Source organism: Pristiophorus japonicus, chromosome 7 (genome assembly GCF_044704955.1).
Source record: "Pristiophorus japonicus isolate sPriJap1 chromosome 7, sPriJap1.hap1, whole genome shotgun sequence".
In the NCBI taxonomy this organism is placed as follows: domain Eukaryota; kingdom Metazoa; phylum Chordata; class Chondrichthyes; family Pristiophoridae; genus Pristiophorus; species Pristiophorus japonicus.
Window position 1 is genome coordinate 21,882,491 of NC_091983.1, and position 72,089 is coordinate 21,954,579.

Genomic DNA, 72,089 nt, shown 5'->3' on the forward strand with positions numbered 1-72,089 from the left:
ATGATTTAGACGAGGGTATTAAATGTAGTATCTCCAAATTTGCAGATGATACTAAGTTGGGTGGCAGTGTGAGCTGCGAGGAGGATGCTATGAGGCTGCAGAGCGACTTGGATAGGTTAGGTGAGTGGGCAAATGCATGGCAGATGAAATATAATGTGGATAAATGTGAGGTTATCCACTTTGGTGGTAAAAACAGAGAGACAGACTATTATCTGAATGGTGACAGATTAGGAAAAGGGCAGGTGCAACGAGACCTGGGTGTCATGGTACATCAGTCATTGAAGGTTGGCATGCAGGTACAGCAGGCGGTTAAGAAAGCAAATGGCATGTTGGCCTTCATAGCGAGGGGATTTGAGTACAGGGGCAGGGAGGTGTTGCTACAATTGTACAGGGTCTTGGTGAGGCCATACCTGGAGTATTGTGTACAGTTTTGGTCTCCTAACCTGAGGAAGGACATTCTTGCTATTGAGGGAGTGCAGCGAAGGTTCACCAGACAGATTCCCGGATGGCGGGACTGACCTATCAAGAAAGACTGGATCAACTGGGCTTGTATTCACTGGAGTTCAGAAGAATGAGAGGGGACCTCATAGAAACGTTTAAAATTCTGACGGGGTTAGACAGGTTAGATGCAGGAAGAATGTTCCCAATGTTGGGGAAGTCCAGAACCAGGGGACACAGTCTAAGGATAAGGGGGAAGCCATTTAGGACCGAGATAAGGAGGAATTTCTTCACTCAGAGAGTGGTGAACCTGTGGAATTCTCTACCACAGAAAGTTGTTGAGGCCAATTCACTAAATATATTCAAAAAGAAGTTAGATGAAGTCCTTACTACTAGGGGAATCAAGGGGTATGGTGAGAAAGCAGGAATGGGGTACTGAAGTTGCATGTTCAGCCATTAACTCATTGAATGGTGGTGCAGGCTAGAAGGGCCGAATGGCCTACTCCTGCACCCATTTTCTATGTTTCTATGTTTCTATGTTACGGGGTCTGGGTGCTCTCTGGATCGCTTCCGTTTTGGATGCAGTAGGTCTGATCCCATCTGCTACCCTCCTCCCAAGGAATTCTATCTCTGGAGCTAAGAAGACACACTTCGCCTTTTTCAGTCGCAGCCCTACCCGGTCCAGTCTACGTAGTACCTTCTCCAGATTGTGGAGGTGTTCTTCAGTATCGCAACCTGTGATGAGGATGTCGTATTGAAAAACCACTGTCCTTGGAATCGACTTGAGGCTTTCCATATTTCGCTGAAAGTTCGCGGCGGCTGAACGAACCCCGAACGGACATCTGTTGTACTCAAACAACCCCTTGTGTGTCATAATGGTGGTCAGCTTCTTCGACTCACTCGCCAGCTCCTGAGTCATGTAAGCTGAGGTCAGGTCCAATTTTGAAAAAATTTTGCCACCAGATAGCGTCGCAAAGAGGTCCTCTGCTCTCGGTAGCGGGTAGTCTTGGAGTGACACCCGATTGATGGTGGCCTTGTAATCGCCACATATTCTGACCGACCCATCCGCCTTGAGCACCGGCATGACCGGGCTCGCCCAGTCACTGAATTCGACTGGCGAGATGATGCCTTCCCTCAGCAGGCGGTCCAATTCTCATTCTATCTTTTCCCGCATCACGTACGGCACCGCTCTGGCTTTGTGGTATACTGGCCTGGCGTCCGGGTTTATGTGAATCACTACCTTGGCCCCCATGAAAGTGCCGATGCCGGGTTGAAATAACAAATCAAATTTGTCTAGGGCTTGTGAGCATGATACTCGCTCCACAGAAGAAATTGCATTGACATCGCCCCATTTCCAGTTCATGACAGCAAGCCAACTCCTCCCCAGTAGTGCGGGACCATCTCCCGGGACAATCCAGAGTGGCAAATTGTTCTCTGAATCTTTGTGGGTCACGACTACTGTGGCGCTGCCTAGTACCGGAATGATCTCCTTTGTGTATGTCCATAGCTGTGCGTCAATCAGCAATAATTTTTGTCTCCTGCCCTTGGACACCCCTAACCTTTCAAACTGTTTGATACTCATCAAGGACTGGCTGGCCCCTGTGTCTAGCTCTATTAATACTGGGATGCCATTGAGGAGCACTTTCATCATTATCGGTGGCGTCCTGGTATATGAACTGTATACGTGCTCCACATGAACTCGCTGAACTTCAGCTTCCAGCGATTTCCCCCAGTATTCATTTGGCCTCGTAGGGCTTACATCGGGCCCGTCCTCCTCGTACATCAATCTGGCTGCAGGCTTCCTGCACATACGCGCCAAGTGACCGCTGACGTTGCAGTTTCTGCAGGTATATTGCTGATACCTACAAACTCTGGCTGGGTGTTTGCCACCACACCTCCAGCATGAGCTGGAGGCCCCATTGTTGGAAACAAAAGGTCCATTACCAGTCGATCATCTCTGACTGTCGCTGTAACTGTCTTTAAGCGCACCAGTAACAGTTGTTGATGGCCCCATTACTGGCCGCATTGTCCCTTGCAATGGCATGAATCGCCGTTCAGCTAGCCATTGTCTCTGTTGAATTCCCCCTTTGGGTTTGACGACATGCTGGGGCATGTCCGATTGCCCTTATCTGCCGAGAAAACTGTGTACCGCGTTAACAATGTTGACTCCCTGGTCGTTTGCCGCATTTGAGCCAAGATTTTTGTCATACATCATTCTGGTCTCTTCCTCCCCTGAGATAAATGCCGAGGCTATCAGAGCCGTCGGTTCCAAGGTCAAGTCTTTGGACTCAATCAGTTTCCTGAAAACCCCAGCATGCCCGATGCCCTCAATAAAAAAGTCTCGCAGCATCTCCGCTCTGCATGCATCTGGGAACTTACATAGGCTCGCCAGTCGCCGGAGATCTGACATGAAGTCTGGAACGCTTTGCCCTTCTAGCCGTCGGTGCATGTAAAACCGGTGTCTCGCCATGTGCATGCTGCTCGCTGGTTTAAGGTGTTCCCCGATCAACTTACTGAGCTCTTCAAACGTCTTGCCCACCAGCTCCTCCGGCGCTAGAAGGTCCTTCATCAGGGAGTACATTCTGGATCCACAAACCGTCAGGAAATGAGCCCAGCGTTTGTTGGCCGAATCCTGTCCCAACCATTCCTTAGTGACAAAATTTTGCTGTCGTCTCTCAGTAAAGCCCTCCCAATCATCACCAACACAGTGCCTCTCTTCTGTGCTGCTGGTGGCCCTGCTCGCGTGGTTTAAATCCCAGTTTCTCGTCGCCAATGATATGTCTTTACTCTACAGTATAAATGCACACGAGGCCCATACTTGAGAGAAGGTCACTCTGTGACCAGTTACCTTTATTACCAAGACCTCAAGTGATGAAGGTAGGTGGAGCTTCCCCTTTTATACCTGAAAGTCCAGGTTAGGAGTGTCTCCCACAAGTTCACCTCCTTGTGGTCAATGTTCTCAAGGTGTGCAACTTAGGTCAGCTTATACATGGGTTACAATGATAGTTGAATACATGACACTGTCTCCTTCTGCGCTGTACTATTCTATGATTCAATGTCAGCAGTGCAGTTATGAGTAAGAAAGCAGCAGACGCAGGGAGATTATTCCTTCTCTGAACCAGTGAGAAATCTAAGGATTAAGGGTCAGCATTAAGTCAGTGTGATCGTTTTTGACATGGCCAAGTCTTCTACCAGATCATGACTACTGCTACATTAGCGTGCATGTAGACCACAATGTTCTCAGCTATGATACAAGAGCTGCTATTGCAACTACTCAATGTTTTCTATTGATTCGAAATAATTTGCAAGGGAATTCAATGGGAACCTCGATGGACTGCTTGTGCAGAGCTCGATCGTACAGGACCATGGGCTAGAACCTTCACTTTTCTTGCATGCTTAATGCCCACTTAATGCACATTTTAACGCTGAAATGACGTAAAACGCCCATATATCGCCCATTCTGGCACAAAATGGAAACTGACGGGCATTTTTAGGAAACTTATCGCCGAGCCTTACTTTCCTAATGTCCTGAACACCGGGAAAAAAATATTACCGGCCGCCCACTTTTTTTGGGCGGAATCATCAGAATGTGCGAAAGCAACGCCCATAATATCGCTCAGCGTTACTTTCCGCACGGAATTAACGCTGAGATTCAAAAATACCGCCCGCCCACTTTTTTTTGTCGTAAAGAGCAAATTTGGCGAAACTCACGCCCAGGAGATCGCCCACCCTCACTTTCATCACCTCGCACACATATCGCCCACAATATCGCTCGCCCAAAAAAACACCCATAAAAAGTGGAATTGTTTTGAACTAACGCCAGCGGTGTGGCTGGCATTTGTTAAATCGCAGATCGCTTTCATGTGGCGCTCGTGGAACAGATCTGCTGCATCCACGAGGCCTCCGCAGGGTCGGCACCGTCCTGGGGACAAATGGAGTGCCCTGTGGTGAGGTGCTTGGGGACGGTACCTCCAGAGTGGAGGCAGGAATGACCAGAGGACCACTAGATGGCCTTGGGGTGGAATGGCTTCTGGAGCGTGGCGATGCAGATTCCTCGAAGTCCCGCCGTCATCCGTGGAGAAAAGACCCAGCGGATTGAGTGGTGAGAATCGGAGCTCCTCAGCAGACGTAGGATCGTCCGGAGAGTCGACCCCACCTTCTAGCCTCTGTGGTCTTGCCTTGGGACGCGCTGCTGGTGGAGCTGCAAGACACAAATGAGGTTATTAGAGGAGAAGGGGGTTTTAGGGTCGCAAGGTGAGTCCAGCGCTACAAACAGCATATGCACGACAAAAGCACCACCACTCTCAAAATCATCACATACATCACATTTCATGACCATCAATACATTTGTATTGCAATGATTTTCATTATGTCATCAGTAATTCTATGACAATTTTAGAAATCATCTATCATATATGATTGGTTGGATATGAATGAGTGTGGCATCTATTGAATTTACATTGCGCAATAGTGTAAGCTTTACTCACGTGGCATCACTTCAGGGTCTGCAGATGTGTCTGTGGCTGTCCGGGGGTGCTTTCTCATGAGTGCGAGCACCTGCTCCTCCATCTCAGTGATGACGCTGGGGACTGGTGGCCCCCCAACCCGTTCGCCTCTGCACGGACCTCATCGTTGATAGCTTCTTCTGTAAAAGGTGACAGGGCGACATGGCATGAGATCATTGCGTGATATCATTGCTAGGTACTGTCACAGACACTGATACAATACATAACCGACAGATGTAATCATGATTATTATGATAATTATCATTCTTGACCTAAAGACGTTCACCGTGACCGCAGGCTTTGAGTAAAACATTCCTGGTAAAAGTGAAAGACCTCACATCTGTTGTTAGTCACTCATGACTGTTACAAATCAAATTATATAATACATAAGTACATGTAAATAAATGTACTACTTACTCTTGCGGATCCCACAAGGTCATTCCATCGTTTGTGGCATTGGTTGCCCTCACTAACCTCGTTGGTCACCGATGAGACCACCTCTGCTATCTCGGCCCATATCTTCTGGTAGGCCTTTGGGGTGGGCTTCCCAAGCCCTCCCTGTGTCAAATCACCGGAGCGTGACTCGACCTCCTGCAGGAGGGAGGCATTTGCCTCGTCCGAGAACTTCCTCGCTCTTTTGCACCCTCCAATGTTCTCTTCGCCCAGCTCACTGCTCTCACCAGCATCAGTCTCCACAGCGTGCTGTGATGCCTGCTCGTCTCCCTCCATTATCGGCCAAATTCGGGCAAATATCTGGCTGGTAACAGCTACTTTTTGTTTCCCTATTTGCTCTAAAACTCTAAACTCTCCCTCCTTCCTCCCAAAGCAACCACACCATACCCACACACGCCTTCACTCCCTTTCAGCTCCCTCTCTATCTGTCTCCTCTTCTGCACATGTCATGATGAACCTTGACCTCCTGAATCACGGGAATCGAGCATTGCGATGCCGTTACCAAGGAAGGCGACACTTTACGGTAGAAGGTCAGAGAGATTTAACGCTACCGCCTGTTTCATATCTCTCGCCGTAATGTCCAATTTCAAAAATGGAGACAAGGGGCTTTGAGAATGGGCGAGAAGCCGGCAATCTGAAAACTCACTTTTACCGGCCATGCCAGAAATACCGCCCATTTTTGGGCGATCTGCACAAAAGTGTAAAATCATGCCCCATGACCTGCAACTCTGCCCCTTGTTTCCAGAAGTCCACATATGGCATCAACCAGCACCCATTTCCCTGAGCTTGTTCAATGGCACCACAATGACACCGACCACAGCAGCGCCAGCGATTCCTTTGACGTGTTCCTGTCAGTGTCGCTGCTTAATATTACCAATCTACTAAATTGACAGGACGGGAAAGACCAGCTGGTGAATCAAGCCTGGCCAACACCACGATGGCTGGGAGCATCATGACCAAGCACTTCCTCCGCTCCCCCGAACCTGTCGCCCTAACCCGCCCCATCTCACCACCCCCGCGGCCACGTCATCTCTGGAGAGGCAAGAAAACAGAGAGAAATCCCAAGGCCAGTAAGGGAAAAATACTCAGGAAAATTGCTCTCCGAATCCTTCAGGCGATCAAAACCAGCTCCAGGAGATCACACGGACCAAGTGTTATCTGTAAAGACACTTAACTTACGATGCGATCTCTGCTCCTGTCAGGAACCGGTCCAGCTCCCTCCTGGAGGCAGAGACTCAGCACCTACCACACCAATCGGCAACACATTCCCGAAACTCACTAGTCTCTGGGAACAGAAATAAAGCCCGACATCCAGTCTATTCCTACTCTTACAATTAATTTTGCCTTGACCACGTTCATATTTCCGGTTCAGTTTTTCAGGTGTTGCTCGATTTCAGCTTCCCTCTTAAGTTGACTTCAGCAACTCAGGATCCTTTACGTACACTTCAAAAATAAAATGTACATTGTTGCTCATTTCATTGCCACTGAATCCACTGCTGGATACGATTGGGTGAATATGTAGACCACTGACGTCAATGCTCCTGAGGAACTACCTGGCATAAGTGCGTTACTCTCACTCCCAGAAATACATGAGGATGGTGGCAGAAGCTCCAGAGTCTGATGGCACATTGTGCGAAATGTTGTCAGTTCTCAGCTGGGTTGGGTTTTACCCTATGGAATCAAAATATTTCACCGCCAGGAACAGGAGAATCTGAACTGACCTCTCTTCCCACTTGTCACAGCCTGTTGGCTGAAAAAACATTAGCAGAGGCAGAAAAATTAGCAATTCACGTGATCTATCTGCAGAATAATGGGTAAAATATCACTTAAGGTTAAAAAATAAAGTCTTAAAATGTATTATTCAAAGCAGGCCCATTCAGGTCTGTATCCTTTGGCAACTACTTCCTGAGGCAGAAGGGTCGGTAACCAGAGGACAGAGATTGAAAGTAATTGGCAAAAGAACCAGAGGTGAGAGAAGGAGACTTTTTCTTTACGCAGCGAGTTGTTGTGATAGAAACATAGAAACATAGAAACATAGAAAATAGGTGCAGGAGCAGGCCATTCGGCCCTTCGAGTCTGCTCCGCCACTCAATATGATCATGGCTGATCATGCAACTTCAGTACCCTACTCCCGCTTTCTCTCCATTACCCCCTGATCCCCTTAGCTGTAAGAGCCACATCTAACTCCCTCTTCAATATATCCAATGAACTGGACTCAACAACTTTCTGAGTTATAGAATTCCACAGGTTCACCACGCCCTGGGTGAAGAAGTTTCTCCTCATCTCGGTCCTGTGATCTGGAATGCACAGCCTGAAAGGGCGGTGGAAGCAGATTCAATCGTAACTTTCAAAAGGGAATTGAATAAGCGCTTTGAAGGGGAAAGGAATTGCGGGGCTATGGGCGAAAGGGGCAGAGGATCGGGAATAATTGAATAGCTCTTTCACAGAGCCGACACAGGCAGGATGGGCTAACTGGCCTCCTTCTGTGCTGCACGATTCTACGATTCCATGAACTCAGAAGGGGCATCAACTAGCCTTCCATCAGTCACTGCTACTCGCTCAGCAGAAACAATGCTTGATGTCTCACCCTCTGATTTTCCTTCTGCACCTCGTTCCAGTTCTCAGGAAGTGTCTGAAATTGTGTTGGCACTTCTTCTCAGTTTAGCTGCTGGCACTCTGCTACGTGTTGCTACTCAGGTCCTGGTGACTGAGTTCCTCTTGCTTGGTGTAAAGAGCAGATGGAACATTATGTGTAAGTAAGCAGTTAGCCATATGGAGGCTGTTTTGCCATTCCTGGCTCTTGCGCACTTGCAAACAATCATTGTTTGTGTGGCTGCGTTCACGGAGCACATATTGCAAATCATAGAATATTTAAATTGTCGGGCACATCCTGCTACTTCTGCACATTCCTCTAACCGTTAATCGCTCTACACGTTCCCAAGTCCTTACTCCCAGAAAGATCTATGCCTACCTCCTGTGTGAATCCAAAAACAATTCCACTTCGCACCCTCCAATTATATAAAAGAGCTTGGTCGTTTCCTGTTGAAAACATTCTTGAACATGTCATGTTCAAAAAAAGCAACTAGCAAACAAAATCATTTAACGTACAAAAGCAAAAGAGCATGGATGCTGGAATCTGAAATAAAAACAGGGAATGCTGGAAATACTCAGCAGGTCAGGCAGCATCTGTGGAGAGAGAAACAGAGTTAACGTTTCAGGTCAGTGACCCTTCGTCAGAACTCCTTCAACAAAATCATTTATTGACCTCAATTCTGAAACAATGCACAAAAGACCAAACAGCTGCTGCATGTATTTATTTTAAACATTTGCAGATAGCTATTTAAAAAAAAAAGAAGTATATGAAGGTTTATTGTTGCTAAAATCCAACTGTGCAAACATGTGCTGAACATTTAGCCAAAGAATGCAGCCTCGCTATGGATTAACATATAAGTATCCTTCTCCTGAAGTTCCATGTATTTACGATAAGCATATGGAATATATTGGGAGGAAAATTGCAGTCGGTGGCTTCCTTCGGACCAACGCCTCCGACCCGAAAATATTTTGCGAAAATACCTGGTGGTCACGGAGCCACCTTCAATTGCAGTCGGAGGCCTTCATTCGATGTGCAGCGCATGGGGAGATGATTTTCCCGAATGTACGGAAATGCTGGAGTCACGTGGGCCTGGACCACCAATCACTGGGTAGTATTCTCATTGATAAACATGGGAACGCTTTGCGAGATCCCATTACTATCAATGAGAAAACCCTCCTAAAACAAGAGACACAGCATAATAAATATTTAAAATTCATTGAAATTAAATGTAATTAAATGTTTTAAAAAATATATATATTTTGGGGAGTGTTTTTAAATGTGTTTTAATAGGGTTGGATATAAACTTACCTTAATGGACAAGGTTTTTAACATAAAAATGAATAATTAAATTTAATTATTATATGTTTTAAAACTCTTCCGCTGGCAAAAGTAAGCTAGACACCTGCTTTTACCAGGCATAAGAGTTTGAAGGACATTCACTGGGCAAATAGCGCAATCTCTCCTGCGCAGATGTCCTTCTCCCGGGAATGCGGAGGATCTGTACGGAGAAATCCTGAATCTTGACAGATCGGAAAAGCCGGTTCTCGGCAATCACGCATCACGCCCCAAAAACTGGCTTTTGCGAGGCCTCGCCGGGTCCATGCGCACTACGTACGCACCCAACGAGGCCGGAATTATCGGCACAATTAGTGCTGAGCGTAACTGACCAAGAGAGGAAAACATTTCTTTTCGCAGTGCTAAAATTAGCAACAGAGGAAGAATGCAACGATTTGCGGAAAGGAGATCAAGTTTATCTTTTGCTGAATAACTGTGAGGGAAGCCTGTTTTCAGATAAAGCCGACCCACAAATGAAGATGTGGCCATGGAGAAATTGGCAACACACAATCTCTGTCAAAAGAGAATTGCATCAGCTGCTCAGGTGTGCACCCGAGACTTTCGTTATACTCTCTTTAACAAAATATCGGCACGCACCTGAAGAGGCCTCGCAAGTGCCAGTTCTCGGTGCGCAATTCACATGCGACGAGAACCGGCATTTGCGATCTGCCAAAATGTCCTTTGACAGACCCTACGCATCCTCCACAGGAGTGACTTGCCCAGTGAATGTCCTTCACACTATAGCCTACTGTTGCCAGTGTAAGAATTTTAAAACATAGAAAAATGAAATATTATGACTTATTTTTATATTAAAACCCTGTCTATGAAGATGGGTTTATTTTTAACATTATTAAAACATTTTTTTTTTAAGTCTTTCTCTGAAACATTTAATTTAATGCAATTTCAATGAATTTTAAAAAAGTGAAGTGTTTTTTTAAATTTACGTTTGCGTTTTATTTTGGGGGTATTCTTGTTGATAGTAATGGGAGTTCAGAGATCGGAGCTCCCATTACTATGAATGAGAATACTACATTGTGATTGGAGGTCCAGGCCCACATGATTCCAGGATACGCATACGCTCCTGGAAGACATGTTCCCGTACGCTGGACTGCGAAACTATGCCTCCGAGCGCAATCCTACGTTCCTCCGGGACCACCAGGTATTTGCGTAAAAAGAATTTCGGTCGGAGGCGTTCGGCGGCAGGAAGCCTTCGACCGCTATTTTCCCCCCATCATTTTAGACCAGGAAATAAATATACATCTTTTCTATGTTGTGTATATCTGGTACATAAAATTCAGGCTTTTTTTATTTTTAATATAAATGCGGGTCAATAATTTGTTCACGAGACTGCCTTTTGTCAAGTTGTGGATTCTTCTGTGGGTTGCTCCGAGCGCAGGCTTTTCAACAGCCTGTGCATACAAACTATTTTGGTCAGGTACTTGTTGCAGTTGGCAAGGTTCCTGGAGAAATTGCTCTTCTTGCTGTCATAGTTGACAGCGCCATGGTTTGAAGCTGTCCACTCCATGCCAAGGTGTTGAATGTCCTAGATTCACAAATTCTATCCTGCACAGAATTACAGAGAATTTTACAGCACAGAAATTGGCCATTCAGCCCAACTGCTTCACACCAGCCTCCTCCCACCTGACTTTATCTAACCTTATCCTTCTATTCCTTTCTCCCTCATATGCTTATCTAGCTTCCCCTTAAAGGTATCTATGCTATTAACATCAACCACTCCATGTGGTAGCGAGTTCCACATTCCCACCACTCTCTGGGTAAAGAATTTCTCTCGAATTCTTTGTTGGATTTATTGGTGACTATCTTATATTTATGACTCCTAGTTTTGTTCTCCCCAAAGGTAGAAACATTGGGGGAATTTAACCCCATAAAACGGGTGGGTTGGGGTTACATGGGGAGGTTAAAGTGTTAGAAAACTGAATCCCGACCCCAGTTTTAACGGAGGCGGGATAGGGGCGGATGCTAACCCTCTTCCAGGAGGCTGGTAGTTCATTTAAATACAGTAATGAGGCCGGCGTGCCTCAGGTTTAACCTCCATTTCAAATTTAACTGGCTGGTCGGGCTTTGCAGGCCTCGGAGAGCCCACCCACAAAAGTAAGGCGAGGACTGCTGGATCGAGGAGGTATGTGCCTTTGCACTTCCCTTCTGGATCCAGCTTTCTGGCCTCAACACCCCACCCACCGCCCCCCCCCATGATTGGAGATCCTCCATGAGTCCTCCAATCCCCCCACCCTGAGGTCTCTGCACTCCGCCTCCCCCCCGCAAAAGCCTCTGATTACCCCCCACAAGACCTCATGCGCCCCTCCCCCATCCCCAACAAGACCTCCAATCGTCTTCCCAGACTCCCTCCTCCAGCCCCGATGATCTGCCGGCCCCAATGCTTCCCACCCCTACTGATCCTCCAGCTCCAATCATCTCTCTCTCCTACCAATGCTTCAGCCCCAATCATATCTCTCTCCCCCACCCACAATGCTCCGGTCCCCATCCTCTCTCCCATTCCCCAATCCTCCACCGACGTATGACCGACCCCGGTCTCCATCCGGCCCTCCCTCCCCTCAGCGGCCTAGTGCCGCAAGCCTACCTGCCCGCAGCCAGCCAGCCTCTCCTTCTGTTTGGCTGCGGGAGGGAAATGGAGGTTTGAAATGGAAATCAGGCCCTGTCGTTAAAGTCGGCAGGGCCTGCAGGAAATCCGTTCTCCCAGGTTTCCGGACCAAATCATAGCTGCCCCCACCCCCCCCCCCCCATCTACTCTACATCTACCCAATCAAACTCCTTCATAAGTTTAAAGACCTATATCAGGTCACCTCTCAGTCTTTTGTTTTCTAGAGAAAAGAGCCTCAGCCTGTTCAAATAAGTTCCATTCATTGTTTAGTTTCCCAAATTTGAAGCATTACACAGCATGGCTTTGAAATGTGGCTATTGCAGAGAATCTGCAGAGCAAATGGAATCGATAGAGTGAGTGATGCGGAATATACAGTTCAAGGGCGGGTGAATTGAATTGATGTGTCACCGAGCGACTACATTGTGTAGTCACCAGTAAAGCATGTCCAGAAACATTGTACAAAGTAACATCATTTAAATGGTGTGAGTTATTTCAGCACAACACTCATAGATCACCTGTGTCACTCGCTCACAGTTAGTCAGAAGATGCAGGGTTTTGTAATGAGTGTTCTACCGTGGAGCCTTACAGTAAACATCCGCAAGACAAAGTTTCTCGACAAACCTGCCCCCACCGAACAGAACTGCCCACCCATGATCCATGACGAGACCTTGGACAATGTGGACCACTTCCCCTACCTTGGGAGCCTTCTGTCAGCGAGGGCAGACATTGATGACGAAATCCAACACCGCCTTCAGTTTGCCTGAGGAAAAGAATGTTTGAAGAGCAAGATTTCAAACCCAGCACCAAGCTCATGATCTACAGAGCAGTAGTGACACCCGCTCTCCTATATGCTTCAGAGACATGGACAATGTACAATAGACACCTCAAAGCACTGGAGAAGTACCACCAACCCTGCCTCCGTAAAATCCTGCAAATCCATTGGCAGGATAGGCGTATGCAACGTCAGCAGGGGGGGCGCAGCTATGATGTGGTCAGGAAACCTGGGAGAACGGATTTCCTGCAGGCCTTTAACGACAGGGCCTGATTTCCATTTCAAACCTCCATTTCCCTCCCGCAGCCAAACAGAAGGAGAGGCTGGCTGGCTGCGGGCGGGTAGGCTTGCAGCACTAGGCCGCTGAGGGGAGGGAGGGCCAAATGGAGACCGGGGTTGGTCATACGTCGGTGGAGGATTAGGGAACGGGAGAGAGGATGGGGGCCGGAGCATTGGGGGTGGGGGAGAGAGATATGTTCTCAGTGTTCTCTCTCAGGCCAACATCCCCAGCATCGAGGCATTGACCACGCTCGATCAGTTTCAATAGACGGACCACATTGTCCGCATGCCTGATACAAGACTTCCCAAATACAAAGCTCCGTCACGCCAAGCGAGTCCCAGGAGGGTAGAGAAAATGCTTCAAGGATGCCCTCGAAACCTCCTTGAAAAAATGTACCATCCCCACCAACACCTGAGAATCCCTGGCCCAAGATCGCTCAAAGTGGAGGAGCAGCATTCGAGAAGGCGCCAAACAATTTAAGTTTCTTCGTCGGGAGCACGCGGAAGCCAAGTACAAAGAGCGGAAGGAGCGTATGGCAAACCAAGCACCCCACCCACCCATCCCTCCAACCACCGTCTGCCCCACCTGTGGCAGAGTCTGTAGCTCCAACATAGGATTCATTAGTCACCTGAGAACTTATATTAGTGTGGAAGCAAGTCATCCTTGATTTCGGAGGACTTCCTAAGAAGAGTAAGAGATAGAAGAAGAAGAGTGCACAATGTATTATAGAACATTTAACACCCAAGAGGGGGTGCCAGCTGAACCCGGCGGCATAATTCATTGTCGGGCCGAACTGGCAGTCGGCCGAAAAAAAAAAATGCCGGCCAGCGCAGCCAAACACAGTGCACTGACAGACAAAACTACCGGGGGCACCGCTTGGTGGTCCGAAGATTATTTTAGCTGAGTTTAGGTTGAAGTGCGGGTGATTGGCGGTGCCGCTTTGGTGAAGCACTTAGGAGGGGTTGGCAGCAGTGGGGCGGAAGTGGGGACCCCCGGAAAAAGCGCCTCGGAGAATTTTGCGAGCGGCAGCCCTTCGACTCCACCGCAAGGCCGCCGCTTCCCAATGGAAAGGGGCATTTTCGGGAGGCTGAATTTCGGCCCCCAAATCTTTTGCCTTCATCACTTCCATCTCTTTCAGAAAAGTCCACATCCTTCACTCCAATTTGTTGCTTTAAAACCTTAAATAGAAGAGCCATCAATTTGATAACTACCGTAAAAATATAAGGAGATAAGAGTTAGGAGCAGGAGTAGGCCATTGGGCCCCTCAAGGCTGCTTCACCATTTAATAAGATCTTCCTCAGCTCCACTTTCCTGCACTACCCTCATATCCCTTGATTCCCTTAATATCCAAAAATCTATCGATCTCTGTCTAGAATATACTCACAGACTGAGCTTCCAGAGCCCTATGGGGTAGAGACTGTGATGCCTGGTTCTAGACTCCCCAGCCAGATGAAACATCCTCCCTGCATTTACCCTGTCAAGCCCTGAAAGAATTTTGTATGTTTTAATGAGATCACCTCTGATTCGTCTAAATGATAGAGAATATAGGCCTAGTCTACTCAATTTCTCCTCATAGGACAATCCACCCATCCCAGGAATCAGTCTGGTGAACCTTCCATGGCAAGATTATCCTTCCTTAGGTAAGGAGACCAAAACTGTACACAGTACTCCAGGTATGGTCTCACCAGGGCCCTATATATTTGCAGTAAGACGTCTTTACTCTTACACTCAAATTCTCTTGCAATAAAGGTCAACATACCATTTACTTTCTTAATAGCTTGCTGTACGTGCAAGTTAACTTTCAGTGATTTGTGCTCAATGACACCTGTATCCCTCCGAACACTAACATTTCAAAAATTCTTTGCTTTTCTATTTTTCCTACCAACGTGAATAACTTCAAATGGCTCCACATTATATTCATTTGCCATGTTCTTGCCCACTCATTTAGCCTGCCTATATCCCTTGAAGTCTCTTTGCACTCTCCTCACAACTTACATTCCCAACTAATTTTGCATCATCAGCAAACTTGGATATATTACATTTGTTCCCCTCATCCAAATCATTGATATAGATTGTGAATACCTGGGGCCCAAGCACCGATTCTTGTGGAACCCCAATAGGGTTAACCAACAGACTTTTTTTATTTTAAAGCACGGAACCAAGCTATTTGACCCAGCTATTCTCCCCACGAGCCTCCTCCCACCCTACATCATCTCACCCGATCAACATATCCTTCGATTCCTTCTTTTCTCTTATTTGTTCAGAGCTCCGCTTTTTTGACTTGAAAGCAGTAGAGTGGAGATTAACCTGGTGCTGTTCACACTCACCGCTCGACAATCATCTGACATTGTAAAGCCGTTACCCTCAATTCAACTTCATTGTAGATCAGGTGCCCTTAGTCAAACTTTATTTTATTCATTCACATTTTGTGAGCATCATTGGCAAGGCCAGCATTTATTGCACATCCCTAATTGTCCTTGAAAGGGTAGTGATGAGCCACCTTCTTGAACCCTCGCAATCCATGTAGTCAAGGTGCTCACATAGGGCGGGAGTTCCAGGATTTTGACCCAGCAGCAATGAAGGAACAGACGACATATTTCCAGGTCAGGATGGTGTGTGACTTCGAGGGGAACTTCGAGGTGGTGTTGTTCTCAGGCACCTGCTGCCCTTGTCATTGTATGTGGTAGAGGTCGTGGGTTTGGGAGGTGCTGCCAAAGAAGCCTTGACAAGTTGCTGCAGTGCATCTTGTAGATGGTACACACTGTAGCCACGGTGTGCTGGTGGTGGAGGGAGTGAATGTTGAAGGTGGTGGACGGGATGCCAACCAAACGGGCTGCATTGTCCTGGATGGTGTCGAGCTTCTTTGAGTATTGTTGGAGCTGCACTCATCCAATAAAGTGGAGAGTATTCCATCACACACCTGATTTCTGCGTTGCAGATGGTGGAAAGGCTTTGGGGAATTCGGAGATGAGTCACTTGCCACAGAATATCCAGCCTCTGACCTGCTATTTAGCCACAGCATTTAGAAACATAGAAACATAGAAAATAGGTGCAGGAGTAGGCCCTTCGGCCCTTCTAGCCTGCACCACCATTCAGTAAGATCATGGCTGATCATGCAACTTCAGTACCCCATTCCTGCTTTCTCTCCATACCCCTTGATCCCTTTAGCCGTAAGGTCCACATCTAACTCCATTTTGAATATATCTAACGAACTGGCCTCAACAATTTTCTGTGGTAGAGAATTCCACAGGTTCACAATTCTCTGAGTGAAGAAGTTTCTCCTCATCTCGGTCCTAAATGGCTTACCCCTTATCCTTAGACTGTGACCCATGGTTCTGGACTTCCCCAACATCGGGAACATTCTTCCTGCATCTAACCTGTCTAATCCCGTCAGAATCTTATATGTTTTCTATGAAATCCCCTCTCATTCTTATAAATTCCATTGAATATAAGCCTAGTCGATCCAGTCTTTCTTCATATGTCAATCCTGCCATCCCGGGAATTAGTCTGGTGAACCTTCGCTGCACTCCCTCAATAGCAAGAATGTCCTTCCTCAGATTAGGAGATCAAAACTGTACATAATATTCACGATGTGGCCTCACCAAGGCTCTGTACAACTGCAGTAAGACCTCCCTGCTCCTATACTTAAATCCCCTCGCTATGAAGGCCAACATGCCATTTGCCTTCTTCACTGCCTGCTGTACCTGCATGCCAACTTTCAATGACTGATGTACCTTGACACCCAAGTCTCGTTGCACCTCCATTTTTCCTAATCTGTCACCATTCAGATAATATTCTGCCTTCCTGATTTTGCCACCAAAGTGGATAACCTCACATTTATCTACATTATACTGCATCTGCCATGTATTTGCCCACTCACCTAACCTGTTCAAGTCACCCTGCAGCCTCTTAGCTTCCTCCTCACAGCTCACACTGCCACCCAGTTTAGTGTCATCTGCAAACTTGGAGATATTACATTCAATTCCTTCGTCTAAATCATTAATGTATATTGTAAATAGCTGGGGTCCCAGCACTGAAACTTGTGATACCCCACTAGTCACTGACTGACATTCTGAAAAGGACCCATTTATTCCTACTCTTTGCTTCCTGTCTGCCAACCAGTTCTCTATCCACATCAATACATTACCCCAATACCATGTGCTTTATTTGGCTGGTCCAGTTAACTATCTGGTCAATGATGATTCCCAGGATGTTGATGGTGGGGGATTCAACGATGGTAATGTCTCAGCTGTGGCTCAGTGGGTAGCACTCTCATCTCTGAATCAGAAGGATTTGGGTTCAAGTCCCACTACATGAACTTGAGCACATAAATCTAGGCTGACATCCAGTGCAGTGATGAGGGAGTGTTGCATTGTCGGAGGTGCCATCTTTCAGATGAGACATTAAACCGAGTCTGCTCTCTCCGATGGACGTAAAAGATCCAATGGCACTATTTCAACGAAGAGCAGGGGAGTTATCCCCAGTGTTCTGGCCAATATTTATCCCTCAATCAACATAACAAAAACAGATTATCTGGTCATTATCACATTATCACATTGCGGTTTGTGGGAGCTTGCTTGTGCAGAAATTGGCTGCCGTGTTTCCCACCTTACAACAGTGACTACACTCCAAAAGTACTTAATTGGTTGTAAAGCATTTTGAGACATCCGGTATAAATGCAATCTTTGTTTTATTAATGGTCCAGCCAGTAGTGTGCCAGGGTTAAGCAACGGTAATGATGTGACTCTCATGGCACCTATTTTGCTGATGTCAAAGTTGTTTATCTCAGGGCACAGTCACTGCTTGTCAGTTGGGATGCCGTCTGTCTGTTTGTGTGACAGACTCGCTCAGGCCTAACTACTCAAGCTACAATATATGGAGCATAGGTGACATCCCCATTGAGAAGGTGAGTGCTAACTCTATCCCCTAGGAATGGATCTGAGCAACACACTGTGAAATCCATCTTCTGCTGGAGGTATAGCTTGAATGCAGCGACTTGTTTGCCATGGGTTATTTTTAAACTGAGATGGGGTGGAGCTGATGTTGCACAAGTTTACTGCATGTCCATCACCACCAGTTGCAATTGCACCATTTTATTTAGTTTTTGTACTTCATATAGACTGAACAGTTCAATCTGTGATATTATTCGAATACACAATTACATGGAATGCACAACACAGAAACAGATCATTCGGCCCAACAGGTCCGTGCCGATGTTTATGCCCCACTCCTCCCACCCCTCTTCATCTCACTCTATTAGCATATCCTTTTATTCCTTTCTCCCTCATGTACGTCTCTAGCTTCCCCTTAAATGCAACAATGCTATTCGCCTCAACCACTCCTTGTGGTAGCGAGTTCCATATTCTAGCCAGCGCCTGGGTAAAGATATTTCTCCTGAATTCCTTATTGGATTTATTTGTGACTATCTTATATTTATGACCGTTAGTTTTTGTCTCCCCCCACAAGTGGAAACATCTTCTCTACAACTACCCTATTGAGCCCCTTCATAATTGTAAAGACCTCTATCAGGCACATGGAATGTAATCACAGACGGCATTGTTCAATCTATCAGGCAAGAATCACGAGCAATGTCCCACTCCAAGGACTTGAGCACAAAAGTCTGGGCTGACACTCCAGTGCAGTGCTGAAGGAGTGCTGCATTGTTGGATGTGCCGCCTTTCAGATGAGACTTTAAGCCGCCTGCTCTCTCAAGTGGACGTAAAAGATCCCATGGCACTATTTGCAAGAAGGGCAGGGGACTTATCCCCAGTGTCCTGGCCAAGATTTACCCCTCAATCAACATAACAAAAACAGATTATCTGGTCATTATCACATTGCTGTTTGTGGGAGCTTACAGTGTGCAAATTGGCTGCGTTTCCCATATTACAACAGTGACTACACTCCAAAAGTACTTCCTTGGCTGTAAAACCATGAAAGGTGCTAAATAAATCCAAGTCTTTCTTTATTTAAACTAGAAAGAACTAGCATTTATACAAAAGAAAGACTTGCATTTATTGCCCCTTTCACAACCTCAGGACATCTATAAGCACTTTCCCACCAAGTAAGTACTTTTTGAAGTGTAGTCACTGTTGTAATGCAGATAAAAGTAGCAGCCAATTTGCACACAGCAAGCCCCCACAAAGAGCAATGTGATAATGACCGGATTATGGGCTGGATCTTTGGGTCTTCTGCGCTCCGATTTTTGCCCCTGAGTGGTGGTAATGGCGGCGGTGAGGTGTTGTGGCCGGGCGGTCAGCATCCAGTGCCCCGCAGCGATCCTCGGGTCCGGTTTTGCGGCGGCATGGAGCAGCACCGCCTGGAAGAACTACGTCCGGTGTGCGACGCCCCGGGTTGCGACACCAGCGCGAGTTTTGATGATTGCCCAACCTATATGCACTGCAACGCGCCCCCTGTAGTGAACGCCTGGGAAATCAGGGCGGTCCAACCCGTCGGCGAAGAGGGGAGTAATGGACCCCTAAGGTAAGTGTGATTGTTATTTCTTTTACATTTTTTTGCAATTTGTGTTGTGGTGGCATGGACAATGTTTTGGGAATGTTTTTGTGTTTTTTCGGTTTCTCCCCTGCACCGCCCCCCCCCCCCCGCCACCCCCACCCCCCTTCCCCCCCCCCCCCACCGCCCCACCCAGGCGTCTATCGGAGCGCTCCCAACCCGGTTCTTTAGCTCAGGAGTTTCCCACGCTAGTGCCCAAGAGTGGTCTCCCTTAGCGCTGTGCTCCCTGATGCAGGGCCCAGCTGCCCAAACTTAATTACTGAGGCGCAAGCTGTTCCCGGTCAATAAGTTCCCCACCCCGCCACCATTATCACCCCAAAAATATCAATGCCGAAAATTCAGCCCAATGTGTTTTTAGTGATGTTGGGAAAGGGATAATTATTGACCACGACACTGGGGATAGCTCCCCTGCTCGTTTTCCCCCCAAAAAAGTGCCATGGTATTTTTTACATCCATTGAAGAGGCAGACATGGTCCTCAGTTTAAGGTCTCACTCAACTTCTCACAATGTAGCTCTCTCAGTATTGCACTGAAACATCAATATAGAATATGTGATAAAGTACTGCAACGGGGCTGAAACCCGTCATCTTCTGACTCCAAAATACCAGTAACAATCTTGCATAATAAAAATGGAATTTGACATTTAGGGATGAATTTCTACACTTTTGCCCTGGGAGAATGCTCGATTCCCAGGTGTAAAGAAGAGGAGAAAGGGGTTAGATCCAAATCGCTGGGACTCCACCTCCTTTACCTTGCCCAGAATTTCATGTTAATTGCCCAAGGGATGTCCTGGAGGGGGAAGAGGCAAAAAGATGCCAGCGTGGATGAGATATGCTAATAAAAAAAGACAGGCCTACACAAGATCTACATTTGTTTCTGGACTTGTGTCTCAACCTTCCTTACTGTTCAATTGATTTGTTTGCCAGTTGCAGCACAAACTAAACTAGTTAAGTGCCACTAATTGATCCTCAAGGCTGGAGGCCTGCTGGCTGGTGTCCAAAAATAGCAGCCAGAAAGACCCATAACTGTGTTAAGGCCTCACAGGATTTCCAGCCTTGCACAGGAGAGGATAAGAGTGACTTCTAACTCGTGCTCAGGCAATGGGCGGAAGAAAATCAGTGACCATGAATCCATGGCCCTCAATCATAACTTGGAATTATCACAGATGATTTTTGCTCCAAACATATTATTAAAAAAAACTGCTCACTGTTTACGATCTAATAGCTGAACCCCTGGATTAAACAACAAACCCCTATCACATTGAAACGGAGGGAACAGGCAATCTAAAGCAAGGGTTGTACAACCTTTTTTCTTTGAGAACCACATAAGTGAACTCAGGGGTCCAATATAAAGTTTAAATCCGCGTTCCTCTCAATTTGACGAAATCTCCAGTGTCTTCTATTAACGAACCTTGGCGCTCCGATTTAGGATTAATGTACCAATGATTAAAAATGTCCTGTTCCAAACCTCCATGCCACACATTGCCAACAGGACAATAAGAAACAAATGATTGCGTTCTCCAGGCTTCAAGGACTAGAGTGTCAGGGCTTGGGTGGCCCATCGGACCATCGGACCATGTTTTGACACTACTGATCGAAAACAAACACGTTAAAATGGTTGTTGCAGTCTCAACCATGGGAACAACACATGGGCCCGGAATTTGCTGTCAAAATAATGGCATGTTTAGTGATGAGCGCCATTATTTAATGCCTAAATTGTCTGCCGATTTGTGGCGAGGAAAAAGATCCCTGAATTGTGAATCGCCACAGGTTGCTGGACGATTTGTGCTGTTCCACCATTAGCGCCGTGAAGTTGCTGCATTTGCACATTAATTGCAAAGTGACTCATCACAGAAAGTTAGGGCTGGTAATCAACAGCATAAGTACCTTCATAATGAGGAGATTTATGTTTTTGCAATGCCAATCAGCCTCGCCAGCCCAGAAATGGAACAATTTAAACTGTGGAGTCTCATTCCTACAGGTAGTAAATTGTTGTTCGAAAGAAATTTTTAACATTTAAATTGTAAAATTTTTGAAAAAGTACCTACTTTTTTGTAGTCTCTTTTCCTTTCTCTTAATCCAATCTTTCTTTCTCTTTATTTCTCATTCTAATTTGATTGTAATTCACCTATTCTCTGCTCCATCGTTCCTCTGTTACTTTCTCTATCCTCAAATCTGATTGTTGAGGAGATCGCTGGCCCCGTCATTCACCATGGTCCCAGATGTCTCATTGCCCTCGCCATAGCCCACGCTTACTTCCACCAAGTTACAGGTTTCAAAACATTTTTGAGCCGAATGGTGTGTGAAAATGTCTAACTAATGGGGCACGGTGCACACTGCAGCAAATTCAGGGCAAAGATGTCATTTTTTTTCCATGGCTTTAGAAAGATATCAAAACTCTTATTTCCACAGAGTTGTGGAAGTGTGAAATAGATGTCCGAGTAAAGCAGTTAATATGATTAAGACCTTCAAAAAGAGCTGGATGAATATCTGGTTCGGAAGAGGATTAAAGTTAGTAAGAATAATTGCAGAGAGCCATAATTGAAATACTAATTCAAGCCGTTGGTACCTGCGCCCATGTGAATGTGGAGATGTCATACACAAAGGAGATTACAGGACTAGCTTGTGTAATATAGCGTGTCACATTAGATGGGTATTGTAGAGTTTTGTTTGATTTATATTTGAGGACAGAGAGAAAGTTTACAGAACCCTTCCACAAGATATTAAATTGTTGGGATGGGGTCCCCTGATAGTACATCGTTTGTGGAAGAAATGGATTGGATAGGTCAATGACCTCTTAGTCTATGTTTTCTGAAACTGTTTTCACCTAGGCTGACACTCCAGTGCAGTACTGAGGGGGTGCTGCAGTGTCAGAGGTGCCGTCTTTCGGATGAAACGTTAAACACCGTCTAATCTCTTGGGTGGACATAAAAAATCCTATGGCACTATTTTGAAGAAGAACAGGGGTGTTATCCCTGGTCTCCTTGCCAAAATTTTTCCCTCAATCAACATCACTAAAAAACAGAATATCTGCTCATTATCACTTTGCTGTTTGTGCGAGCTTACTGTGCGCAAATTGGCTGCCGCATTTCCTACATTACAACAGTGACTACACTTCAAAAGTACGTCATTGACTGCAAAGTGCTTTGGAATGTCCAATGGTCATGAAAGGTGCTATATAAATGCAGGTCTTTCTTTATCGTGCAGCTGGTTTTAGGTTCAGAGTAAGGTTAGGCTCAGAGGATAATGTAGGGTAGGTGTAACATGATCATTATGTGTAGGGGGACAGTTTCCCCTTCAGCTGTACACTTCGATGAGCCACAAATAAATAGAATGATATGAAGAAAGTTTGAGTGCAATGGAATTCTCAATTCTCATCCACTGTTTGACTCAAACCGTTAACATAAGAACATAAGAAATAGGAGCAGGTTAAGGCCATTTGGCCCCGTGAGTCTATTCCGCCATGCAGTAAGTTCATGGCTCATCTGATCTTGGCCTCAACTCCACTTTCCTGCCCGCTCCCCATTACCCTTGACTCCTCTGAAGTTCGAAAATCTGTCTCTCTCCAACTTAAATATATTCAATGACCCAGCCTCCACAGCTCTCTGGGGTAGAGAATACCAAAGATTCACGACCCTCTGAGAGAAAAAATTCCTCCTCATTTCCGTTTTAAATGGGCGACCCCTTATTCTGAAACTATGCCCCTAGTTCTAGATTCCCCATGAGGGAAATCATCCTCTCTGCATCTAACCTGTCAAGACCTCTCAGATTCTTATATCTTTCAATAAGACTCATTCTTCTGAACTCCAATGAGTACAGGTCCAACCTACTCAACCTTTCTTCATAAGACAAACCCTTCATCTCAGGAATCAACCTAGTGAACCTTCTCTGAACTGCCTCCAATGCAAGTATATCCCTCCTTAAATAAGGAGACTAAAACTTTATGCAATACCCGAGGTGTGGTCTCTGTACAATGCCCTGTACATTTGTAGCAAGCCTTCCCTACTTTTATACTCCATCCCCCTTGCAATAAAGGCCAACATTCCATTTGCCTTCCTGATTACTTGTTGTACCTGCATCCTAACTTTTTGTGTTTCATGTACAAGGACCCCTAGATCCCTCTGTACTGCAGCATTTTATAATCTCACTTCATTTAAATAATAATTTACTTTTTTATTTTTCCTACCAAAGTGGATAACCTCACACTTTCCCACATTATACTCCAGCTGCCAAATTTTTGCACACTCACTTAGCCTATTTATATTCCTTTGCAGATTCTTTGTGTCCTCCTCACAACTTCTTTCCCACCTATCTTTGTATCATCAGTGAACTTGGCTACATTACACTCGATCCCTTCATCCAAATCATTAATATAGATTGAAAATAGTTGAGGACCCAGCACCAATCTCTGTTACTGTTTGCCAATGTGAAAATGACCCATTTATCCCGACTCTTTGTTTTCTGTCTGTTAGTCAATTCTCTATCCATGCTAATATATTACCCCCAACCCTGTGAGCACTTATCTTGGGCAGTAACCTTTTATGTGGCACCTTATTGAATGCCTTCTGGAAATCCAAATACACCACATCCACTGGTTCCCCTTATCCACCCTGCTCGTTCCATCCTCAAAGAACTGTAGTAAATTTGTCAAACACGATTTCTCTTTCAGAAAACCATGTTGATTCTGCTTGATTGTATTATGATTTTCTAAATGCCCTCCTCCTAGTTCCTTAATAATGGAATCCAGTATTTTCCCAATGACAGATTGTTGGCTAACTGGTCTATAGTTGCCTGCTTTCTGCCTCCCTCCTTTCTTGAATAGGAGTGTTACATTTGCAGTTTTCCAATCCGCTGGGACCTCTACAGAATCCAAGGAATTTTGGTGGATTACAACCAATGCACCCACTATCTCTGCAGCCACTTTTTTTTAAGACCCTAGAATGCAGTGCATCAGCTCCAGGGGACTTGTCCCCCTTTAGTCCCATTAGTTTGCTTAGTACTATTTCTCTAGTGACAGTGATTGTTTGAAGTTCCTCCCACCCTTTAGACCCTTGATTATCTATCATTATTGGGATATTTTTAGTGTCTTCTACTGTGAAATCCAATACAAAATATTTGTTCAACATTTCTGTCATTTCCCTGTTACCCATTATTAATTCCCCAGTCTCATCCTCCAAAGGGCCAACATTTACTTTAGCTACTTTTTTCCTTTTTATATACCTGTCGAAGCTCTTACTGTCTGTTTTCATTTTTCTTGCTGGTTTACGCTCATAATCTATCTTCTCCCTTGTCTATAACTTCTTTGAATACTCTCAACAAATTTTGTCAAAAGTCTTTTGATTTCAACTGGGGACAATTGTATGTTTCCCTTAACTTATTCACTGAAAAAAAACTGGTCAAATTTGTTCTTTGGGGATGGGGGCAGGGAAGAAGAACTATAATAGTTGTGCCATATTTTTGTCAGTATTACGTTATACTCGAGTAACACGTGATTTGCTGTCATTTCATCTCATTTGTAAACAAATGTAACAGGGTTTGCCAAAGAAACTTTCGATGACAACCACGCTCTCTTCAATCGCATAATTATCTCCCATCTTATCTCCATCGTGCTTTGAACTGATTATGGACTTCCAATGCATTTTTCAATCATGTGGCCTTTTTATCTCTAATTTCTGCTTTAGCTTGACAGAAATATTAGTCACATTTACTTAAGCTGAAAATATTTTGAGAGATAGTGAATGGGGAGACACAGTGGGGCAGCATTTCTTGTTTGTTTTTTTAATTATACATTGGATGTGGGCGTTGCTGGCAAGGTCAGCATTTGTTGGCCATTCCTAATTACCCTCGAGTAGGTGGTGGTGAGCTGCCTTCTTGAATACAATTGAATGGCTTGCTAGGCTATTTCAGAGGGCAGTTAAGAGTCAACCACATTGTGGTTCTGGAGTCACATCTAGGCCAGCTCTGGTAAGGGCAGCAGGTGTCCTGAAACAAGGATGTTACAACAATCTAGCAGTGTCATGGTCACCATCACTCAAGATTCATTTAATTAACTAATTAAATTTAAATGCCTCAGTTGCCATGGTGGAATTTGAATTCATCAGTTCAGGTCTCTGGATTACCAGTCCAGTAACATAACCGCTGTGCTACCATTCCTCTGTCTGATCAGGTTCACCTGGGCATAGCACATGGAGGAAATTTAGGGAGGGAGGGCGGGGGGAAGGATCACAAGCTTATAAAGGAGATTCAGGCAGATAGCCCTGTAGCTATACGAGCCTCCCTTGCCTCAATTTCTTCCCAGCTCTACTCCAAGCAATCCAACAGATCCAAACCCCAGGAACAGGAAACTCAGTCCAAATGGGTCCCCATAAAAAAACAGTGAGACATTTCAAAAAATGTTTCTAATTATATTGTTATCCCTCTATATATGCCACGGCATTGCATCTATGACAGTGAAACCAGTTTTGGAAGTGTAGGCATTGGAATTTTGTTTTGGTTCTTAAGAGGCAATAGATATTCTAGCCATTTTCTATCCAACAGACCACTGTGATTAACACATATCCTCACAATAAAAATAATCCCCCAAAGACTGGTGCATTGCAAGAGTAAAGAAAGAAGCTACCACCAAGTTTGAACATTTTCTTCATTCCCCTTGGTCAGGGTTCGGAGCAGGGAGCACTGATCAACCATTTTCCCATATATTTGCCATCATTGCACTCCAAGAGGACAATGGTAGCTTAAGCCAATTTTAATTTATTGCCTTACATAGAATATACCACACAGAATATACCACCATTCGGCCCAACTAGTCCATGCCGGTGTTTATGTCCACTCGAGCCTCCTCCTTTCTTTCCTCATCTAAATCTATCAGCATAACCCTCTATTTCTTTCTCCCTCATATGCCTGTCTATTCTCCCCTTAAATGCATCTATACTATTCGCTTCATGCACTCCCTGTGGTAACAAGTTCCACAATAACTTTCCTACTTATTAATTCTATACCTCTAGAAATAAACACTAGTGCTTGGTTTGCTTTTTATGGTCTTGCTAACCTGTGTCACAACTTTTAGTGATTTGTGTATTTGTACTCCAAGGTCCCTGCATTCCTCTACCCCACCTAGATTCGCACCCTCCAAGTAATAAATGACCTCCCTATTCTTCCTACCAAAATGTAACGCCTCACATTTATGTGTTGAACTTCATCTGCCAATTATATGCCCATTCTGTTAGTTTATTAATGTTCTCCTGTAATTTGTTGCATTTCTCCTCAGTATTGACTATCCCGCATATTTGTACCATCTGCAAATTTAGAAATTGTGTTTATGATTCCAAAGTCTAAATTGTTAATATAAATTGCGAACAGCAGTGGTCCCAGCACTGATCCTTGTGGAACACCACGGCCCACCTTCTGCCATTTTGAATAGTTACCTTTTACCCCTACTCTCTGCTTTCTGTCTTGAAGCCAGCTAACTCTCCATTCTACTACTTGTCCCCTGACTCCGCAATCTCTGACCTTGTTTATCAGTCTATTATGTGTTACCTTATTCAAAGGCCTTTTGAAAAGCTAGATAAATTACAGCTACTACATTACCATTGTCTACACTCTCTGTTATCTCTTCAAAACATTCAATGAGGTTGGTCAAGCAAGACTTTTCCTTTTGAAATCCATACTGACTATTTATTATATTTTTGCTTTCTAGATGTTCTTCTATTTCACTTATTTTTCCTACCACCGATGTTAAGCTGTCTGGTCTATCATTCCCTGAACGTTTTCTATCCTCCTTCTTAAATATAGGTATTATGTTAGCTATCTGCCAGTCCTCTGGCACTACACCTTTTTCTAATGAATGTTTAAATATTTGTAGTAATGCCTCTGGTATCTCCTCCATAGATTTTTTTAAAATGCGTGATGCATTCCACCTGGACCAGGGATTTTACCTCTTTGAGTTTGATTAGTTTATTTAATACATCAATCTATCCTCTCTTTTTATTTTAAATGCACTTCTCTCATTACTAATCTCATCATCCAATGTCTATCTGTTCTATCTCCCTGGTAAATACTGAAGCAAAATAATTATTTATTATTTATCTCTCTATCATTACCTGTGGTATTATCCTATCTATCCCTTAATGGCCCTATACCCATCACAACCTTCCTGTTTTTATTCATGTGTTGGAAAAATGTTTTACTATTTTGTTCTATGTTCCTTGATCATTTAATTTCATAGTTCCTCTTTGCCTTCCTAATTGTTTTTTTGCCTTCTCTCCGAATCCCTTCTTATTCTCCCTTATCATGCACTCCCCTGCTGTCTATGATTTTACTGTATGCCTCTTGCCTTACCCTCAATTGTTCCGCTGTTGCTTTATTCATCATTATGGAGTCTCAATAGTGTTTAGTTTGTTCTTTTTATTTGAATATATTGTCTGCTGTCTGAGAGAGTCATAAATCTGTGCAATTCTCTGCCCCAGAGACCTGTGGAGGAGTGGTCATTGAACATATTGAAGGTGGAAATAGACAGATTTTTGAGTGATGAGAGTGAAGGTTTATGGGGAGTGTGCAGAGAAGTGGAGCTGAGCTCAAGATCACATCAGCCATGATTTTATTAAATGGCGGAGCAGGCTCGAGGGACCAAATGGCCTACTCCTGCTCCAAATTCTTATGTTCTCATGTCCTTATATTCTTATGAACTCTGTTTTAAATGTTTCCCATTGCTGTTGTACATCGCTTTTTGCCAATATTGTTGCCCATTTTATTTTGCCATCTTCTATTCTCAGCCCCTCAAAATCAGCTTTTCTCCAATCTATTACCTTGGTTTTCATCATACTTATGTCATTTTTAATTTTTATCTTAAAGCATATAATATTATGGCCACTATTGCCCGGATGTTCCCCTACTTTTACTTCTCTTATCTGCTCTGGTTTATTCCCCATAACTAGATCCAATAGTGAATCCTCCATTGTTGGGCTTTTTACATATTAGTTTAAAAAGAAGTCCTATATATATTAAAGGAACTCCATTCTCTTATCCCATTTACCTACCTCTTCTGTCCAATTAATATCAGAGTAATTGAATTCCCCATGATTGTTATTCTATTCTTTTTACTAATTTCCCTAATTTATCTGCATATTTCTTCCTCCACCTCCCTTATACTATTAGGTGGTCTGTAGACTACACCTATTAATGTGATTGATCCTTTATTATCTTTTATCTCTATCCACATGGATGTTATTTTTGCTTTGTTGGTAGCTGCGTCACTTTTTTCTACTGCCATAATGTTATCCCTAATAAGTACAACTGCTCCACCTTCCCCTTTCCCCTTTACCCTCTCTGTCTTTTCTAAGTATGTTATAACCTACAATGTTTAATTCCCAGTCCTGATTTTTCTGTAGCCATGTCTCAGTAATCCCTACTATATCTGTTTCCTCACAATGCATGATTTCCACCAGCTCCCCTGTTCTATTACAGGCAGTGCTGTACATACAGTTTAACTCATTTTTAATTGGATTTTCTCTCAGTTTATGTTTAGCCATCTTTTTGGACACCGCCTCTATAACTCGATTTATTCCCTTGCCATCAATGTCCTTCCTTAATTTATTCTTTCCTAAGATCTCTTGTCCTGTTTTGTTTATATTTAGGCTGGTTACATTTCTTGTAAATCCCTCCCCCCATCTGACTCGTTTAAAGCCTTTGTCATCTCGCTATTTACCCTTTCTGCTGGGCCATGGGTCCCATCCCGGTTCAGCCCGTCTCATCGGTACAGCTCCTTCCTGTCCCAGAACTGGTGCCAGTGTCCCATGAAAAGGCACCCCTCTTTCCCAGACCAGCCCTTTAGTCATGCGTTAATTCTCCTGATCTGTCTGCTTCTGTGCCAATTTGAATGTGGCTTGGGCAATAATCCAAAGATTATTACCCTCGAGGTCCTGCTTTTTAATTTCGAGCCTAACTCCTGATATTCCTTCAGCAGGACCTCCCTGTTCCTACTGATGTCATTTGTTCCAACATGGACCACGACAACTGAACTTACCCCCTCCCTTTCTAAATTCCTCTCCAGCCACCATGAGATATTCCTTACCCTGGCACCGGGAAAGCAGTACATTCTTCGGGAATCTCATTCTTGGTTGCAGAGGATACTATCTATCCCCCTAATTATAGAATCTCCTATAAAAACGAAGTTTCTATTCTGCTCTTCCCCCCATTGTCAGCCTTCTGAGCAATGGTGCCTTGGTCCACAGTGTGGCTGTCCTCCCTGCAGTCTTTCTCCTTGTCCTAGCGAGTACATCATAGCTGTTGGACAGGACCAGTTTCTCCGACACCTCCTTCCTGCTAAATAATTTTGGTGGCTACTGTCAGCGGCTCGAAATCTAGTGTACGTAATGGTGATTGGTACCTCCCACTGTAGACTAGAAACTGCTCTTGGCTCCATTAGCAGACAAAAGATATGTATTCTTTATCATAGAATCATATAGCACAGAAGGAGGCCATTTTGCCCATCGTATCTATGCTGACTCTTTGAAAGAACTATCCAATTAGTCCCAATGCCCTGCACTTTCCCATTGCCCTGAAAATGTTTCCTTTTTAAGTATATATCTAATTCCCTTTTGAGAGATACTATTGAATCTGCTTCCACCGCCCTTTCAGGAAGTGCATTCCAGATCATAACATATGACGTTTGTCTGTCTGCTATTTAAATGGAAGTGTTAACCTGTTTCATTTAATTTATTTTAAATGTTTTAGTGCCTCTACTAATGTTTTTGGGTCCATTACTCTTTTTAATTTTTATAAACGACCTAGACTTGGGACTAGGGATCAGCATTATAGAATGTGCAGACGATACAATTCTTGGCAACGTAGTAGATCATTATGAGGAATGTTGTAGACATCAGGGTGACATAGACAGGATGATGAAATGGGCACACGCATGACAAATGGAGTTCAATGTAGAGAAGTATGAAGAAGCACTTTGGGAGGACTAATATGGAAAGCCAGCATATTATAAATGGCCCAATTTTGAAAAGTGTAGATGAGCAGAGAGACCTTGGTGTCCATATGCACACATCCTTCAAGGTAGCAGGACAAGTTGATAAGGTGGTTAAAAAAGCATATGGGTTACTTGGGTTTGTAAATAGAGGCATAGAATATAAAAGCAAAGAGATCATGCAAGAACTTTTTAAATCACTGGTTTGCCCTTAGTTATTAATGAATGTGAAATAAGAAATAACTTGCATTATTATAGCACCTTTCACAACCTCAAGTCGTCCCAAAGCTCTTTACAGCCAATGCAGAACTCTTTGAAATATAGTCACAGTTGTAATGCAGGAAACGTGGCAGCCAATTTGCACGCAGCAAGATCCCTTGAAGAGCAATGTGATAATGACCAGATAATCAGTTTCAGTGATGTTGGTTGATGTTATGTTCAGAATAACTCCACAAGACTGTAAGCTCAAACTGATGTAACCTTAGTCTCTTTAATCAAACTCCAGAGTGAAGAATCAGCATGGCAGACAACCTTTTATATTTTCTTACACGAGGTGTGCAGGTGACCCTTGGGTCTCCAACAGGTGCTCCCCCTGGTGGCAAGTCTTACACTATCATAAATTTTACATACATAACATCACTCCCCCGCCCCCCACCCAAAGTCTTAGATACAAGTTATTTACAAATTGAGGCGATCAGGGGCTCTTCGTTCCCAGGTTGATCGCCTGAGTTGAAGTCCTGCCATGGGTGAGTTGGTCGGATCATTGCTGCACTGCAGCGCGGCAGGTCTGATCGGACTGTCGGGCATGGTGGGTTCATCCCCGTGATTGACAGCGAGGTCCATTGCTAGTTGGGTGTGTGTTGGTGGATCAATGATGGTAATGTCCTCTTCAAACTATTCTTGGTTGTCAGTGAATCGCAGTTTGGTCTGATCCAAATGCTTTCTGCACATTTGTCCATTCAGAAGTTTGACAACAAACACTCTATTCCCCCTCCTTGGCTAAAACAGTGCCAGCAACCCATTTGAGACCATGAGCGTAATTAAGAACAAATACAGGTCATTAACCTCAATGTCACGCGATACAGCTGCGCGATCGTGGTACATGTTATGCCGGTGACGCCGGGTTTCTACATGATCATTGAGATCCGGGTGGACTAAGGAGAGCCTGGTTTTGAGTGCTCTCTTCACCGGGGGAACCCCGGTAAGCGAGTGGGGTCACGTCCGGTAGCTGAGCATAACCCGAGATAACCGGGGTTCATCACGCATTTCAAGCTCTGCTTGATAGTTTGGACTGCCTGTTCCACTTGACCCTTGGATGCGGGCTGAAATGGGGTAGACCTGATATGTTTGATGCCATTGCGGGTCATGAACTCATTGAATTCCGAGCTGGTGAAATATGGTCCATTGTCACTAACAAGGATGTCGGGCAATCCATGGGTGGCGAACATGGCCCGGAGGCTTTCAATGGTGGCAGTGGACGTACATGATGACATTATTACACATTCAATCCATTTAGAGTAAGCGTTCACTGCTACTAGGAACATCTTTCCTGGAAAGGGGCCAACAAAATCTACGTGGACCCCGGACCAAGGTTTGGAGGGCCATGACCACAGACTCAGTGGGGCCTCCCTTGGTGCGTTGTTCAACTGTGAGCAAGTGTTACGTTGGTGCACGCATGATTCCAATTCTGAGTCAATGCCAGGCCACCAAACGTGCAACCTGGCGATAGCCTTCATCATGACTATGCCTGGGTGGGTACTGTGTAGGTTGCGTATAAACATTTCCCTGCCTTTTTTTGGCAAAACCACATGATTCCCCCATAGGAGACAATCTGATTGGATGGACATTTCACCCTTGCGTCGGTAAAAGGGCTTAATTTCGTCTTGCATTTCCCCGGGAACAGTTGACCAGCTCCCATTAAGGACGCAGTTTTTTACTTGTGATAGCACAGGGTCCTGGCTAGTCCAGGTCCTGATCTGGCGAGCCGTGACGGGTGACCCCTCGCTCTAAAAGCATCCGTTACAAAAGCAAGTCTGTGGGTTGCGCCATTTCCACCCCGGTGATGGTCAGTGGAGGCCGACTGAGGGCATCAGCACAGTTCTCAGTGCCTGGTCTGTGACGGATTACATAGATTATGTAGATAACGTTAGTGCCCATTTTTGGATGCGGGATGAAGCATTGGTGTTAATACCTTTGCTTTCTGAAAACAGCGAAGTGAGCAGTTTGTGGTCGGTTTCGAGCTCGAACCAGAGTCCAAAAAGATATTGTTGCATTTTCTTAACCCCGTATACGCATGCTAACGCTTCTTTCTCAACCATACTGTAGTCTCTTTCAGCCTTAGATAAACTTCTGGATGCATATGCAACCGGTTGCAGTTTGCCTGATACATTGGCTTGCTGTAACACACAACCGACCCCGTATGAAGATGCATCACAAGCTAGTACTAAACATGGGTCATGCAATACAAGTAACGTGTTAGAACATAGCAAGTTTCTGGCCTTCTCAAAGGCTGTCTCTTGAGATTTACCCCAAACCCAGTCGTCAAGCTTATGTAGCAATAAATGCAAAGGTTTCAGCAAAGTGCTCAACCCGGGTAGAAAGTTACCAAATAGTTGAGGAGTCCCAGGAATGAACGCAGCTCCGTCACATTCTGTGGTCTGGGTGCATTCTTGATGGCCTCCGTCTTAGAGTCCGTTGGTCTGATGCCATCTGCCGCAATGTTTCTCCCCAAAAATTCGACCTCTGGCACCAGGAAAACACACATGGAGCATTTCAGCCTGAGTCCCACTCTGTCCAGTTGCTTTAGAACCTCTTCCAGGTTGTGCAAGTGTTCGGTGGTGTCACGACCAGTGATCAGGATGTCGTCTTGGAACACAACGGTGCGCAGAACTGATTTCAGCAGAATCTCCATGTTCCTCTGGAAGATGGCAGCAGCCGAGCGAACCCCAAAAGATCATCTTTGGTCTATGAACAGCCCATTCTGCGTGTTGATGCACGTCAATCTTTTCGAAGATTCAGCCAGCTCCTGTGTCATGTACGTAGAGGTTAGATCCAGCTTGGTGATCGACTTCCCCCCTGCTAGTGTTGCAAACAGGTCATCCGCTTTGGGTAGTGGGTACTGATCCTGTAATGAGTCTCCACAGATTCTGACCATGCCATCGCTTTTCAACACCGGAACAATTGGACTGGTCCACTCGGTAAACTCGACTGGCGATATAATTCCCGCTCGTTGAAGTCTGTCCAGTTCGATCTTGACTTTCTCCCGCATCATATATGGAACCGCTCGGGCCTTGTGATGAATGGGCCATGCATCAGGACAAGATGGATCTGCACTTTGGCGTCTGTAAATTTGCCGATGCCTGGTTCAAATAGCGACGGAAATTTGTTTAGCACTTGAGCGTACGAGGCATCATCCACAGAAGACAGCGCTTTGAGGTCAAACCAGTTCCATCAGATCTTTCCTAGCCAGCTTCTGCCGAATAGCTTTGGGCCATCACCTGGTACAATCCATAGTGATAAATCATGCACAGCTCCATCGTACGATACCTTCACTGCCGCACTGCCAATGACTGGTATGAGCTCTTTGGTGTAAGTTTGCAGCTTTGTATGAATCGGGCTTAGTTTTGACCTTTGTGCCTTGTTGCCCCACAGTTTCTCAAAAGCCTTCTAGTTCATAATTGACTGACTCGCCCCCGTTTCCAAATCCATGGAAACTGGAATGCCGTTTAATTTGACTTTCAACATTATCGGAGGGCTTTTGGTGGTGAAGGTGTGTACCCCATGCTCTTCCTCTTCAGCCTCGGTTTGAGTTTCCAGTCTTATTCGTTCAGCGTGATCCGCGCCGGATCGGTCATCTTCTGCCGACTCTGCCACGTGGTGAGTCGCAGCACGTTTGCACATTCGCTGGAGGTGCCCCATTATTCCACAGCCTTTGCACATGTAGTGCTTGAATCGCTATTGATGGACTCGATGATTACCCCCACAGCGCCAACATGGTGTTAATGGATTCGCATTCACACCCCACGGCGGACTCTGAAAAGCTATCTGGTTAGTGTTATCATTCATAGACATGAAAGCCTGGGCTATTAGAAACATAGAAAATAGGTGCAGGAGTAGGTCATTGGGCCGTTCGAGCCTGCACCACCATTCAATAAGATCATGGCTGATCATCACCTCAGTACCCCTTCCCTGCTTTCTCTCCATACCCCTTGATCCCTTTAGGCGTAAGAGCCATATCTAACTCTCTGTTGAATATCTCCAAAGAACTGACATCAACAACTCTCTGAGTGAAGAAGTTTCTCCTCATCTCGGTCCTAAATGGCTTACCCCTTATCCTTCGACTGTGTCCCCTGGTTCTGGACTTCCCCAACATCGGGAACATTCTTCCTGCATCTAACCTGTCCAGTCCCGTCAGTATTTTATATGTTTCTATGAGATTGTATTGTGATGGTCTTGATCAGATCTAGGGATTCAGCAGACAGCAGTTTGCGAAGAATGACCTCGTGGCCGATTCCAAGCACGAAAAAGTCCAACAACATTTCCCCCAAAAATCCAGCTAATTCACACAGTCCCACAAGGTGTCTTAGGTCGGCGACATAGCTCGCCAGGTCCTAGCTCTTGGAACGATGGTGCGTACAAAAGCGAAATCTGGCCATTAAGATTCTCTCCTTCAGCTTGAGGTGTTCCCAAACTATCATCATAGGCAGTCCCTCGGAATCGAGGAGGACTTGCTTCCACTCCCAAAGTGAGTTCTTTGATGGTTGAACAATCTGATATGAGAGCCACAGACCCTGTTACAGGTGGGACAGACATTCGTTGGGGGAAGGGATCGGTAGTGCTGGTTTGCCGCACGCTCCTTCCGCTGCCTGCGCCTAGCCTCTTCTTGCTCTTTGCGTTGAGACTCGAAGAGCTCAACGCCCACCCGGATGGACTTTCTCCACCTCGGGCGGTCTGCGACCAGAGTCCCCCAGGTGTCAGTGGTGATGTTGCACTTTACCAGGGAGGCTTTGAGGGTGTCCTTATAACATTTCCGCTGTCCTCCTTTGGCTCGTTTACCATGAAGGAGCTCGGCACAAAGCATTTGCTTAGGGAGTCTCGTATCTGGCATGTGTACTATGTGGCCTGCCCAGCGAAGCTGATCAAGTGTGGTCAGTGCTTCAATACTGGGGATGTTAGCCTGGTCGAGGACACTGATGTTGGTGCACCTGTCCTCCCAGAGGATTTGCAGGATCTTGCGGAGACATCGTTGGTGATATAGCTCCAGCGACTTGAGGTGCCTTCTATACATCATCCATGCCTCAGATCCATATAGGAGGGTGGGTATGACGACAGACCTGTAGACCATGAGTTTGGTGGTAGATTTGAGGGCCTGGTAATCAAACACTCTTTTCCTCAGACGGCCGAAGGCTGCGCTGGCGCACTGGAGGTGATGCTGAATCTCCGCATCAATGTCTGCCTTTGTTGATAAGAGGCTCCCGAGATATGGGAAATGTCCACGTTGTCCAGGGCCGCGCCGTGGATCTTGATGATTGGAGGGCAGTGCTGTGCAGCGGTGACAGGCTGGTGCAGGACCTTTGGCTTATGGATATTAAGCGTAAGACACATGCTTTCACATGCCTCAGTGAATAGATTGACTATATCCTGGAGTTCAGCCTCTGAATGTGCACAGACGCAGGCATAGTCCACATACTGCAGCTCAACGACAAGGGTTGGGGTGATCTTGGATCTGGCCTGGAGACGGCGTAGGTTAAACAGCTTCCCACTGGTTCTGTAGTTTAGTTCCACTCCAGCTGGGAACTTGTTGATTGTGAGGTGGAGCATGGCGGCGAGGAAGATTGAGAAGAGGGTTGGAGCGATAACGCAGCCCTGTTTGACCCCGGTCCAGACGTGGATTGGGTCTGTAATGGATCCGTTGGTAAGGATCACGGCCTGCATGTTATCGTGAAGCAGGCGAAGGATGTTGACAAATTTTTGGGGGCAACCAAAACGGAGGAGGATGCTCCATAGACCCTCATGGTTGACAGTGTCAAAGGCCTTTGTGAGATCGAAAAAGGCCATGTATAAGGGCTGGTGCTGCTCCCTGCATTTTTCCTGCAACTGGCACACTGCAAAGATCACGTCTGTTGTGCCCCGTAGAGGATGAAATCTGTATTGTGATTATGGGAGGAGCTCCTCGGCCACAGGGAGAAGACGATTGGGGACAACTTTCCCAGTGGCTGAAAGCAGGGAGATTCCCCTGTAGTTGCTGCAATCGGACTTGCCCCCCTTTTTAAAAATGATCACAATCACCGCATATCTCAGATCTCCCGGCATGCTCTCCTCCCTCCAAATGAGAGAGATGAGGACACGTATCCACGTCAACAGCTCATCTCCGCCATATTCTAGCACCTCAGCAGGAATTCCATCCGCACCTGTAGCCTTGTTATTCTTAAGCTGCTTTATGGCTTTGCCTACCTCGTGCAACGTTGGAGTTTCACTGAGTTGATGGCGGGTGGCATGCTGCGGGATGGAATAGAAAACACTCGAGTCAAAGGCAGAGTACCAGCGTACACAACTCTGCATTTGTCTTGGCCGTTGGTTTCGTCGGCGGTAGCATATTTGTAATGAGGCCATATATCGTGGACCCACAAACGGTGAGGAGAATCGCCCTGTGCTTGACCACGTTACTGTCCATATCCAGCTCATTGGCCATGAAGAACTGGTCAAGATGCTCAACAAAGGCTTCCTGATCATCATCCTCAACAAATCTCTCAAGAATACCAACGGCAGCCCTAACCGCGTAAAAGTTCGTGATCTGTTACTCGTCGCCAATTGTTATGTTCAGAATAACTCCACAAGACTGTGTGCTGTAAGCTCAAACTGATGTGACCTTAGTCTCTTTAATCAAACACCAGAGTGAAGAATCAACATGGCAGATAACCTTTTATACTTGCTTGCACGAGATGTGCAGGTGACCCTTGGGTCTCCATCAGGTGCTCCCCCTGGTGGCAAGTCTTACACTATTATAAAGTTTACATGCATAACAGTTGAGGGATAAATTTTATCCAGGACACCAGAGGAAACTATTCTGCTCTTCTTGGCAATAATGCCATGAGACCTTTTATGTCCATCTGCCAGAGCAGACTTGCTCATTTGCTCAGTTGAACGTCTCATCTGAGAGACGGCTCCTCTGACAGTGCAGCACTCCCTCAGTAATGTACTGGGGATGTTATCCTGGATTTTGTGCTCAGGTCTCTGGAGTTGGACTAGAACTCACAACCTTCTGACTCAGAGGCAAGAGTGTTACTCACTCAGCCATGGCTGCCATCATGGTGTTGCCAGCACAATAGTTGGAGAAGAACTTGCAAAAACACGCTGCAGCACTCAACCAAAATATGCCGATGAATAAGTGTCTGGCATCTATAATTATCACCTAATTTTCATTTCCTCCCCCACCAGGAAAGTGTCTTGTTTCTCCGCAGTGCCCCTCACCCACAGGTCAGCAACTCATTGTGTGGAAGTCGAGGCCGAAAAGCCTGTACCCATCCCACTGCTCCATCGTGTAGTACACAGGTGCGCTTCACACGCCACGTCACCAAAGCACCCACATATTGTTCTTTTCCTATTCGTGTGTGGCTACCATAGTAAACTTTAATTGGAACGAAGGAAGGCTTCAAAGTAAATGAGGTGACATTACACCAGCTGTCCAAATTTAATTTTTGTAAGAATATTGATAAATTGCTTTTCAAAGTGCACCGTTGCGTAAGCTAAACAAGAGTTTGGTCTCGCGTGTGCGCAACTAGAATTGACTGCACCTGAAAAGAGGGATATGGTCACAGTCTATTCTGCTTGGTCAGAAGCCAGAGAGGAAGTAACCTCCAACATACGCCAGTGACTACACAGCATTTTGGGATACCCTGAGTTTGTGAAAGACACTACAGAAATGCAAGTTTTTCTTTCTTTCATCTGATTGCTCATGGGCACAAGTTCCTTAGATGCCTATGAGATATTTTCAAAGTCATCTGAGATGACCAATGGAGAATGGTCAGTCAGCAGTGGAAGTTCATCAGCATACATTAACAGTGTGTTTGCATGTTCTTCTCCAATTATTGTGCTGGCAACGCCATGATGGTAGCCAAGGCTGAGTGAGTAGCATTCGTGCCTCTGAGTCATAAGTTTGTGAGCTCTAGTCCCACTGTCAGTGGACACAGGCCCCAAAATGTTTGAAACATTGTAGGTTGCCACGCACATTGGTTTTATAGCCAAGTCTAATCCTATCTGTGGCCAGTGTTCACATGGGCCACTGGATAGCAATGAGGCGTGGGAAGTCAAGTTCAGAGGTCGTACAGCTAATTATAATGTCACAATGGATAGGGTCAGGACCTGAGAACTTCCATCTCAAGTACCTCCCTACTGACTATTATCTCTGGCGAACCAGATTGCGGTTCACTAGCCAGGGAGAAGGGAGTCGTTCTTTAGGCTCGACTATGGTTCACCACACCAATAACAGATCTTTTGAAGAATTCATTGTTTATTGAGCATCAGATTTCTCCACATACACAAAACTCACTAGAGGTGGCTTAGTTCAGGAAAAGCAGGCATATAACAGGACATTTACATACACAATGGCAATATAGCCAAAAAATATATAAGCTCGCCCACAGTCAATCTATTGTCTGCCAAGCAGGCAGCAACAGATCAGCTCCTGAGGGTTCAACTCCTGCTAAGGTTCATCTCCCCGAGTGGGTTTGGTGTAAATCTTTTCTAATTAGTAGCTAGGTCGTCGCATCCTGAAATGCCACCTCCTTATTAAATCCCCCCACTCCTTTTTTTAAGTAAGCTGTCTTTTTTTTCACTTCCATTGCACCTGGCTTCTTCTGAGTTGAGCCCCCTTCAGTCTGTGCCTTTTTTAATGAGGAAATGGCCAAATTAAGAAGGTAGGGGTCCATCCTTCTGCCACAATGTTGTAACAGTTGGGACAGTATGCTGGAAGAATTGACCTGAAGTGCCTTCTTCAAGATACAAGCCTGTCTTGCGATCCTGAGCGACATGTCAATGTTTATACACTTATCCCGAGCGTAAGCAGCCATATTTACTAATGGAAAAGTAAGCACTTATTGTTCGTTGCACAGAATAGTTTATAGAGTGAGCAAGCTAACTCTCTATTAATCAAGTGTCCAGTGAAGTAGAACAATTGGACTCCTACTAGATTCAGGTTGTTAGCTCTTAAACTGTTTAGATGGACAGTCAACAAAAAGTCATTTGGAAAGAGTAAGCTGGCACTGCATTCAGCCGCAACATTAAGACTTCCACTAATACCCCAGGACATTTCAGCTAACTCTGCACAGATCCAAGGGTGAATCGTGGATCGTGCCTGGTCTGTGCAACTCAGTATCACACCAAGTGTTGCTTTTACCCAGCCAGCCTTTGCAGAAGTTTTACCACGTAGTTCTAATACAAGATGCGATCAAATAAAATTGGACCAGTGTGTGTTGGAAGTAGTAAACGTTTCTTAACTCACAGTATCCTTTGAGCAGAAATACATAAAAATTGCGTTTTGAATCTGATGCAAAATGCTATTTTCACTCGATGCTATAGTCACAAAATGTTTGATTCCCTTGAACTGTTCCTGATTAAAACGCAGCTTGGGAACAGTGATTCTCATAATCTCCTTTATGTTTATCAGCAATTGCAATCTGTGAAAAAAAGACCAATATGTTTCTCTCTTGGTGATTTTCTTCATAAAACTATTACTGGCTCGACAAGGTTGTTTAGTTCCTATTGGGAAATGTAACCAAGGAAAAGATGTGGCAATTGGAGAATCAGTGAAAAACTGTGCCTTGGAAACAGACATGATTAGCTGATGTTGATTGGAGCAAGCGCTTGCATTTAAAGGCAATGTGATGGGCCATGCAAGTACCAGATAGCAGGATCTTCAACTTCGAGCACACAAACTTCAAACATTGCTATGCATTGAGACCCAAGTGTATTTATTAATAAGTACTTGCATTTAAAAATCACCTTTAATGTAGTAAAATGTCCCAAAGTACTTCACAGGAGCATTATCAATAAAAGTACGACACTGGGCCACAGAAGGAGAGATAGGACAGGTGACCAAATTCCAGAGGTTGGGCCAGAAGCAGCTGAAGGCACGGCCACGAGTGATGGAGCGCTGAAAATCGGGGATACGCAAGTGGCCATATAATTGGTAATAATGATGCAAACCAGCAATTGCAACAGCACTTTGCCCACCTTTCTTCTGTCCGTGTCAGTCCCTCTCCCCAAGAGAAAATTCTGGGTTCTACCTTATGTACCCAACTTCCCGAGGAGTCACAACACCATCTTCCCACAGGAATATTCCACAAAGCGTCAGCTGTGCCTCAGTGGGTAGCACACTCATCTCTGAGTCAGAAGGTTTTGGGTTCAAGGCCCACTCCAGGGATTTGAGCACAAAATCTAGGCTGACACTCCAGTCTTTCCGATGAAACATTAAACCAAGGCCCCGGTCTGCTCTCTCAGCTGGACGTAAAAGATCCCATGGCACTATTTTGAAGAAGAGCGGAGGAGTTATCCCCGTTGTCCTGGCCTATATTTGACCCTCAACCAACAAAACAAAACAGATAATCTGGTCATTATCACATTGCAGTTTGTGGGAGCTTGCTGTGCGCATATTGGCTGCCCGTTTCCCACATTACAACAGTGACTATACTCCAAAAGGACTTCATTGGCTTTAAAGCGCTTTGAGATGTCCAGTGGTCATGAAAGGCACTATATAAATGCAAGACTTTCTTTCTTATTGTAAAAATCATTTGTGATTTACTTTTGCAAACTTCTGATCATTTACTTCTCTGTCTTGAGTGATAGGCACAGGAGGAGGCCATTCAGCCCCTTGAGCATGTTCCGGCATTCAATAAGATCATGGCTGATCTGATCTCAAGCAGCGTGATGATGTTCCTGAACTATACTTGCCAGAGAAACAATTGACGAAGTTACCTTCAGGGTTGCTGTTGACAAAAGGAGGATATTACATTTCTTTCCTTATGGGGTTACATTTGGAAGGGGAAAGATATGTCAGACCTGTTGTATCAGATTACATGTCTTGATACATTGCATTAGACTCAGCAACACAGGAACTAGTGTCTTAACGTGTTTGTTCAGGTCGTAATAATAGTTACGAAGTGATAATAGATGTTGAATTGATTTTAACGAAGAAGCCCGATTTGGTTTTAGTTTTGAGGCAACCTGATCTATCTGAAGTTTGAAATGGGTTAATATCTCGAATATGAAGACACGTTGCAAAGCCTTCAGCAGCACCGGATCTGTTGCTGAGCAGCTATCACCTTCAAAAGTAAATTAGCACAGAAATCCAGGATTTTCACAACTCTTTCCTAGAATTTTTCTCATCATCATCATAGGCAGTCCCTCGGAATCGAGGAGGACTTGCTTCCACTCCCAAAGTGAGTTCTTTGATGACTGAACAGTCCGATACGAGAGCCACAGACTCTGTTACAGATGGGACTACATTGGTGGGCTGGTTTGCCGCACGCTTCTTCAGCTGCCTGCGCCTGGCCTCTTCATGCTCTTTGTGTTAAGACTCGAAGAGCTCAACGCCCACCCGGATGGACTTTCTCCACCTCAGGTGGTTTGCGGCCAGGGTCTCCCAGGTGTCAATGGTGATGTCGCACTTTATCAGGGAGGCTTTGAGGTGTCCTTATAATGCTTCCGCTGTCCTCCTTTGGCTCATTTACCATGAAAGAGCTCCACATAAAGCATTTGGTTAGGGAGTCTCATATCTGGCATGCATACTATGTGGCCTGCCCAGCGAAGCTGATCGAGTGTGGTCAGTGCTTCAATACTGGGATGTTAGCCTGGTCGAGGACACTGATGTTGGTGCGCCTCTCCTCCCAGAGGATTTGCAGGATCTTGCAGAGACATCGTTGGTGATATATCTTCAGCGACTTGAGGTGCCTTCTATACATCGTCCATGCCTCAGATCCATACAGGAGGGTGGGTATTACTACAGCCCTGTAGACCATGAGTTTGGTGGTAGATTTGAGGGCCTGGTAATCAAACACTCTTTTCCTCAGACGGCCGAAGGCTGCGCAGGCGCACTGGAGGTGATGCTGAATCTCCGCATCAATGTCTGCCTTTGTTGATAAGAGGCTCCCGAGATATGGGAAATGGTCCACATTGTCCAGGGCCGCGCCGTGGATCTTGATGATTGGAGGGCAGTGCTGTGCAGCGGTGACAGGCTGGTGCAGGACCTTTGTCTTATGGATATTAAGCGTAAGACACATGCTTTCATATGCCTCAGTGAATACATTGACTATATCCTGGAGTTCAGCCTCTGAATGTGCACAGACGCAGGCATAGTCCACATACTGCAGCTCAACGACAAGGGTTGGGGTGATCTTGGATCTGGCCTGGAGACAGCGTAGGTTAAACAGCTTCCCACTGGTTCTGTAGTTTAGTTCCACTCCAGCAGGGAACTTGTTGATTGTGAGGTGGAGCATGGCGGCGAGGAAGATTGAGAAGAGGGTTGGAGCGATAACGCAGCCCTGAATGACCCCGGTCCAGACGTGGATTGGGTCTGTAATGGATCCGTTGGTAAGGATCACGGCCTGCATGTCATCGTGAAGCCGGCAAAGGATGTTGACAAACTTTTGGGGGCAACCAAAACGGAGGAGGATGCTCCATAGACCCTCATGGTTGACAGTGTCAAAGGCCTTTGTAAGATCGGAAAAGGCCATGTATAAGGGCTGACGCTGCTGATACATCCTTACTACACAGTGTAATTGCACACGAGGCCCATGCTTGAGAGAAGGTCAGTCTGTGACCTGTCCTTTATTCCTTAGCACTCAAGTGATGAAGGTGGGTGGAGCTTCCCCTTTTATACCTGAAGGTCCAGGTTAGGAGTGTCTCCCACCTCGTGGTCAGTGTTCTCACAGTGTACAACTTAGGTCAGTTTATACATGGGTTACAATGCTGGTTGAATACATGACATCACCTCCCCCCCCAAAGTCTTATTGGGATCACAGGTTGAGTCTCTCTGGTGGTTTACGCTCCCTTGTAGAGCGCCTGAGTTGGGGCTCCGGTTGTTGGGCGCTGGCCTGAGTGTCTGCTGTTTGCAGTGCCTCAGGCCTGTCTGGACTGCCCACAGTGACTGGGCTCTCCTCCCTTTGGTTCCGGTGTTCGGTCACCTGTGGTGGAGTGAACTCTATATCGTGTTCTTCCTCTGCTTCTTCTATGGGGTTGCTGAACCTCCTTTTTGTTTGATCCACATGTTTACGGCAGATTTGTCCATTGGTATGTTTAACTACCAGAATCCTATTTCTCTCTTTGGCAACCACAGTGCCTGCGAGCCATTTGGGCCCTGCAGCGTAGTTGAGGACAAAAACAGGATCATTTACATCAATACATCGCGCCCTCACATTCCTGTCATGGTAGTGATATTGTGACTGGCGTCTGCACTCGACAATTTCTTTCATGGTGGGGTGTATAAGGGATAATCGGGTTTTGAGCATCCTTTTCATTAGTAGCTCTGCGGGTGAAATCCCTGTGAGCGAGTGTGGTCGGGATCTATAGGCCAACAGGAGGCGTGATAAGCGGGTTTGTAGGGAACCCCCTTGGAATCTGAGCATCCCCTGTTTGATTATCTGCACTGCTCGTTCTGCCTGGCCGTTTGAGGCCGGCTTGAACGGTGCCATTCTAACATGGTTAATTCCATTGCCTGCCATGAAGTCCTGGAATTCAGTGCTTGTGAAGCACGGGCCATTGTCGCTGACTAAGATGTCTGGTAAACCGTGGGCGGCGAACATTGCCCGTAGACTTTCTACCTTGGCAGATGATGTGCTTGAATTTAAAATGTCACACTCGATCCATTTGGAGTAGGCGTCTACTACAACCAAAAACATTTTCCCCATGAAAGGACCTGCGTAGTCCACATGGATGCGTGACCAAGGCTTGGTGGGCCATGGCCAGGGGCTAAGGGGGGCTTCCCTGGGTGCATGGCCCAGCTGGGCACACGTGTTGCACCTGCGAACACAAAGTTCCAGATCTGCGTCTATCCCTGGCCACCAAACGTGTGACCTGGCAATTGCCTTCATCGTGACAATGCCCGGGTGCCCATTGTGGAGTTCTCTGATGAACACCTCTCTGCCCATCTGGGGCACAACTACGCGGTTTCCCCACAGTAGGCAATCGGCCTGAATCAAGAGTTCATCCTTGCGCCTGTGAAATGGTTTAAATTTCTCAGGGCATGCCCTGTACGTGGCTGCCCAGTCCCCATTCAGGACACATTTCTTGACTAGAGACAATAGCGGGTCTCTATTTGTCCAGACTTTAATCTGACGGGCTGTCACGGGTGAGCCTTCGCTTCCGAAAGCTTCAACAGCCATGACCATCTCAGCACCATGCTCGGTAGCCCCCTCAGTGGTGGCTAGTGGGAGCCTGCTGAGTGCATTGGCACAGTTTTCGGTGCCCGGTCTGTGCCGAATTGTGTAGTCATAGGCAGCTAACGTGAGTGCCCACCTCTGTATGCGGGCCGATGTGTTTGCATTTATGGCCTTGTTGTCGGCCAAAAGGGACGTTAGGGGTTTGTGATCTGTCTCCAGCTCCAATTTCCTGCCAAACAGGTGCTGGTGCATTTTCTTTAGCGCATATACACATGCGAGCGCCTCCTTTTCTACCATCCCGTAGCCCCTTTCTGCCTGGAACAGAGTCCTGGAGGCATAAGCTACCGGCTGTAACTGACCCTTTGCATTGACATGCAACACACACCCGACACCATAGGAAGATGCATCGCATGTTAGAACAAGTTTCTTACATGGGTCATATAGCGTTAACAGATTGTTGGAACATAACTTATTGTGTGCTCTATTAAAAGCCCTTTCCTGGCTGTCCCCCCAGACCCATTCATGACCTTTGCGTAGGAGCACGTGCAGCGGCTCTAGCAGCGTGCTCAAGTTGGGAAGAAAGTTACCAAAATAGTTCAGGAGCCCCAGGAACGAACGCAGCTCCGTCGTGTTACGGGGTCTGGGTACTCTCTGGATCGCTTCCGTCTTGGATGCAGTAGGGCTGATCCCGTCTGCTGCTACCCTCATCCCCAGGAATTCTCCCTCTGGAGCTAGGAAGATGCACTTCGCCTTTATCAGTCGCAGACCTACCCGGTCCAGTCTGCGTAGCACCTCCTCCAGGTTTTGGAGGTGTTCTTCAGTATCGTAACCCGTAACGAGCGTGTCGTCCTGAAAAACCACCGTCCCTGGAATCGACTTGAGGAGGCTTTCCATATTTCGTTGGATGATCGCGGCGGCCGAGCGAATCCCGAACGGACATCTGTTGTACTCAAACAACTCCTTGTGTGTCGTGATGGTGGTCAGCTTCTTCGACTCACTCGCCAGCTCCTGGGTCATGTAAGCTGAGGTCAGGTCCAATTTTGAAAAAAGTTTGCCACCGGATAGCGTCGCAAAGAGGTCCTCCGCTCTCAGTAGCGGGTACTGGTCTTGGAGTGACACCCGATTGATGGTGGCCTTGTAATCGCCACACATCCTGACCGACCCATCCGCCTTGAGCACTGGCACAATTGGGCTTGCCCAGTCACTGAATTCGACTGGCGAGATGATGCGTTCCCTCAACAGGCGGTCCAATTCACCTTCTATCTTTTCCCGCATCATGTACGGCACCGCTCTGGCCTTGTGGTGTACTGGTCTAGCGTCCGGGTTTATGTGAATCACTACCTTGGCCCCCATGAAAGTGCCAATACCGGGTTGAAAAAATGAGTCAAATTTGTCCAGGACCTGTGAGCATGATACTTGCTCCACAGAGGAATTTGCATTGACATCGCCCCATTTCCAGTTCATGACAGCAAGCCAACTCCTCCCCAGTAGTGCGGGACTGTCCCCTGGGACAATCCAGAGTGGCAACCTGTTCTCCGAATCTTTGTGGGTCACGACTACCGTGGCGCTGCCTAGCACCGGAATGATCTGCTTTGTGTAAGTCCGTAGCTGTGCGTCAATCGGCGATAATTTTGGCCTCCTGGCCTTAGATGCCCACAACTTTTTGAACTGTTTGATACCCATCAGGGACTGGCTGGCACCCGTGTCTAACTCCATTGATACTGGGATGCCATTGAGGAGCACTTTCATCATTATTGGTGGCGTCCTGGTGTATGAACTGTATACGTGCTCCACATGAACTCGCTGAACTTCAGCTTCCAGTGATTTCCCCCAGTGTCCAGTTCTGCAATTTCTGCAGGTATTTTGCTCATCTCTGCAAACTCCAGCTGAATGTATGCCTCCACGCCTCCAGCATGAGTTGTGGTTTGAAACAAAAGGTCCCTTGCCAGTCGATCGTCCCTGACTGCCCCTGTTATTGTCCTTGAGTGCACCATTATAGGTGTTGATGGCTCCATTACTGGCCGCATTGTCCCTTGCAATGGCGTGAATCGCTGTTCAGCTTGCCATTGTCTCTGTCGAACTCCCCCTCTGGGTTCGACTACATGTTGGGGCATGCCTGACTGCCCTTGTCTGCCTGGAGAACTGTGTGCTGCATTAACAATGTTGAATCTCTGTCCCAACCATTCCTTAACACAGTACCTCTCGTCTGTTCTGCTAGTGGCCATGCTCGCGTGGTTTAAATCCCAGTTTCTTGTCGCCATTGATACGTCCTTACTACACAGTATAAATGTACACGAGGCCCATGCTTGAGAGAAGGTCAGTCTGTGACCTGTCCTTTATTCCTTAGCACTCAAGTGATGAAGGTGGGTGGAACTTCCCCTTTTATACCTGAAGGTCCAGGTTAGGAGTGTCTCCCACCTAGTGGTCAGTGTTCTCACAGTGTACAACTTAGGTCAGTTTATACATGGGTTACAATGCTGGTTGAATACATGACAGCTGCTCCCTGCATTTTTCCAGCAACTGGCACACTGCAAAGATTATGTCTGTTGTGCCCGTGGGGGATGAAATCCGCATTGTGATTCCGGGAGGAGCTCTTCAGCCACAGGGAGAAGACGATTGAGGAGAACTCGAGCGACAACTTTCCCAGTGGCTGAAAGCAGGGAGATTCCCCTGTAGTTGCCGCAGTCGGACTTGTCCCCCCTTTTTAAAAATGATCACAATCACTGCATTTCTCAGTTCTCCCGGCATGCTCTCCTCCCTCCAGATGAGAGAGATGAGGTCATGTATCCGCGCCAACAGCGCCTCTCCGCCGTATTTTAGTGACTCAGCAGGAATTCCATCCGCACCTGTAGCCTTGTTATTCTTAAGATGTTTTATGGCTTTGCCTATTTCGTGCAATGTTGGAGTTTCACTGTGTTGGTGGCGGGTCACATGCTGCGGGATGGAGTTGAGAACACTCGAGTCAAAGGCAGAGTCTCGATTGAGGAGATCTTCAAAGTGCTCCTTCCATCGGGCCCTGACAGCCTCAGTGTCCTTGATGAGTGTTTCCCCGTTCTTGGCCAGGAGTGGGGTGGGGCCTTGGCAGTTTGGACCATAGGTGGCCTTGACTGCAGCGAAGAACCCTTGCACATCGTGGCTGTTGGCCAGTTGTTGTATCTCCTGTGCTTTCTCCATCCACCACTTGTTCTTTAGGTCCCAAGTTTTTTGTTGGACCTGGGCCTTGAGCCATCTGTAATATTGTTTTGCAGCTCCCGAGTTGGGTTGTTGCTTGAGGCTCAGAAATGCTTTGCGCTTGCGATCTATTAGTTCAATCTCCTGATCATTTTCATCAAACCAGTCCTGATGTTTTCTGGTTGAGTGACCAAGTGTCTCTTCACAAGCCCTGTACCAAGTTGGTACTGAACTCCTCCATGCTCTGACAGGCTTTTCTATGCAGCAAGCATTTCATTCTGGACATCCATCAGCCTTCTTCTGTAGCCTAGCCCATCAAAGTCCTCATCTGAGTCCTCTGCATAGAACTAGTGTGTGACTTCGTCCTTCAGTGAGCTGGCACCTGCACTATCTTTTCCCTCGCCCTGGATCCTGCACACTTCTACCCAGTGTCTCACCATGTGCAGATTCCTCCTCAGTATCTGAGCTAGTGGCTGCGAGTGTAAGTTCGAGGGTCTCGTTATTTTCATTCTCTCCTTCCCCTAACTTCACTGACTGGGAAAGTTCCAGTTCTTGGGTATGTGAAATGAAGAAGAGACAAGGATTGGTTTGTGGTGAGGGGAGAGGAGAATGTAAGAAATGTGTGCTGATACCACCTGCAGCTTATGAGTCGGAACAGATTGTGGGAAGAGAGAAGAAGGATAAGCGAATGCAGAGATCCTTATCATCAATCCCTCCAATGCCACCAGTGGCCTCGGCCTCAGTGATGCCCCTTCCCATGATGGCCAGCACTGTCTCTTCCATGGGGGTTACAACGTACAGGCATCCTTGTCCTCCACCAGTTCTTTGCTGCTGTCTCTTGTTATGTGCAACCTTCTCCTGCAAGGGAGAGAGAAGTGAGTGTAATGCAATATGTTTGGGTGATATGGCTAGCATGGTTAAATAGCTGCCGGTGTGTGGAAACTGTGAGTTGTGTGTGCGGGGCTTGCATCAGTGCTAAGTATGTGAGCGTGAGGTAAAGCACATAAATTTTAGCTGTTTATTGCAGATTAATAGAGATTGTTCATCGGTGGGTGTTGGGAGTGTCGTGACTTGAGCTGTGGCTGAGGCTAGTGGTGCAGTTGGTAAGATATGCCATTATGCCATTTGAAGATTAACTCACGCACCTTGACAACTCGTGTCAGCTCATTAAACTCCTTTCTGCACTACATCCATTTTTTTTGAAGATGCACTCCTGGCATTGACTACTTCTTCTCACTGCTTCCCAAGCAGATGGCTGAAGGGCCACCTGGCTCCCTGTGGAGACAGGACACCTCTCCTTCTTTTTCACCTCTTCCACCAAGAACACCAGTGCATTATCTGTAAATCTTGGTGCCCGCTCTCTCACATTTTCTACCACTGCTCAAAGTAGCAGAGCACAGACTGACTTCTGAAAAAACTTGCACCACTTCTTACAGCCACAATGCATCTCCCCTTTAAGAAGTGCAGGCTGCCTTTAAGTTGCGCTAGGCACTCACGATATTGGGGCCCCTGCTTATGAGTGGAACCAATGAATGGAGCGGAGAGCGCTGGATCCAACCAGAAATAATTTTAAAGAGTAGGCGGCACGAATTCAACATGCTGTCTGCAACGCAAGGAACGGGTGCGAGTTAATCATGTATCGCGATTCCTACATCTGTTTTCGGGAGTTATCCAATTTCTCCCCATGACCTTTCCCAATTGCTAACATTCTGCCGGCGTGGACACGATCGGCCGGAATGGCCTCCTTCTACGTTGTAAATTTCTGTTAAAATTTCTATTCTTTGTATTTCTTGAGTAGCCCATACTGAAAGAGAATATCTTGAAGAAGCAGTTTTTGAGGGCATAGTGCATGTTGGTCCAATAATGGTTACTTTTTTACAGAATGTCTTTTAACTGTTTTTATTATCATGGTCGCCACTTTCTATGTACCTATTTTTAACAAATCTCCAGGTGCAACTAATAGATTGTACTACCCTAAATTGAATTTAATGGGACTCCACGCAAATGCTGCTTGCATTTAATATGTGGGTTAGCCCTTTACAACAGAATATATGTGCGATATTATCTTGCAATTAGGGACTTGTAAGTCTGGATTGAAATGTTTTTCCCCATCCTCTCTGCTGCCATAGAATTGTCACAGCGAACTCGTGTCTTATTGCCATCACTTGTTACTAATGCATGTTTTGTCATCAACGACAGCAACTTGCATTTGTACAGCACATTTATCGTAGTAAAATGTCCCAAGGCTTCATCGGAGCGTAATCAGACAAGATTTGACAGCGAGCCACATAAAGAGATGTTAGTACAGGTGGCCAAAAGATCGGTGAAAGCGGGTGGTTTCAACGAGCGACTTAAAGGAGGAGCAAGAGTTGGAGAGTCGGAGAGGTTTACGGAGGGAGTTTCAGAGGAGGGCCTCCGACGCTGAATGCACGGCCACCAATGGTGGAGCGATGGAAATCGGATTGCGCAAGAGGCCAGAATTGGAGGAGCGCAGAGAACTCGGAGGAGATCACGGTGATTGGAAGGGGCGAGGTCACTGTGGGATTTCAAAACCAGGATGCTCATTTTAAAATCGAGGCATTGCTGCACCAGGAGCCATACAAACCCCCACTTGCCATGCCACACATTCGATGTGTTTGTACAATGGCGTTATGGGCTGGATTGTACAAGTTTGTACTTCTGGCAGAAGCATTTGCACACCAGCAGCACACTTTGGAAATTCAGGCACGAAGGCCAAGGTGGTTCCGCAGGGTTATGGGGACGGAAAATTTTAAGGACACTGGGTTTTGGTATCCCGATAAATATAAGCCAACGAACCAGACAAATCCTGTAAATGGTTACATTCTCCTCAGGGGGTTTTGCTGCCCTAGGAGTGAGCGAATCACAAACTGGCACGCTGAACTGCCATTATATTAACCAGTTCAGATTAAATTCAAGATTTAGTTTTCAACTCTCGATTAGGATACCCATAAATTAATAAGTGAACTGTTTCTTGCCAAATTATCAAAAAACAGAGCCAGACAAATAATCATGCACTGGAAAGCTATTTCTTGGTTAAAAAAAAATCACAATTTAAGGTCACAGTTTGGTACACGAACACCTGATAGATATGAATAGATGTAAATAGAGTTATCTAACAAAATATTTAATAGCAAATCATTACCATCCAGAATTACTTAACAAAGTGAACAGCTGACATGAAGCAGGTAATTCAGTAAGTCAATATAAATCAGCAGCAACAGATACTGAGTATTAAGTACAGCAGCGGTCAGAGTCTGAGATTGCAAATTGCTGGGATTACTCTCAGTGTAACTCCTTAAATAGATATAAGTTTAAAACTTGGCGAGCCAGTCTATTGGATAGATTATTATATAGGTACTAGTTGCTGTGTAAGTGTAAAGCATGCACTCCCATATTCTGCCACTCGGGAGCGCATCCCCTGAAGTCCCAAGCGATCCCGGCATCTCTTGGGAGCACTGTATATAAGCCGGCCCCTAAGGCCTGTTCCTCACTCTGGAGTGTCTTAATAAAGACTGAGGTCACTGTTACTTTAACCTCCCCGTGTGCAGTCTCATCTGTGTCAGGAATATAATAACTGGCGACGAGTATACGAATCCAACGCAAAGATGCAGCAAACTGTGAGCATCCTGGAGATGTTCTCGGAGGGTGAGGACTGGGAAGCCGATGTCGAACGGCTAGACCAGTACTTTGTAGCCAATGAGCTGGACAGAGAAGGAAGCGCTGCAAAAAGGAGAGCGGTCCTTCTCATGGTCTGCGGGGCACCGACCTACAGCCTCATGAAGAATCTTCTGGCTCCGGTGAAACCCACAGAAAAGTCGTATGAGGAGCTGTGTACACTGATTCGGGAGCATCTTAACCGTAGGGAGAGCGTGCTGATGGCGAGGTATTGGTTCTACACATGCCAGCAATCTGAAGGTCAGGAAGTGGCGAGCTATGTCGCCGAGCTAAGGCGACTTGCAGGACAATGTGAGTTTGATGGCGACCTGGAGCAAATGCTCAGAGACTTTTTTGCACTGGGCATTGGCCACGAGACCATCCTACGAAAACATTTTTACTGTAGAGACACCGACCCTCAGTAAGGCCATTGCGATAGCATAGGCATTTATGTCCACCAGTGATAACACCAAACAAATATCTCATCACACAAGTGGTAGCAATGTTCAGAAATTAACTGGAACTGTGTTGGCGAGCAGAAATGTACAGGGCAGAACCCAAGTGCCTGCAACTATCAGCAGGCCTCAGGTGACCCAGATGACTCAGAGTCCCCAACAAAGGATGAATGCAAGGCAATTCACACCTTGTTGGCGTTGTGGAGGCTTCCATTTAGCCTATTCATGCCGCTTCAAAGGGTATGTTTGCAAGAGCTGTGGAACAATGGGGCACCTCCAATGAGGTTGCAAACGAGCTGCAAGCTCTGCAAAACCTGCTAACCACCACGTGGCAGAGGAAGATCGGTCCATGGTGGATCAAAGCAATCTCGAGCCTCTGCGAGAGGAGGCAGATACTGAAGTACACGGGGTGCACAGATTTTCGATGAAATGTCCACCTATAATGCTAAATGTAAAATTGAATGGTTTACCCGCAGCCCTGGAACTGGACACTGGCGCTAGCCAATCCATCATGAGTAAAAAGATGTTTGCGAGACTGTGGTGCAACAAAGCACTCAGACCAGCCCTGAGCCCCATCCACACGAAACTGAGAATGTACACCAAAGAGCTTATCACTGTCCTGGGCAGCGCCATGGTCAAGGTCACCTACGAGGACACGGTGCACGAACTGCCACTCTGGATTGTCCCGGGCGATGGCCCCACACTGCTTGGAAGGAGCTGGCCGGGCAAAATCCGCTGGAACTGGGATGATATCTGAGCACTATCATATGTCGATGAGGCCTCATGTATCCAGGTTCTTAACAAATTTCCTTCCCTTTTTGAGCCAGGCATTGGAAACTTTTCCGGGGCGAAGGTGCGGATCCACTTGGTCGCAGAGGCACGACCCATTCACCACAAGGCGCGAACGGTACCTCACATGATGAGGGAGAGAGTGGAAATCCAGCTGGACAGGCTGCAACGCGAGGGCATCATCTCCCCAGTGGAATTCAGTGAGTGGGCCAGCCCGATTGGTCCAGTATTCAAAAGTGATGGCAAGGTCAGGATTTGCGGCGATTATAAAGTAACTATTAATCGTTTCTCGCTACAGGACCAATACTGGCTACCTAAGGCAGACGACCTATTTGCGACACTGGCAGGAGGCAAGACGTTCACCAAGCTCGACCTGACTTTGACCTCCATGTCGCAGGAGCTGGAGGAGTCTTTGAAGGGCCTCACCTGCATCAACACACACAAGGGGCTGTTCATCTACAACAGATGCCCGTTTGGAATTCGGTCGGCTGCAGCGATCTTCCAGAGAAACATGGAGATCCTACTCAAGTCAATACCATGCACGGTGGTTTATCAGGACGACATATTGGTCACGGGTCGGGGCACCGACAAGCACCTACAAACCTGGAGGAGGTCCTCCAACGACTGGATCGCGTAGGGCTGCGGCTGAAGAGGTTGAAATGCGTCCTAATTGCAACAGAAGTGGAGTTTTTGGGGAGATAGTTCGCGGCGGACGGCTTTCGGCCCACAGACGCCAAGACAGAGGCTATCAGGAACGCGCCCAGGCCACAGAACGTCATGGAGCTGCGGTCGTTCCTGGGAATCCTCAACTATTTTGGTAACTTCCTAGCGGGGTAAGCACCCTTTTAGAGCCGCTATATATGTTATTGCATAAAGGTGAGAACTGGGTATGGGGAAAATACCAAGTAATTGCTTTTGAGAAAGCCAGAAACATTTTATGCTCCATCAAGCTGCTTGTTTTGTATAATCCATGTAAAAGACTTGTGCTAGCATGTGATGCATCGTCGTACGGAGTCGGGTGTGTATTACAACAAGCTAACGTTGCGGGGAAGTTGCAACCAGTCGTCTATGCGTCCAGGAGCTTGTCTGAGGCCGAGAGGGCCTACAGCATAATTGAGAAAGAGGCATTAGTGTGTGTGTGTGTGTTCGGGGTAAAGAAAATGCATCAGTGCCTGTTTGGCCTCAAATTTGAGCTGGAAACCGCTCACAAGCCCCTCATATCCCTGTTCGCTGAAAACAAGAGGACAAATACTAAGGCCTCGGCCCGCATACAAAGGTGGGCACTCGCGCTATCAGCTTATAACTATACCATCCGCCACAGGCCAGGCACCGAGAACTGTGCCGATGCTCTCAGTAGGCTACCAATGCGCACCACGGGGGTGGAAATGGCGCAGCCTGCAAACTTGTTGATGGTGGCGTAGCCCGCAGACTTGTTGATGGTCATGGAAGCGTTTGAAAATGACAAATCACCTGTCACGGCTCGCCAGATTAGGACTTGGACCAGCCAATATCCTCTGCTGTCCCTAGTAAAAAACTGTGTACTGCATGGGAGCTGGGCCAGCATCCCCGTTGAAATGCATGAGCTTATCCAGTCGTTCCAGCGGCGAAATCACGAACTATCTATTCAGGCAGACTGCCTATTGTGAGATAACCGCGTAGTGCTACCCAAAAAGAGCAGGGAGACGTTCATCTCGGATCTCCGCAGCACACACCCGGGTACAGTAATGATGAAAGCTATAGCCAAATCCCACGTGTGGTGGCCCGGTATCGACTTTGACTTAGAGTCCTGTATTTGGCAATGCAGCTTGTGTGCTCAGTTGAGCAACGCGCCCAGAGAGGCACCACTAAGTTTGTGGTTCTGGCCCTCCAGACTATGGTCAAGGATCCATGTCGACCATGCGGGCCCATTTCTCAGTAAAATGTTCCTGGTGATGGTGGATGCTTTTTCAAAATGGATTGAATGTGAAATAATGTCGGGAAGCACCGCCACCGCCACCATTGAAAGCCTGAGGGCCATGTTTGCCACCCACAGCCTGCCTGACATACTGGTCAGTGACAACGGGCCATGTTTCACCAGTGCCGAATTTAAAGAATTCATGGCCCGCAATGGCATCAAATGTGTCACCTCGACCCTGTTTAAACCAGCCTCCAATGGGCAGGCAGAGCGGGCAGTACAAACAATCAACCAGAGCCTCAAACGAGTCACAGAAGGCTCACTCCAAACCTGCCTGTCCCGAGTACTGCTCAGAAACCGCACGAGACCCCACTCGCTCACAGGGATGCCCCCGGCTGAGCTACTCATGAAAAGGACACTTAAAACCAGACTCTCGCTGGTTCACCCCAACCTGCATGATCAGGTAGAGAGCAGGCGGCAGCAGCAAAATATAAATGATGGTCGCGCCACTGTGTCACGGGAAATTGATCTGAATGATCCTGTATATGTGCTAATCTATGGACATGGTCCCAAGTGGTTCGCTGACCGGGAATTGAATCCAGGCCACGGCGATGAAAGCGCCGAATCCTAATCAATAGACCACCGGTGACAGCTAAAGAAGGGAGTAGTGTTTGTCGTCAAACTAGACAATGGACAAATTTGCAGAAAGGACCCAGACCAAACGAGGCTGCGGTTCACAGACTGCCCTGAACAACCCACAGCAGACACCCAAAGGATCAACGACACCACCCCGGACCAGGAAATCGAACCCATCACGCCCAACAGCCCAGCAAGGCCAGGCTCACCTAGCAGCCCTGCAGGGCCAACAACACGCCAGCCCAGCGAGGGCACAGCCAGCACACCAGAACAGACATTTGTACCGAGGCGGTCCACCAGGGAAAGAAAGGCTCCCGACTGCCTCACCTTGTAAATAGTTTTCACTTTGACTTTGGGGGGGGGTGGTGATTTGTGTGTCTGTAAAGCATGCACTCCCATGTTCCGCCACCAGGGAGCTCATCCCCTGAAGCCCCAAGGGATCCCAGCATCCCTTGGGATCACTGTATATAAGCCGGCCCCTCAGGCCTGTTCCTCATTCTGGAGTGTCTTAATAAAGACTGAGGTCACTGTTACTTTTACCTCCCCGTGTGCCGTCTCATCTGTGTTAGGAACACAATACTAGTGATTAGCAATGTTTCAGAGCTTACACAACCTTGTCATTATAAACGGTGTGGTTGGGTCAAACTCCTTCCTTCTCTAGGACAGGTATTAATTTCAGAAGCATCGAGTCAATGAGTTATTTTCTGCAGTGAGTATCCACATGGAGCTTTGGTTCCAGCTGAAGCCTCCTTGTGCATGAGTAACAATCTGTGAGCTGGCTTCATTCTCAGCCTTTGTGATCTCAGACTGCTCGCAGTTCAGCAACGTTTTTATCTCTGCTTCTAATTGGCTGTTATAGGCGTTTAATTTGACTTTGCTAACTTGCTATCTGACCTGAGTACATTTGTCAAAATGTCTTTTTTTTTTTATTACATTTTTTTAATAACATTTGCTATTAATGTTGTGTGTCAGCCATGGCTCAGTGGATAGCACCTTTGCCTCTGAGTCAGAAGGTTGTGGGTTCAAGTCCCACTCCATGGACTTAAGTACAAAAATCTAGGCTGTCACTCCAGTACAGTGCTGAGGGAACGTCTGCACTGTGGGAGGTGCCATCTTTCAGATGAGACATTAAACCGAGGTCCCTCAGGTGGATGTAAATTGACTACTGTGTTTCCTACATTACAACAGTGACTACACTTTAAAAAGTACTTCATTGGCTGTAAAGCACTTTGGGACATCTGATGGTTGTGAAAGGCACAATATAAATGCAAGTCTTTCTTCTTTTTCTTTTTAAAGGAGACTACAAAGCACAAAGAATCTTCTGACTAACAAAGAAAACTGTGCCTGCAAGAGACAGCACCTAACAAAGCCCCATCGTCTCTGTCCTTGCTACTCTACTGACTTCCAGACAAGATTACTTCAGATTGTGTGAGTGGTACAAAACCCTTATATATCTTAATTTCAATGGGGTCCCACACATTCCATGGGCCAGTCTGAGTGACAGCCTAGAAAGCTTTGACAAGGGTCTCCACCCAAAATGTGCAGTTCTCTGACTGTTGTTGAAACACCGGGACATGGTCTTCCCGGAGTGGACAGACTTTGTGTCTGCCTTATATATTTCGCCCATCTCTTCATCCATCTTGATTTCTGAAAGTTTTATTCAACATAAATGGAAAGACATGACATTGTTTATCCTCTCTAACTGTTCCCTAAATGTGAACAGCAGCATTTGTATTGTGGTAAGGAATGTCTTGTATGTGCACAGGGCCTGTCTGAAGTCATTACTTGGGACCTTTGTGGCTTCAACTGCTTCATGGCTTTTAGCTCAGAAGATTTTTATGGCTCAATCAACTGGGAACATCCATGGCTCAGAGCGTGGGTGATGGTTTGAATGAGCCTTGCTTTAGAGCTATTTTCCAGCATTCAGTTCAACTACAGACTTCCATTTTGTCTGGAAAGCTTCCAAGCTAAACTCCATTTTCGCACATTTCAGTCAGTTTACAGGGAATTTCTCCAATGAATCTCGAAGGTATCCTTCGGAAAATTTACAGGGCACTGATCCCACACAATCAAATGGGACATTCTGTGCCTGAATTCCCAATGGGAACTCCCAGTAAGTGCAGTTCCATGCAGGCAATGAAAATTCATAAACCTACCTTCGTATCTGTTTATCTTCGTATTTCTTTAAGTCCATTTTACGTACTATTCAAAGGACTACTAACTGCAAAATTGTAGCTATCATTCTGTAATTCTGTATTCGTCAGCAATCCTGTAAGCTCCATTTGTAAGATAGCTTCTCTTTTATTCCAGTTTAATAGCAGTCATAGAATATAGTTCTGCTGTGAATGCACATTAACATTTCAAAGTAAGTTACCCGAGAACCATAAAAGATTCACTTATCACTTATCAATGAAACTCCTGCAAAAGGGCCTTTTAATCTTGCAGCCAACTAGCTTAGGAACACTCAGCAAAGAAATGTGAACCTTATGGAAATTTGCCACTTCACAATAAATGTAGAATTTATGTGGGTTGCCAATGTATTTTATATATGAGGCAAAACATTTAAATAAATCACAATTTTCTCCAGGAAATTGGAGGGTGTTAAGCTTAGCTGGTAATTCTTCACTCAGAGGGTTGGAATTCTCAACCCCAGAGAGCTGTGGATGCTGAGTCCTTGAGTATATTCAAAACATAGATTGATAGATTTTTGGATACGAAGAGAATCAATGGATATGGGGATAGTGCGGGAAGGAGGAGTTGGGGTCGATGATCAGCCATGGATTTATTGAATGGCGGAGCAGAATCGAGGGGCCGAATGGCCTACTCCTGCTCCTATTTCTTGTGTTCTATGTTCTTATAACAACTTTATCTTCAAGCTGTTGAATTCTATCTTACCCCAGATATCAACGTACATTACATGTTAGATAATAATATCTAAAAGCTAAACGACATATCCATAGATTTCATTAATCTTCTCCATCTATTCTTTCAAAGATAACATTGGTTACAGCAATTTAAACACAGCATTCTAAAACATCACCTTTTAATTATCATATGCCAAAAAAAGGTTTTAACCATCAATTTATTTACTGAGAGATCAAGTACAATACTATCAATGACTTAGTGATATTCATCATGTGAATACTTGACATGTTCATATCAAATTCTTCTTTCTGCAATTTTAATGGATTTATTTTAAGCCAAATTTCAGAAGAAACATTTCTATTCTACCAGTATGATTTTTTTCCATTTCCGACAGCAGTCATTCTTTGAGTGGAATTGCTGATTTACTAGCCAATTGTGCTGAGTTATGTTGTGGGTTCATGCAGGTTCCTTCCATTGCTGCTGCAACACACTCATGTCTTGTTCCAATACCTCCACTTGTGGTAACTCATCTTCAGCCATTCTCCATAATAGTTGCAACACTTGTCCATTTGTTTGCTTTCTTTGCCTGTCCAGTGTCTTTTCACAGATTGACTGACCTTTGTGTATCATGCAGCACTCTCCGCAGAGTATTACACCCCTCCAGCGATCTTTCTATCAATATTTAGCATATCTGTTCTTGACCTTTAGCTGTTCTCTCCTTCTGTCTTTATTTCGCTCAGTCCTATAAAAGGTTCTCCTTGTCTTTTGTTTTCTAGCTTTGACAAAGGGTTTCCGCCCAAAATGCTAATGTATCTTTTCTCTTTTTAGATATGTATGGCTGTGTATTTTTCCACTATTTTTTTCTGTTTTTAATTTAAGATTTCCATTATATTGAAACGGGTAGATATTATGATTCCTCCATTACACTGAAAAGATTCTGGAGTTTGTAATCACTGTCTATGCAACCTGAAAGAAGTTGTTCAATTTATAATGCAAACATCAGCAAAAAAAGTGGATAGAGTTACATGGTGAGAGGAAGCAGCAACAGTGTCAGGGAGAATAGAGGCTTTGTAGCCCAGAGTTAAGGGAAAAAGAGTGGGAAGATGACAGATTCATTTGAAAGGAAATTCAATAACCATAAACACAGCATTAGTGGAAGGCTATATGGTGATTATGGAGAGAAAGCAGGAATGGGGTACTGAAATGCATGATCAACCATGATCATATTGAATGGTGGTGCAGGGTCGACGGGCTGAATGGCCTACTCCTGCACCTAATCTCTATGTTTCTATGATTATTTAGAAGTGCATGACTAGGGTAATAGGTGTTAGGCTTGGTGCAGTGGAAGTGCTCTTGTCTTTGACACAGAAGGTTGTGGGTTCAAGTGTCACTCCAGAGAGGGCTACCACTTCAGTACAGTACTGAGGCAGGGTTGCACTGTCAAAGATGCCAACTTTCAGATGAGGCGTGGTCCCATCTTTCTTCTCAGTCTATGTAAAAGATCCCATGCCGCTATTTCCAAGAAGCAGGGGAGTCCTAGCAAATATTTGTCATCAACCTACATCACTAAAACAGATTATCTGATCATTATATCATTGCTGTTTCTGGGACCTTGCTGTGCACATATTGGCTCCGACGTTTCCTACATTACAATATTGACTATGCTTCACAGGTACTTCATTGGCTGTAAATCACTTTGGGACATCCTGGGTGTGGTATATTCTCTACGACATCACAAACAAACAGACTTCAAGATGGCTTCAACTCAGGAACTTGTCAGGTGACCTATCACCTGATGCCTTTATTGTATTTACAGCAATGGCTGCATTACCACAGTAGTCCACGAGGTGGAGCTATATGTTGCACTGAGGTCATGTAATGCAAGTTCTTTCTTAATATCATCGCTCCTGAGATAATGAAGTAGTCTATGCCGATATGCTGCAAGGCCTGGACAACATCCAGGCTTGGAATGATAAGTGACAAGTGATATTTGTGCCACACAAGTGCCAGGCAATGACTATCTCCAACAAGAGAGAGTCTAACCAACTCCCTTAACATGCAATGTCATTACCATTGTCAAATCCTCCACCATTAGCATCCTTGGGGTCACAATTGAGCAGAAACTTAATTGGACCAGCCACATAAATACTGTTGCTACAAGAGCAGGTCAGAGACTGGGTATTCTGCGGTGAGTGTCTTACCTCCTGACTCCCCAATGTCTTTTCACTACTTACAAGGTACAAGTCAGGAGTGTGATGGAATAATCTCCATTTGCCTGGATGAGTGCAGCTCCAACAACACTCAAGAAGCTTGACACCATCCAGGGCAAAGCAGCCCGCTTGATCAGCACCTCATCCACCACCTTACACATTCAATCCCTCACTACCAGCGCACCTTGACTGCAGTGTGTACCATCAACAAGATGCACTGCAGTAACTCGTCAAGACTTCTTCGACAGCACCTCTCAAACCCGTGATTTCTATGCTTAGAAGGGCAAGGGCAGCAGGCGCATGGGAACACCACCACCTCCAGATCCCCTCCAAGTCACACACCATCCTGACTTGGAAATATATCGCCATTCCTTCATCGTTGCTGGGTCATAATCCTGGAACTTCCTCGCTGGCAGCACTGTGGGCATACGTTCATCACACAGACTGCAGCGGTTCAAAAAGGTGGTTCATCATCATCTTCTCAAGGCCAACGAGAGATGGGCAATAAATGCTTGCTTTGCCAGCGATGCCCACATCCCGTGAATTCCTAAAATAAAAAGAACTTCACAGGTTTGAATTGTTATGGCTGTCAGTACACTAAATTTAATTTAAAAAACTTCTCTCCACTAAAGGACAGACAAGGAATATTTGACACAGAATACACACAGGGCCCAAATTTGGCCCTCCGTTTTTTTTCGGCGCACCTCCGAGCCCCCCACTGACATTTTACCTCAGAAGCAGCGCCAAAAAAAATCGGCCCAATCATGACCGAATCTCAGGCCATCTGTGGAGCTGGTGTGGCGCAAAAGAAAGATAGGAGCTAGGTCCCGGCGCTGAAAACAGTGCCGGGACCTCTGCACATGCGCGCTAGAGTCTGCGCGCATGTGCAGTAGCTCCTGGCAGGCTGTTTCGGCAAACGTGCACTGCAGGCTGTGTGGGAGGGGCCGAAGCAGGCCGTCCCTAGCCCTGGCCAAATGGGCTCCCTCATCGGCGGCCTGCTGCGTTCACTAAGGTAGGATTTGTTATTAGTTTATTTGTTATTTACTGATTGATTTTGGTGCTTTAGGTGCAGGGTTCCTTCTATTTTTTTATTTGTTATTTATTGATTGCTTATTACTTTGGTGTTGGTGCTTTAGGGGCAGGGTTCCTTATATTTTATTTGTTAATTAATTGCTTATTACTTTTTGTGCTTTGTTTGGTGCTTGGTGGTGCTTTAAATGTAGTTACTTGCGCCGATTCTTTAACTGTAAGTAAGGTCTTTCTGTGCGGACAAAAGTGAACACATACGCTGCCCTAAGTTAGTTTAGTGCAACTTTTTTCTGGTCAAATTGGCATAGATGGTGTAAGTGGCTGGGAACGCCCCTTTTTGAAAAAAAAACTGAGCTAACGAAAAACCTAACTAACTCACTTACACTGGCGCAAATTAGATGGCCATATTTGCAACTTAGAAAGATACACCAGAAAAATCAAGTTACACCAAAAAAAAACGGTGCAACTCATGGGGAAATTTGGGCCCAGAGTATCAGATCGAACAATCTGTGACAATTCCTGTGTCTTCGCAGTGAATAGGTCAATGGACTGGATATAGCCAATGATACATCTTGTCTAGCTTCCGACAGTTTAAGAGTGATTATTTAGGGGAGGAGAGGAGGCTCGTAAAACTTTGGGTTTACATCTTACTGAAACGTGGTCATCTTTACAAGATTGCAATGTGATTGTGCAACAGAATTCCAGCATCGATAAATCAGGTGCTTGTGAAATTGAGAGAGGAACCTCTTTTGTTATGGAATTTTAGCGATTGTTGTTTCCCAATAGTCCCAGTTAGTTCCTATTCCAAGGGTAGAAAAAAATCCTATTCATGATGATTTTCTGGGCCACACAAACCATTTGAGGTTACATAACTAGAACTAATATTTGTTATATTATTAGTTGGTACTGGTGAGACCTGAGATTTGATTGTGTACAGTTCCCCCTCAATTTGTTTTCAAAGCACAGCTGATAACAATCTGACTGAATGTGTCACTGTTTCTAATGCCTCTTCACTTGTAGACGGGCTAAGTTGGCTCTTTTGCATTCTGTGCCCGTGTTGATTCCAACCGAACAATTTCCTGTCAGCCGCTCTTTTTTTATTAAAAAAGAAGAGATTAAGGGCTAGAATTTCTTCTCACATCGCCCATTTACCGCCCAGTTACCGTCCGTTTTGGAGAAAAATGTAAAATACCTCCTGGTACTGCCCATTTCAGCTCCTGGTTAGCGCCGGCAGTAATTTGGGCAGACCATTACCGTCAGCATTGCTGCACATTGCCCGGCCACGTTTCCCGCCCAAAAATCGATCCAAATTCCCCTGCAGCTCAAATTTCCACAAAAATGTTGTTTTTACTGCCCGTTATCGCTCAGGATCGAAACCGCCCATTTTTTTTAGCTACTCGATAAGTTATGCCTCCATTTTGTTTTGTTTTTCTCTGTGGGGAAACAGCTGCATTTTGAGTTTATCTTTCACTCCCAATGTATATTGAAGGAGGACAAGAAGATAGAGGAGCATTTGATGAGTAACAAATGATAATCAGCCAGCCCAGCAATCTCAAGGCCTCATAGAAAATATTGCAACTGAGGTTTAAGTTTCCTGGCTTTTTCAAATTGTTTCCTGTCTCTTGTTTTATTTTGCAGTGCTTTTAAACAAGTATTATAACCCTGAAATCTTACAGAAACCCTCCCTTGCTTTTGAAGGGGTTCCCAGCTGTTGCCATTCACTCACAATTCAGAGAACATTAGTGTCTCAATCAGTAAAATTCTATTGCTACAAAATATTTCGCCCGAATTTGCAGGGGTTCGGCTGACTAAATTTTCTTCCATTTTTAAAATCTGTTCCTAATAAAGATGAGTTACTACCATGCGCTCCCCTCTATACACAGATCTTATTCAGCAGCTCCTCTCTCTCTCAGATTGACCCACCTCTTTCAAGATGTCCAGCGCTCTGTGTTCTCTCCACATGGGCAGGCTCACCTTTAACCCTGAAATCGCGGGAGAATGCCCGCACATGCGCAGAGAAGAAAAAAACGTGCCTTTTCCAGAGGTGCTGCTCGCCTTTAGTAAGGCAAGCAGATCGCCGACTTTTCGGCCCTTTGTCACCGCTCGCTCCGGCCCGCTACCGCAACACATCACCGCCGCCCGCTCCAGCCCGCTACCGCAACACATCACCGCCGCCCGCTCCAGCCCGCTACCGCAACACATCACCGCCGCCCGCTCCAGCCCGCTACCGCAACGCATCGCCACCGCCCGCTCCAGCCCGCTACCGCAACACATCACCACCGCCGCGACTCAACCACCGAAAATTGCGGGAGCGCGCAGCAGCGGTATTCTGGCGGTTCAAAAGACGCAACCGCCGGAAGGCCGTTAAGAATCCAGCAGCCGCGAAATTCTAGCCCATAATATATATATTGGCTTTACACCGCTGCAGTAATATTGGGAGCACATCTGGATCTGGTTATTTTCAATCCAACTAAATGCCTTTGCTTTCTGTAAGTGAAACATTTCTAATAAAGAGATGTTGAGCTGCCTGTGGAACATTAGGAACAGGAGGAGGCCATTCAGCCCCTCAAGCCTGTTCCACCATTCAATTATATCATAGCTGTTCTGTACCTCAAATCTGTACCCAGATCAGCCATGGCGAAGCAGGTTCGAGGGGCCAAATGGCCTTCTCCTGCTCCTATTTCTTATGTTCTTATCTCATATACCTGCCTTTGGACCATACCCCTTGAAACCCTTACCTGACAAAAAACTATTGATCTCAACCATGACCACTTCAATTGAAAGAGCAGCCACAGACTTTTGGGAGAGAGAGTTCCAGGTTTCCACTACCCTTTATGTGGAAAAGTGCTTCCAGATTTCACCTCTGAATGTCCTAGCTCTAATTTTAAGATTATATTCTTGATTCTACCACTAGAGGAAAGAACATAACAACATAAGAATTAGGAGCATGAGTAGGCCATGTAGCTCTGCTCCATCATTCAGTGAGATCATGGCTGATCTTAGATCTCAACTCCACTTTCCTGCCCGATTCCTGTAACCCTTGATCCCCTGAGTGCCCAAAAATCTATCGATCTCAGCCTTGAATATTCTCAATGGGCTGGATTATCGGCTTTCGGGGGTTTTCGGCAAAAACGGTAGTGATACGTGAAAATTAACGTTTACGCTGCGCTACCATTTTTTGGCCGAACTTTCATCCTTTATGTCTGCACCAAGGGTGCATCAGTAAAAAGGTGTTGCACGATTATTCGCAGTGCAAAACGCGAGTTTCGGCAACTTTAGTCCGTGGTCATTTGCGCTGCGATAGAGGCCTTAGGAGGGAGGAAAGAAATAAAAAATAAAATTGCATGAAACATTCCAAAAACATTCACAAAACCCTTAGCTAGCAAATCGCTGAAATATTATTTAAAATCAAAATTTTAATTTACCTTTTTTGCAGGTTTTCACACTTACCGCTGCTGAAAGGGCTGTACTGGCAGGTTTGACCTGTTAGTATTCTGGGTGCGACGTACAGGTCGGGAGAGTGCCGAAAGTATGACAGTAATGAAATCTGCATCATTACATGTCAGCGCTCCTCTCCCCGGCGGTACTTGGAAGCGCCCCTGCAAACAGGTACCCGAAGATCCCGCCCAGGCTTTGCGATCCGCGGAGGATCAAATCGTAGCGAAAACCCGGTCGCAAACCTCTTGAAAATCCGGCCCAATGACTGAGCATCCACTGCCCTCTGGGGTAAAGAATTCCAAAGATTCACAACCCTCTGAGTGGAGAAATTTCTCCTCATCTCAGTCATAAATGGCCGACCCCTTATCCTGAGACTATGACCCCTAGTTCTAGACTCTCCAGTCAGGGAAAACAGCTTCTCAGCATCTCCCCTATAAAACCCTTTAAGAATTGTATACAGTTCAAAGAGATCACCTCTCATTCTTCCAAATGCTAGAGAATATAGGCCCATTCTACTCAATCTCCTCATAGAACCACCCTCTCATCGCAGGAATCCTCAAAGGCAAGTATATTCTTCCTTAGGCCAAAACTGTACAAGGTAGTCTGGGTGTGGTCTCACTGAGGCCCTGTGTAATTGTAGGAAAACTTATTTACTCTTAATAATCTAACCCACTTGTAATAAAGTCTTACATCCTATGTAGGAGGTGGTGCGTGGGGTCAGGTCCACCTCTGACCTTCTGAACTTTGGATTTATTTTGGGGTGGTAACAAAGTGCAAGAGACAACTGTTTTGGTGCAAAGAACTTCGATTTTATTATAGACAAGAAAAGTACAATATCAAGCTTGAAATAACTAGAATAAAAACACTTCACCGCACATTCAGAAGGGGTTATCGAAAATACTACACCTCCCATATCCAAAAGCCTAACTCTGAGTGGGTTAAACTCCAAGGCAAACAGGGATTATGCTCACCAATCCTTTATCATCCGTTGGCAGTGGTTCGCGATTTCGGGGTTCGCTGGACTCTATAGGTTCTGCTTGCCGTACCCCGAACGTCATAGATGACTTCTCACTGCATAGTCTTTAGTTGGGTGGTGTCCGCTGATGCGGTAAGGCGCGTATTGGACTTATGGGATGAGCACCCACTTTCATCCGTTAGAAATTGTTTTTAAAGTCTTTTTAGGAAATGATTTCACCTGTTGGTAGCTAGGACTAGATTGTAGAGTGGAAACTTTCGAATCTTTGGTTTCTTCTTGAGGAGTTCTGGTTTCAGAATTGGTCGATTGCGGTGCTTTCGATGATTCCACGTTGGCTGTGGTCAGTTGTTACCGCGATGGCGATGTCTGAAGTTACTGGGAGCTGCTTTCTGCCAAGATGATGTTCTTCCTTCTTCTTTCGGTAGATGAATGCCTGCTCGCCTCTTTTTTTTCTGTTAAAAACTGGGCCCCAGTTATACTTTTGGAGCCGTTCTAATCTACGCGCCGAATCAGCCCGAATTCTTTGTTTTAAATTTGGCGGGCTCAATATCTCTTTGTCATATTTTGGCAGGCCCATTAAGGGTAACCTGTCTCGGATGTGCCTGACCTGACGGCCTCTGCATTTCACTCGACAAGTGAGACACCATAAGTAAAGAATAATCGCGAGTTGACAGACAACCAAAACGTGGGAAGCTATTCTGATCCCGGCAGGAACTTCTATATTCCTGAAAATGTCCCACCAAGGTGGAATTGTGATCTCCAGAATTTTTCTCCCGATCTCAATTGTTTTCTGTTCTAGAGTATAGAAATGTTTTTGTGAGATTACTGCAGCTTCTGGCAGAGCAGTAAGATGTTCGGGTAGAGGGGGAATTTCATAGCCAAAATGTACAACATAATCTTGCAGGTTTGTGATGTTTTCTCTCACAGTGAGGTGGACAGTGGAGGGTTCAGGAATGGGGACAATCCGTTCCTGGGCCACTTGAAAATCTGCCTTGGACTTAAAGCAAAAACTGCTGTCACTGACCGGACACCAGAAGTGTTGTCCATGCTGGTAATGGGGTGCACTGTTGGTGATGCAGTATGTTCCACCCGCTATATATGCTACCTGTGGGGGAACATGTCTTGTGCCATTACCTCCATGGTACAGTTGATAGGCTGTGCACCAGCAGCTTTAAACCGCACTGTGGTTTAGAATAGGCATTCAAGCGCTGGGGGCACAGTATTATGTGTGCATCCCGGCTCCGGCACCCAGAGAGGTTAGTACCTGTCATAGCGTGCTCCCACTTTATGACATACAGTGGGACCACTGTGAAACGAACGTGTGCACCTCCTTGAATGACTCCAATGTTCTCCACCCTGTATGTCGGTGCGGGTCGGGCTGTCCCACCCATGACCAGCATCCTTAATACTATCCCCATGATGGTGTGATTAGTCCGCCCGCAATCTACTGGGAGAGGGTAGGCTTCAGAAGCTAGACGGAGCTGGCACAGGCTTAATGAATTACTATATGGGTGGAGGGCTGCGAGGTGCTTGTTGCTGATCCAGGAGGGGACTAGACCTTGTTTTAAATCCTTCACGTTGTTGCGGCCCTCACCCAACAACCATGTCCCATACAGCACACACACCTCGTTCTGTGCAGCCTGGTCCGAAGCATTCCTATCCTCCCGTATTAGTGCATTCACTGTTTGTGCATGTTTTTCCAGCTCAGCCACGATTTCTGTTAAATGGACCATCATAGCCTGGTCCTCGTGTAGCTCTGAGCCTACTACTGTGTTTTCCTCTTTTAGGATCTTTCTCAGTTGGTTCTTTAGACCATTTATCTGCGTTTGCAGTTCTATATCATCTAGGCTATTTATCACAGAGGATCCTGTATTATATGCAGCAAAAATGCCGTTCAAGGTTCCCCTTCTAGATCTCCGCGTGCCCATGGTGTCCCCACCGTATAGGGTGTATAGATCTGCTTTGTCTACATTGCCAAAACCTAACTCGTAAAATTTCTTGAACATTTCTCTGAGTAGAACCTGGTATTGCTGTTCTGTTTCCTTCGGGCACCATGCAGGTAAGTGTCCCTCAGTAAGATTTAAAATAACTGAAGCTACTGCGTAGTGTACCCCTGGTATAACACTTTTTCGGTTGGTACCAATACTAATCCGTTCCCTGGTCACTCGGTGCTGGTAGGACACCTCTCTATTATTGTTCGCATTGGCGGGGTCGTAAGTATGGGTTTCTTAATGCGTGCTATAAGTTCGGTGGCGTTAATTGGGAGTGGGGTTTGTGGGACCGCACACCCGTGTAGACTGGAATCCCACCCCATCCCTTCTCCGTCATCTTGCCACTGCCAGGCGAAGGCGATCGATATGCCTGCGGAACAGATCTTCTCTGACCCCCATATGCAGACATAAATTCCCTGTTCAGACTCCCACCACTTGTTCCATCACACCTTCACTCCTCCCCGTGTCCCCGTGATGGTACGGTACATGTCAGTACCGAGTTTTTCCCAGTCAGATTCCTGGCTCCCCGCGTCCTTGCTCAGCTTCCTGAGCCACCACCATCTACCCAGGGGAATCTGCCCTTTGCAAGTCAAACACACACGTTTTCCCTCTGTAACACTGACCTGCGCAGCAACAACCCGTATCCTGGGTAAACCCTTCCTGGCTGAAGTAGCGAGTGGAATTAGACCCCAGCCACCCTGGCCACCTCTCTTCGTGGGCAAAAACGGCGAGCTCTTCCACCCCCTGCAGTCACGATTGGTGCTCTCTCTCCTGAGCTCCCATAAATCAGGGATTCTTCCACATTTCCTTGGCTAACGCTGCTTATCCTTATCAAGGCGAGCAGGAACAGGACCCTTTTCATGTTGTTCTTCTTCCTGTAGCAACACATAAAACAGATTGTCCAGCCCTGAGAAAAGCTCTCTGGCTTGACAAAAGGTGATCGAGTTCCAATTTGGGCTCATTCTTTCTCGGAAAACACAATAAAGTCTTTAATCAACTGGCTGTCTTTTTCAGTTCCCATAGGAGTTGATTTCTCTTTTCAACTTTTGTCTTATCTTACTCTTATCGTTCTTGTAGTGCGTCTTTTACTGCCTACAAGATGGGGTCTTTTCCTTTCCCCAAGAAACTATTACCGGTGCCTCTTCTAATAGCTGCACAGGTGGATTCTTTTCCTACCCGTAATTGGGCTCTTACACGCCCTCCTCCAAATACTACCAGGCCTATGTCACTAATTGGGCACTGGCTGTCATCCAGAGCTCCTCCATTACAGATTTGTAAAAAAACCCACTTTTATCCTATTTTACTCGTTTCACTACTTCCTTACGCGTGGTTTCTTTCGGTCGTGGTGACCAGAAATCACTCTTCATTAGGTCGTGGTGACCCTAACAAAAAAACCTTACACTCATAATCCTACGCTACGCTCGATTCTTATCATCCTAATTATGTACATCTGCCACCTGTCTCCGGGTGGCCAGGTTAACTCCTATTCTTCTCCTTTCTTCTCTGGCCTCTGGGTTTCCAGCGGGGCCGGTAGTAGGTCGGCTGTACCGCAGGACACAGAGTGTCCTGACCGGAGGTGGATCTGAGTCCCACACTATCGGGGAACGTCCCCTCCGGTGCTGCAGTACACTGCCCCTTTGGGGGTGGTGGCAAGGTTCATTTCTTTACCCGAGGGTTCGACATAGTCGACGGCTGTGGGTTGGGGACTCCAAATTGGTGGCTGGTCCACCACTATCTCCTCGGGGGGTCCCTCATCGCCCAAGACTACCGGCTGGGGGTCCCTGTTCACAGACTGTTCCCTGATCTTAGGTTCCCCTTTGCGGTTGGTCCCTCTCCCGGGGCTGAACCACTTAAACTGGGGTGCTGGTGACCACGGTGTCTTAGGTCATGGCATGCGGAGAGTCCTCCTCAAGGCTCTAACTACCGGGGGTGCATCCAAGTCCTTAATAATTGGGGGGATAGCTCCTTCGGCACCATAGTCCTCCACCCATCTAGGTACAGTCTGTGAGTCTACCATGTCCCCTGGGGGATTTCCACAATCGGGGGCTGCTGGCTGAGGGTCCCTGCCTTTTGCATGGTTCACTTTTTCTGGCTGTCCCATACACTTGGCTGCTATTCCGGGGTTGAAAAGCTTGCACTGGTTTATGTGGAACCACTTTGTACGGCGGGGCACCTTTACAGCATAGACCATGGGGCTTGCCTTATTGATAATGTGGCACGGCCCCATGTACAGTGCTTAGAAACCCCTACTCGAGTGTAGTTCCTCACCATGACCAGGTCTCCTACCTCCCATTCGTGGTGTTTGCGGGGTTCTAGCAGCAGTCGGTTGCTCCAATGCTGTTTTCCCATGTTGTTAGCAGCCGGCCAGTGAATCTGCTTAAAGTGTTCAAACAGATTCCTGAAAAAACTGTCCCGGTTCGCTTCCCTGAGCTGACCTTCCATGAGTACCAAGGCTAATACATGGGTGGGGGTGCGCATGGTTCTGCCGGTCATGAGCTCATACGGGGAGTACCCCATGCTCTTTGACTGGCTGGCCCAGATCCCCATAAGGACCAGCGGTAGGAATTCTACCCACTTCTTGGGTGAGTTCCCCATCTCCTTACATAACCTTTCTTTATTACTGCGGTTTAAACGCTTCACAGGCCCGGATGACTGCGGGTTGTGGGCAATATGCCATTTCTCCTCGATGCCGAGCACTGTAAGTCTCTCCTGCATCACCTGCCCAGTGAAGTGACTCCCTTGGTCGGACTCCACGTACTGGGGTAGTCCCCATCGGGAAAACACCTCCCGGACCAGGATCCTGGCTGTTCCCAGAGCAGTGGCTGTTCAGCATAGGATGTGTTGTAGGCATTAGGCACCTGCTGAATATATCAAAACACTAGGCATTAGGCACCTGCTAAATATATCTAAACTCATATAGGTTTAAAGTGGCCACATATAAAATGGCTGCCCAAGCATGATGGGAACTCAGTTAGTCAAGCAATGAACTATTGACTGAGGCTGACCGAGCAATGACCTAGTGAGGCCCACTACCGGGAATGCCTTGCATCATCCACTTGAGACAAGATAACTATAACGAACCATTATAGTACCTGGTGTGGAATGTCCTTAATCAAGGACTTCGCACAGCAAAGCCCCGAGGAACAGAGATAAGGGGAGGCCTACCTCACATAACAAGGTCATCAATCAGCCCGAGCTGACAAAAAACGAACATACAGCCCCTGAGGTATCAGGGGAATTCTATTGGGTTAAAGAAACCTATATGTAATCTATAATCATTATGATTGGATTGTGTCCAGCTGAAGTGGGCTGAGTAACTGTAATGAACTATTGTAAAACATATAAATATCGATGAATTTCTTTGTTCGGTGGAGAGTGGAGTGCCTGGAGTTGGACCAGAGGCTCTCTCCCTGCCGGCGTAATAACAGCCGTTTTGGCGTTGGAACCGACTCTGAGTGTTGAGTGATTCTTCTGAGAAAACATTCACGCTAACAGAAGGCTTCCATCCATTTGGTGAATACATCCAACAATACTAGGCAGTACATGTAGCCTCCCTGAGCAGTGGGTAGTGGCCTGATGTAATTGACCTGGATCGACTGCCAGAGTCCCTCTACCCTCCTGATATGTCCCATTGACACCTTTCTTTTCTGGGGGTCGGGGTTGTTGGCCGCGCACACCAGACAGCTGGCGCAGAACTCGCGGACATCTTCCCTGAGTCCCGGCCACCACCCTGCATGTTCCACCCATTGCCAAGTGGTCTCAGGTCCGGGGTGTCCTGCTCCTGGACCCTCGTGGGCTAGCTGGAGGAATTCTCGCCAGTGTTGTTGTGGTACCACCCATTGCTCCCCGCTGAACAGCATGCCTTCTCTAATGATAATCGCTGCGGTGCCATATGGGCCGTCTACCTTTTCCCCCTTAGCTAGCATGTTCAGGACAGTTTTGAGGGTGGGGTCTTGGGTCTGAACCGTTTTTAGGTCTGGGGTCAGTTACCGCTGCCCTTCCTACCATCCCAATCCTGCCCCTGACTGCTGCGATGGGGCCTGGGTTGTACGGATCCCAGAGCTTGCCCGTGCGGGCACCTTGCTTTGCCAACATGTCAGTTTGCTGGTTTT